Source organism: Pediculus humanus, genomic scaffold (genome assembly GCF_000006295.1).
Source record: "Pediculus humanus corporis 1103172108318 genomic scaffold, whole genome shotgun sequence".
Lineage (NCBI taxonomy): Eukaryota > Metazoa > Arthropoda > Insecta > Psocodea > Pediculidae > Pediculus > Pediculus humanus.
Genome location: NW_002987887.1, coordinates 279,692 through 344,691, shown reverse-complemented (window position 1 = coordinate 344,691; position 65,000 = coordinate 279,692). Strand labels below are relative to the sequence as shown.

At 30.1% G+C, this 65,000-nt stretch overlaps 6 protein-coding genes across 6 annotated transcripts; 1 reads left to right on the top strand and 5 right to left on the bottom strand.

Annotated features, from left to right (window-relative positions):
* Positions 1–6,476: 6,476 nt before the first annotated feature.
* On the bottom strand, positions 6,477–10,605 carry Phum_PHUM601730 (uncharacterized protein; the record flags this gene model as incomplete). Its single annotated transcript, XM_002432776.1, has 11 exons — positions 6,477–6,683; positions 6,779–6,920; positions 7,001–7,219; positions 7,300–8,402; positions 8,495–8,600; positions 8,679–9,017; positions 9,087–9,267; positions 9,354–9,703; positions 9,785–9,957; positions 10,034–10,238; positions 10,520–10,605. The coding sequence occupies 11 exons, from the start codon at positions 10,603–10,605 to the stop codon at positions 6,477–6,479; spliced, it is 3,111 nt and encodes a 1,036-aa protein (XP_002432821.1).
* A 7,736-nt stretch (positions 10,606–18,341) lies between these two features.
* On the bottom strand, positions 18,342–19,313 carry Phum_PHUM601720 (uncharacterized protein; the record flags this gene model as incomplete). Its single annotated transcript, XM_002432775.1, has 2 exons — positions 18,342–18,373; positions 18,842–19,313. 2 exons carry the CDS (start codon positions 19,311–19,313, stop codon positions 18,342–18,344), a joined length of 504 nt encoding a protein of 167 aa, XP_002432820.1.
* Positions 19,314–22,001: 2,688 nt separating this feature from the next.
* Phum_PHUM601710 (uncharacterized protein) lies at positions 22,002–29,574 on the bottom strand (the record flags this gene model as incomplete). The annotated part of the gene is made up of 18 exons (XM_002432774.1): positions 22,002–22,309; positions 22,391–22,608; positions 22,682–22,930; positions 23,017–23,201; positions 23,279–23,577; positions 23,646–23,906; positions 23,977–24,148; positions 24,222–24,402; positions 24,469–24,670; positions 24,752–26,872; positions 26,968–27,232; positions 27,319–27,572; positions 27,678–27,813; positions 27,933–28,172; positions 28,251–28,478; positions 28,549–28,808; positions 28,895–29,038; positions 29,379–29,574. The coding sequence occupies 18 exons, from the start codon at positions 29,572–29,574 to the stop codon at positions 22,002–22,004; spliced, it is 5,919 nt and encodes a 1,972-aa protein (XP_002432819.1).
* A 10,081-nt stretch (positions 29,575–39,655) lies between these two features.
* Positions 39,656–42,290, bottom strand: Phum_PHUM601700 (Phosphatidate cytidylyltransferase, photoreceptor-specific, putative; the record flags this gene model as incomplete). Its single annotated transcript, XM_002432773.1, has 9 exons — positions 39,656–39,886; positions 39,959–40,090; positions 40,175–40,327; positions 40,421–40,577; positions 40,824–41,026; positions 41,111–41,284; positions 41,366–41,462; positions 41,556–41,677; positions 42,219–42,290. 9 exons carry the CDS (start codon positions 42,288–42,290, stop codon positions 39,656–39,658), a joined length of 1,341 nt encoding a protein of 446 aa, XP_002432818.1.
* Positions 42,291–43,037: 747 nt separating this feature from the next.
* Positions 43,038–45,138, bottom strand: Phum_PHUM601690 (nuclear protein, putative; the record flags this gene model as incomplete). The annotated part of the gene is made up of 8 exons (XM_002432772.1): positions 43,038–43,546; positions 43,619–43,736; positions 43,809–43,878; positions 43,955–44,129; positions 44,210–44,379; positions 44,468–44,650; positions 44,729–44,862; positions 45,088–45,138. 8 exons carry the CDS (start codon positions 45,136–45,138, stop codon positions 43,038–43,040), a joined length of 1,410 nt encoding a protein of 469 aa, XP_002432817.1.
* A 2,922-nt stretch (positions 45,139–48,060) lies between these two features.
* Positions 48,061–52,364, top strand: Phum_PHUM601680 (uncharacterized protein; the record flags this gene model as incomplete). Its single annotated transcript, XM_002432771.1, has 8 exons — positions 48,061–48,104; positions 48,263–48,375; positions 49,104–49,248; positions 49,324–49,452; positions 49,543–49,683; positions 49,907–50,039; positions 50,118–50,222; positions 50,292–52,364. The coding sequence occupies 8 exons, from the start codon at positions 48,061–48,063 to the stop codon at positions 52,362–52,364; spliced, it is 2,883 nt and encodes a 960-aa protein (XP_002432816.1).
* Between the last annotated feature and the right edge of the window lie 12,636 nt (positions 52,365–65,000).

Sequence of the window (65,000 nt, the reverse complement as noted above, 5' to 3'; positions counted from 1 at the left end):
TAATAATAATAAGTATGAATGAAGTTGATAATGATGATGATGATTGAATAATTTTATTAAAAATGGCCGCCGTCGAGAGGGTGAATTTTGACAAGGGATATTTGTCGTCTTTTTTTTTTCTTTCTCTGGTTTTCATTTCGAGAAAATATTCCTTATAGGTTTTTTTATTCAGGTACGTTTTCGATTATGTAAATCGATTTGTTAATAAAGCTCAATTTATTTTATTTTATTTTATGCAATTTAATAACGTTTTGCAATCTGATAATGGATGATGTATGTATGTATGTGTGTACGGTATGAAAAACGAAGATGAGAGTTGTTTGGATGTGCACGAATGTTTTATTAAAAGGTCTTCTGCTTTTTTATTTATCGTAAAGGAAAATAATAATGAACGAACGGTGTATTAAATTAAATATTTTATTTTCAATCGTTTCGTTATAAATGATTAAACAACACGATTGATTTTTATTATTATTATTATTATTATTATTATTATTATTATTATTAAATTCCATGACAAATATGGTACAATTCGATAAAGTCTGAAACAATCACCGCAAACGATATAAAATTAAAAATATTATTATTATTATTATTATCACACATATCCACTTAAAAAAGTTTAGTGTGAAATTTATTATTATTATTATTATTATTATTACTATTATTATTATTAATGTCCGACGGTAATTTGCAGTTAACGACCATCTAAAAATAGAAAATGATAAATGAAATTATTGATTTCTTGTCTGTATCGTGTTTGTTGTTGTTGTTGTTGTTGTGGTTGTTGTTGTTATTGTTGTTATTGTTGTGATTGTTGTTGTTGTTGTTGAATGTTATTCGAGAGTGAGTCCATTATTTGATAACCTTAAAATAATAATGATAATCGAAAGGTTTCTTAAAGCTATCGCCCTTTGTCCGGAGATTTTCATTTACTATTTGGGTACCAACTACCCATTCCAACAGCATCGGATTTCAATGCGACAAATTCAAAACCACTCGCAGTTGTTTATTTTTTAACCCATTTCCTGTTACGTCATCGTTTTTTGCTGACGTAGTTCGTTTGGGATATCGCAAAAGGTTTAATCAATCGTTATTATTCTATAATAACGATCTATTATTAATAATCGTTCATTTATTCTTACCGAATTAAATAATGATAAATATTATTATTATTATTATGGTCACTCTTTAACACGACAAGATTTTTATTTGTCGGGATTTTTAAGTTCATTTATTCCAGGTTTCTACCCGACGATTCCTTAGGGATAAATGCTCGAATTTCGTTGGTGCTATTTATAATATTTTCCGAAGAATGTGGGTCGTCCCACATAGTGCGATTTCCTGTACGGTTTATTCCTTTAAGTTTTCTTTTATTGAATGCGGTATGGGTTTCTGTTTTATTATTATTATTATCGGTACCTGGCTGGCGTATACGGCAAATTTAAAAGTGGGGGAAGAGGGGAGGGCGGAAGGGGAGGAGTAATTTATCGAACAGGATTGAAATAATCGCGAAACTTACCGGCAAAAATTTGTACGTTAGAAAAGAAATTATTATTATCATCATCATCATCATTATTATTATTTTAAATCGATGAGGTAAATTTAAAAGAGTAATTTATCGGTGTAATTAATTATAGATAAATAAATATAATCTCGTTATCCCGAGACAAATTAAAAAAAAAAAAAAAAGTTTCGAACGGCAGGTACCGTAATTTTTAAATCAACCTGTGAGTAGTAGTAATAATAATAAAAACCGGGGGGTTTTTATTTTTTATATATATTTTATTATCCGATTAACCTTCTAAAACTCGAGTCTAATGGCACGTTCGATAATTGATAGGAGAGAGGGGAAAAAAAAAGAAAAATTCGAACGTCGTGGCGAGAAGAAACTTTTAAAAAAAATTTTTTTTGTTAAGGATGCGTTTCGTGTTAATTTTTTTTTTTTTTTTGAATTGCGCAAAAAATTAAAGAAAAACCTGAAATTTTTTTTTTTTATAACTCCCGGTTTTTTTTTTATATAATTCCAAACCTGACAAAAAAAATTAGGCAACATCCATATACATGTGGTTCAAGGCCGATTACAAATGGATGTCATCAGACGGTTTATTTGCGGTTTAAAAAATTTTTTTTTAAACGATTATTTTTCGTTCACCCGGAATCGATTTATTAGTAGTTATAATACTGATGATGATGATGATGATGATAAAAGGCCTCGAACCGTTTTTGTTTTAAGCAATAAAAGGTACATTCGTAACCGAAAAAGGAGGATGTTAAACGCGATGTGACGTCGGCCATGATTTTACGTACCTGCTTCATTTGTTTATCACCTGGTTTTTAAAATCGTTATTGATTAATAGCCTAATAGAAGGATGTGCAAAGAATACAAATTTTCTTTTTTTTTATGTTAACTATTTTTTTTTTGGAATATTGAACTGTTATCAGTGTATGATATTATCGTGATGACAAATTTAAAAAAAAAAAGAAAGAGAAAAAGAGATTCACACGAAGATAGACAGACAGACAGGCGATCAGAGTAAGACAAATACAAAAAGAGAAAAAAAGAGAGAGAGAGAGAGAAAGAGGGAGAGAATAAAGAGAGAAATACACAGAGAGAAAAAAAAAGGAAAGAGAGATTCATACGAAAGTAGACAAATTGAGAGAGGGAAATAAAGAGAGAGAAAGTAAAAATAAAAGGAGAAAAAGAGAAATAAAGAGAGGAAGGAGAGAAACAAATAAAAGGACAAAGAGAGAGGGAAAAAGAAAAAAAATAAAAGGATAAAGAGAGGTTAAAAATAAATAGAGAAAGAGATAGAGAGAGAAAGATTCACACGAAGACAGGCAGAGAAAGAAAGAATTATAGAGAGAAGGACACAAATTGAGAAAAACAGAGAGGAAGAGAAAGAAAGAGAATTAATTACACTAAGAGAGAAAGAGAAAGACGGAGAAAGAGATTCACCCAAAGGCAGACAGATAAACTGATATTGAGAGAGAGAAGAAGGAGAGAGAGAAAGAGGACAGACAGTGATAGAAAGAATTAAAGAGAGAAAGACAAATATTGAGAAAAATAGACAATAACATAAAGAAAGAGGAAGAAAGAAAGACAATGAATTACACAAAGAGAGAGAGAGAGAGAAAGACGGAGAAAGAGACTCACCCAAAGGCAGACAGATAAAGTGATATTGAGAGAGAGAGAGAGAAGGAGACAAAAAAAATAAAGAGAGAAACACACAGAGAGAGAGAAATAAAGAGAGAAAGACATAGAGAGAGAAAAAAAAGAGAGAAAGACAGAGTGAGAGAGAGATTCACACGAAGACAGGCAGAGAAAGAAAGAATTAAAGAGAAAATGATACAAATTGAGAAAAACAGACTGGAAGAGAAAGAAAGAAAGACCACTAATCACACAAAAACAGAGAGAGAGAGAGAGAGAAAAAGATTCACCCAAAAACAGACAGATAGATAAACTTATAGAGAGAGAGAGAAGAGTAAACCACACAAAGATAGAAAAAGAAAGAGAAATTTTAAACTTTCTCGTACATATGACTCGAATGTTGGGGTTTTTTTATACGACAGTTCGCCTAAAAGTGAAAAAGAAAAATATTTTCCGAGTACTTAAAAATACCGATCGGGTATTGGGTAGTACCAAATAATAATAATAATAATAATAATAATAATATATATGGTAAAAAATTATTTATCGATTGCGATTGAATTCGATTACAATAATCCTGTGGGTGTTTGTCTGCGTAATATCGAGAAACAAGTCAAATCGATTGATAATAAAATAAATTTCCAATCAATAAAAATCAAAATTGAAATATAATTAATGATGATGATGATGATGATAATGACGATGACGATAAGTAAACATAATCGTTGACAAATAAAATTTTATTAATCTTCTTCATTTTTATTACAAATTTCAAAATATTATTAATAATTTATTTTTTTATGAATCGTCCGCCATTTTGAACTGTTTTCTTTTTTCCTTTTTTTTTTTTTTTTTTATTTAGTGGAGGTTATTATGAAATTTAAAAAAAATTTCACTTGAATATTTCGGTTTTTTTTTTTCATTAAAAAAAAAAAAAAAGGTGTTCAAAAGGTACGACCTAAGGTGTTATATCATCAGTAAGTTATTTGACCTTTCAACTTTTTTTTTTTTTTAAACAGTATATAACTTGATTAGATTTAATCTTTTTGGAATTTTTTTTTTTTTTTTTACGATTTTTCGAATTTTTTTAAAAAAAAAACAAAATTTGATTCGATTGAACCTTAATTTCGTTCGGAGTGACACGATAACCTAATTTGTTTTTCTAAAACCACGAAAACGAAAAAAAAAAAATGGCTGGCGAGAGCGTCGAAAAATTTTTTTTTTTTTCGATTAATTATTTTGTAAAAGTTAAATTATTAATTTTTTTTTCTTTCTCTCTCTCTCTCTCTCTCTGTTTGTCAGTCTGTTTCTCTGTCTCTCTTTTTTCTGTCTGTTTCCTCTCTCTCTGTTTGTCGGTCTGTTTCTCTCTCTCTCTCTTTTCTGTTTGTTTTTTCTCTCTCTCTCTTTTTCGGTCTCTCAGTCTGTTGTACTCTCTCTTTCTCTCTCTGTTTGTCATTCTGTTTCTCTGTCTCTCTCTTTTCTGTTTGTTTTTTCTCTTTCTCTCTGTTAGTCAGTCTGTTTCTTTCTCTCTCTTTTTTGTGTTTTCTCTCTTTCCCTCCCTCTTCTTCGGTCTCTCAGTCTGTTGTTCTCTCTCTCTTTTTCAGTCTCTGAGTCTATTGTTTTCTCTCTCTTTCTGTCTGTCAGTCAGTGTAAATTACGTAATTATTAATTAATTTTATAAATTCCGATATTAAAAAAAAAAAAAATTTTTTAACGACATTTTCAATAAAAATTTAAAATATAATAAAACTTAAAAAAAAAAAAACCTTGAATTGTATAAAAAAAAAAAAAAAAAAGTTGACGGGCATCCTTTAAAAATTTTTTTTTTATTTTTATTTCTCAGGTACAAAAAAAAAAAATTAATTAATAAATAAATAAATAAAAATAAAAAAAATTAGGGCGTTTAAAATGTTTTTAAAATCAGGTTCGCGATAAACCTGTTTGAGTTTATTTTTACGCTCATCTCAACATATCATCATCATCATCGTCGTCTTTAATTTTTTTTCGAGTTTTCGAACCTGAACTCGATAAATGAAACAAAATATCGTTAATGTTTAACTAAATTTCGCATAGGAAATTATTATTATTATTATTATCAGTATCCGTTTGGGTTTTAATTGGGTTAATTATATTTCAGGTATGGTAATGTATAATTAACTAAATTATTACACCTTTAAATTGGGAAACTTTGTCGATTGTTTTCTCTCTCTCTCTCTATCTTATAACGTAAAAAGAAAGTTTGGCGGTTTTTTTTTAAATAATTAAAACGAAGGAAAACAATACGAAACAAAAAAAACGGTTTTACATCGATCGATATCCGATTGTGAAAATCTGTCAGTAAAAGTTGTTTTGACTCTTACGAGTCAAGGACAAATCGAAGGGTTAAACAAAAAAAAAAGGATCTTCGTTCAGGTATAACAATACCTACCAAAAAAAAAACAGGTAGCTAGCCAGCCAGCCAGGCATACCTATAAATAAATGATCGTTTTTAAAACCGTTTTTTTCTCTTATTATTATTATTATTATTATTATTACGCAATTTAAAAATTTCGCAGAATTCTCCTCCATTTTATTATCATTCATTATGCAACACTCATTACAATCAACTGGAAAATATTTTTTTCCAGATTTCCATAGAGTAAATAAATTCATGCGTAAAAAAAAAAAAATCATTTTTTTCATTTTTAGTGATTTATTATTATAAAAAAATAAAATTAAAAAAAAAAAAAAATGAAAAAAATAATAAAAAAATAAATAATAATAATGATAATAAAACAAAAACACTTTTGACCGTTTGCACTCGCTCTCCCCCCCCCCTTAACTCCCTCGCGCGAAAAAAAAAATCGAAACGAAATTAATGACGTCAAATAGTTTATTAATCGTATCCCCTTCCCCCACCCCCCATCCCCCCACAAACAGCATTTTAACAAAAAAAAAAAAAAAAATTACAATTTGTACTTGCAGAAACGAAAAACCGTATTGGTCCCTGTCGACCCAAAAAAACTCACAATTGCACGTTAATAAATAATAATGATAATAATAATAATAATAATAATAAAACGAGGCAAGCGTCAGAAAAATTCTTACAGTACGTCAGAAAAATTTTTTTTTTTTATTTATTAAAACGTCTGCGGTTTAAACACAAAAAAAAATTAAAACCATAGACGTTAAAAATTAAACTCGCGTGTACGTGTACGTGTGCGCGCACGTGCGCGAACACGTTCCTGCCTTCTTCGTTAAATTAAAAAAATAAAAATCTTTGGATGAACGACTGGAACCCTAAATAAATAAGTAAAATAAATAAATTAATTAATTAATTAATAATTCAAGTGAACGAAAGACCGTATTTTTGTGAAATTTGTGGCGAATGAATCGTGGCAACAGAGAGCAAAAGCGGAATGTCGTTGATTCCAACGTCTAATTTTTCCGTTAGAAAATCTATCGTGCACAATTCTCTCGTGTTGAGGAGTTCGGCAACCGTTTTACTTTTCAAATAAATTTCCCTCAATTTTTTCTCCACGTGATGAAAGCACTGGAAAACAAATAAATTAAATTTTTTTTTTTTTTTTTTTCCAGGAGTCTCTTTCCCGAAAGAGAGATAGAGATAGAGAAAGAAAGAAAACTCACAAACGTTTCGGATATTTTCATTTTGTGAAGGCAAACAAAGGATTCCAACATGTCGGACACGAGTTGCGACATTCCGACTCTGATTCCCGATTCTTTGTTTTTGTCCAGTGTCGAAGTTTTGCTGGAATGTACGGTAACTTCCCTGCGACACATATCGATAAGGTAATCAATTCAAATTTAAATTTTTCTGCTTTTTTTTTTTTCCTATTTTTTTATTCTTACCACGAATCGACGTCGCCGATTATGCACAATGCTTCGCTTACGTCTTTTTCGAAAGTCGAATTGTACGCGCAGTGAAATAAATCTTTCTGTAGTTTTTCCTTCCATTCGTTTTTGGGTTCCGTGATCCCTTGAATTATCTGTTCGGAATTGTACCTTTGGTTGACTCCCCCGAAAACCGCGCTCACTTCCAACTGCTTCTTCCCCGTCGGTTTCGCAATCCTGTTTTTCATCCGACAAAAAAAATTTTCTTTAACGTAGGGAACCTTTTACCAAAAGACAAATTTCAATTTCTTACTTACTCTGGACAAGGTATTTCGGTAACGACCCACGGGAAATAAAATTCATTTTTATCGTGACCTTGACCTTTGGATTTCGTCGACCCGTTATTGAATGGCGATGATTTTTTTTCGTCACCGGAAACGTGTTCGTTCAACGTCCGATCTTTTAAAAAAAACCTATCATTATCATTATCACTATTGTTTTCAACCGTTCGATTCGTTACGTCATCACCATCATCATCATCATCATCGTTAAATTTTCCCGTTTCACAATTTTCCCTTTCAAATTCTATTATATCGGGTTTATTTAAAACTATTTTCTTATTCGAACAAGTTAATTTTTCATTGTCTCCCAAAAGGAAAACGATTTCGTTTTTTTTCCGGTCTCTCGTTTTCGACACCCCCGTTTCCGGTTTGAGATTTTCAAACGATATGTTTTCAGCTTTGTTCGAGTCAATCGTGCTGTAACCCTCGTCCGAACTCAAACAATCCGTTCCGTTGATATTTACTCTAGGAAAAGGTTCGTCGACCGCGAACCTTGTCACGTTTCCGACAGCCGTTGATTTCCCTCCGACCGTACAACAATCGTTTCCGGAAATCAAATCCAAATCGGATTCGTTTAAATTTTCACATTTTAACAAATCCCTTATGTCCGGATATAGCAAGTTTTTATTTTTTCCCTTCTCACGATGATCCCTATCGACGATCTGAGTGAAACTTTTATTTCTTTTTAAAATCCCGTCGCCGGAAAAACAAGGGATTTCGTAATTTTTTCCCATTTCCCGTTCCCTATCCACGGATTTCGGGGAAGATTCACCTTTGTAAATCACACGGGACGGTGACAAATTTTCCGTGACGGTTTTCGCACGATCGAAATCCCATTCGAAATTCGACTGTTTCGATTCGATAACTTCTTTCGCGACGTTTTCCACCGTGATGACGTCATAAACGTTTTCCGTAACACTGTAACACCGTATAAAATAAGTTAAAACTCTCAGTATGGAAGTGATGTAGTTTTTTTTAATTTCACTACCGGTCACAATTGTTTTGGCACATTTAAGGGGGGATCCCAACAATCCGTAAAGGTCGTTCAATTGAGCCCAAATCGGATTATAATTTTTTATCTGGTTGTAAAACGAAACAAACAAAAATTATTCGAGGCGACAAACTAGAAAAAGAAAGGACATTTTTTCTTCTCTGAACCTTACTTACTTACCACAGACTTAACTTTATCGTGACGATTAGTAATATCAGTCTCAGCGATTGCAGTGACCCAACTCAAATGATGGGTTAAAACGGCAGTAAGCAACGTGCTCATAAAGCTAAAAAAAAAATTACCGAACAATAGTGAACAAACGAACAAACAAACAAACAAACAATGACAAACGATAAAAACTAACAAATTTGTATCTTTCGTATCGAACTTGAGCAAAACGTCGGAAAATTCATTTAAAAATTTTCTTTTCAACGATTCGTTATCCCTATTATCATTATCTGGGTTAGAATCGACGACGTCACAATCGTTAACGTCGCTCTGTCTCAACGCTATCCAAGTAGGAACTTTTTGTTTTGAACTTGTTATGACGTCATACAAACTATCTTGAGCATTTGTAAATCCCGTGTATATGAGATCGACAAAATTTTGATTTTTCACGTAGGCCAATTCGACAGAGGATTGAAGTTTACTCATAATGCTATCGATTATAATCGTGTGATTGAATAAAAATTGTTCCATTTCGCTAAAAAGGATAATTAAAAATTAACGTCACGGTAATGACGTCATCAGTGATAGTTGATTGCATACTCACTCGTTTTTACAATTGCTTATGTCTATTAAAAGTGCCATTCCCAACTTGGCTCTTTTCTTACATTGAACGTTGTTGCTGACGACGTCCATTAAATTATCATTAGTTTTCGAATCGAGTGAAGCAGAACATGATTGAGCCCATCTTCTTCTTAAACTACTCAATGACCCACTCATATCAGACACTAAATAATAATAATAATAATAATTGATTCTATATGTAATACGAAAAAAAAAAAAAGGTTGGCAAGAGTGTTTTGTCGAAACTTACAATTCTCAGATTCCGAAGAATTGATTGAATTTTCATTTAAATTTTTCAAATATGATGAATTTAATAACTGTGATGAACGTTTCATAATCGAATTACCATCTACCACTACCACTACTTTATCACTATTCTCTAAATTTTGAACACATTTGTTTTTACATCCCGAATCGACATCACTAACATCACAACACTGAATCGAATTATGTGTAGGTGAATTGTATTTAGGACATGGACAAGTCGAACAACTCATTAAAATCTGACCAGAATTATTGTAAAGATTTGAATCTGACAAACAACTTTCGTTTGTTGTCGTTGTCGTCGTCGAGGTTTGACTGCGAGACGAATTATCATCCCTAATGTAAATCAAATAAATATTAATATTTCAAAACATGAATCGTAGCAAATAATATGAGCAAATGAGTGCAAATATTTACTTTGAAATACCCATGTGACATCGTACAGGTGCATGGAATATTGTAGTAAACATTATTTGCTTCGGTTCGAGAATTTTATGTATCTTACAAGAATTTTCTCCCTTGTAAGTCATGGCGACTGATCCGAATATCATTTCTCCGAAACAAGCGACATCCCCAGATAGTTTTTTATACTGAAAAAATACCAAACTCGATTAACTGATTTTGTTTTGAATGCTAATCTTTAATTATTTTTACAAATTTAAAAACCTTGTAGCCATGTGTGGGAGTCGTTTCGATAAAATCAATATTTTTCCTATTGCACTGCTTCTGACAATTTTGATAACACATTGTTTCCCTGAGCGGTATTTTATCGACAGCAAATGAATCGAAAAGTAATTTTCTTCCTCTCTTATCGCATTCTCTAAACAACACAAATCTTATTTCTTCTTTTTTAATTGATAAATTTAAAGCCCTGAATTAAAAACAAAACAATTTCAATCATTAATACGGAATCCATTATATTAATTGGAAGGAAAAATTATTTCATTCGCGTTAATCATCCGGGAAGGAGAGGGGGAAGGGAAAAGAATGATAATAATAATTCATTCAAAATGCATAAACGTAAACAATTGATATCACGATGTAAATAAAAGGTTAGGAGCACGTATGCAAATCAATGAATGGTTTTAAAAAAAATTATGAATGAATAAAACGTTAGAATTCACATCTTGATAACTTTCAGACAAGACTCACCCGTAAAATTCACAATCTTCATTCAAATCATTATCAATTTTATTATTTTTACTTATATGGCTAAAAATTTTATCGAAAAATGACATATTGCGTTGTTGTTTTTTGTAATAATAATTATTTGTTTCATTTCTAAAACCGTCGTAAAAACTATGACCAAAAAAAAAAAAAATCAAAACAAACAAAATTAACGCGGGGGGTAAACCACCATCGTTTATAGTTTCTATTATTATTATTATTATTAATATTATTAACGTGATGTTCGTTTCACCCCGTTATTTAAAAAAAAAAAAAATTTATGTTTTAAATATAAATGGAAACATTTAAAAAAACACATATATATATATTATCACGTGTTATTTTCGTCATATGATATTGTGTCATTTGGCAAAGCGCCATCTTGTTTTCATGCCATAGACGTAAAAAACAAAAATTGAAAGTAATTCGTTCGTTTTACATTTTTCATTTATCGTTTTTTTAATTAAATATTTTTCGATTTCATTCGTTAATATTTAAAATATTTACGATAAATTTTAAACCGGAAATTTGTTTTTTTGTTTTCTTCCGCCACGATAAAACGAAAAAAACAAAATTTTTAAATATTTTAACCGTTAAAATTTTTATTTATGTTCCATGGTTTGATTACTCGCTTGACGATTTTCTTTTCGGTTATGGTTTAATTCATAACAAAATCAAAAATCTTTGAATTATCGTTTTTTAGTTTTAAGATTAGAAATTTATGATAATCCTCCCTCCCTCCCTCCCCTCCTCTTCCCTCTTCTTCCCTTTAAACAAAATGACGGTTATTTCTTTTTTTTTTTTGAAACTTTTCAAATGAAATTCTTTAATTCGTTTCGCAACGGTTGAAGCCAAAAAAAAAATTATTTAATTAATCATTTTAATCAATTAAAATATTTTTATATAATTTCTTTAAAAAAAATATAAAAACTTTTGCCAGAATCTAAAAAGAAAATTCTTTGATTAGGAATCCGTAACGAAAAGGAAAAGAATAACAAAACAAAACGAATGACAACCGTTTGTGAATGTGATTTGATTATTAGCAGAAGACGTTAATAAAATTTTTCACGGGGTTTTAATTAATTAAAATTTGATTTCGATGTATTTAAAGACGTTGTGGTTTTGGGGATTAAACAAATCGGAAAATTCGGATAATCCGGATTAATTGGATTTTCTTTTTAGTTAAATCTTTTCGGATTATAATAATCGATCGATCGATCCCGCCAGAAGTTTTAATCCCGTAAAAAATAAATAAATTGCAAAATTAAAATAAATTTTTTTTTTTTTTGTTTCAGGATGAATAAATAATGATAATAATAATAAACGACATTGAAAGAGAAAGAGGAAAAAGAAAATTTTGCATTGCCAAAAAGTAAATTATTATTAAATTATGTGATGAATGCGCCAAAAGAATTTTAACAACATTTACCAAAAATACTTGTTACGTCTCCCACACTATGAAAATCATGTGAGTTTATTAATTTATTTATTTTAATTTTATACAAAAACGTGGTCGGTGATGGTGACGGTGGTGACGGTGACGGTGATGACGTTGATGGTGATGGTGACGGTGGTGACGGTGACGGTGATGACGTTGATGGTGATGGTGACGGTGACGATGACGATGACAAACGAATCGATTTAATTTTAAAAAAAATTTTTTTTTCAATTTTTGAGACGGAGAAAATTTTGAATTATTATTATTATTATTATTATTATTATTATTATTATTATTATTTTTGCCATCGTATGTAAAGAATACGGTAATTGAAATAGGAAAAAAAATCCCTGGAGAAAAAAAATTACAATAAAGATGAGAGAGAGAGAGAGAGAGAGAATTATTTCTGGCACGCTCTTGATGGACCGTTCAATCGTAAATTGTTTAAGTGGGTTTTTTTTTTTTGAATTAAAAAAAAGCAACTTACGTACTCGATATTTTGCCCCCTCCCCTTTCATTTTTCTTTTTCTATATTCATAATAATAACATTTGTTACAATATTCCCTCCCCTCTCTCCCCTCTCTTTCCCCCTCTCTCTTCGGGAAGTTTTCTTTTTTCTTCTTATTATTCTTATCTTAATAATTAAACGAGTAGCTTTAAAATATTTCCCATTAATTCGTTCGGGTTTTTTAAATTTAATTCTTCTGCCACGTCGTTCGTCGTCTTTCTCTCTCTCTCTCTCTTCGGGAAATCATTTTTCTTCTTATTATTCTTATCTTAATAATTAAACGAGTAGCTTTAAAATATTTCCCATTAATTCGTTTGGGTTTTGAAAATTTAATTCTTCTGCCACGTCGTTCGTCGTCTTTCTCTTTCTCTCTCTCTCTCTTTCTCTTTCTCTCTCTCTTTCTTTCTTTCTCTAAATATTATCGTTTTTTTTTTTTTTTTTTAAATTTTTTCGTCCAGGTGCGAAAGTAATTGCAGATGCCGGAGAAAAAAAAAATATTTATCGATTTATTTATTTATTTTATTTTTTTTTTACTTCTTGTGTTGTACATCATCATCATCATCCCTCATCCCTCATCCCTCATCTCTTGTTTCTTTCTTTTAATTTTTTTTTTTTTTTTAAATGTAGTTTAATAGCCTCGAGTTATTAAGGCTAATTCTATTCATGTGTTCACCCTCTAAATGAAACAAAACGGTCATTTGAATCGTAAAATAAATTGACATGACGTGAATAGTTGTTAACTTACGTACAAAGAGAAAAAAAAAAAACTTGTTAGCAATTTTTTTTTCTTGCTTAAATAAAGGGAACGAAATAATAATAATAATAATAATAATAATAATAGAAAGTAAAAAAACATCGTACGAATATACATAAAACTCGGTCGTCGTCCATTGTTTTCAACGTAAATAATTTTTCCTGTAGGTAAAAAAAAAAAAAAAAATTTTTGTCCCGAATTTATTCATTTATACGATTCGAAAAAATCATCATCATCATCATCATCATAATCATCAGTCACGTGATTTGCATTTAAAAAATTCATTCCCCGACGGGTAAAAAAATGGCTGACCGCGCTAGAGAAAAAAAGAACGAATTAAATAATATCCTCTTTAATAATAACAATTAATAGGATGATAAGATATATCGATGACTTAATCACGTGTCGGGTGATAACGCAACACGACGCACGTGCCATGACGCGTTTCTATGGTGCGAAACGTGTCCGTGTATCTATATATCTATATATATGTATTCCATCGGACACGTGTCGTCAATTTAAATAAGGCGGTGTGTTGTGATTAGCTTCTGACACGTGGCTTCGGTCTTTTAAAAATGTCGGTGTCAAACCTATTAGAAATGTATAAATGTCATCATTTTATTTAAGTTTACCATTTTCATTTGCGAATTTAATTCGAGCGACGTGGTAATAATAATAATAATACTTAAAAAGGTTTTTCAACGGATGAACCTTTTTATTTTTTAAAGATACAATAGATGATGATATTATTATTATTATTAAATATTAATTGTTGTTATTAGGATTTTTTTTTTTTTAATCCCGTGAGAAAAATTTTTTTTTTTTTAAAAAGTTAATATGGCGGGTTTTAAAAAATAATAATAATAATAATAGTAAAGCGAAACGCTTTCAATATTCGTACCTGGCATGAAAGTTTATTTTAAAAAAAATTTGTTTGTTTGTTTGTTTGTTTGTTTGCTGTTAGAAACGATGATGATGATGACAACAAAAAAATTAAGCCTTTCTTTATTATTATTATTATTATTATTTATTATCGTCATCGTCGTAATCACGGTTTACGCGTTCGAATGTTTTCAAAATGAAAATCGTTAATAATGTGTATTTAATTATTTAGTTCGTAAATAAGATAGAAGAACCCGTGATAAATTGGAAAAAGCATACAAAAATTTTCCGCCCTTCCGACCATTAAAATCTTGATAATAAATATTACCAGCCAGCTGCCCTGAAAAATCTGCGGGAGTAAAAGAGAGAAAGAGTGAGAGAGAGGGAGAGAGAGGGAAAAAAAACGATTTTTAGGGATGAGAGGGTTGATAAATGCACCCTTCATTCAAATCTGAACCTTTTAGAAACTGCCCTCCTACCAAAAACGTTTTTAGACACCGTAATAAAAATTATTCTCAATTTTACGACTGTAAAAGGACTTGCTCAATGACAAAACCGTGTAAGAAACAATTTTTTTTCCCCCCAATGAACGAATCGATACAATTTTGTTCTTTTTGACTTTTTTTTTTTTTTTGCGGAAATTTGAAAAAATGACCGTTATTTTTTAACCGTTAAAAAAATTATCGAACAAAAAACAAAGAAAAGTACGTTTAAAATTTCGCGAGAAAAGATGGCGCGCGCGAGTATTTCCTAAACGCGTCGTCGTCGCGAACATTTAAACTTTTTAAATTTCCCGCGTAAAAAAAAAAAAAAAAATTACGTAATTATTTGAATTTCGCGGTTAAAAAAAAATTAAATAAAAATTAATAAGGACATAAAATATTTTGGAAATTAATAAAAATAAAAATCGAAAGACGAGGGGGTTGCGTTTATAATACGCGAATCGCGTTATGGTCTAGTAAACAAGTTAGCTTGGGGTTATTTTAACTTGCAGATCAAACATGAATCATGTCCGACTAAAATAAATAAAAAGGAGAAAAAAAACCGCCGCCACCACCACTACTACTGCCACGTTTTCTCTTCTATTTTTCTTTTCTTTTTTTTTTTATTTAATATTTGAAAAACAAACACTCGAAAACTCTTTCTCTCTCTCTCTCTCTATCATTCGTTCTGGGGATAACATAAAACAAACACATGTATATTAATTAGGTAAAAATTGAATCGTATTGACTTTTATTTATTTATTTGTTAAGTTGGCGACGTTTTTCCCGCGTTCGTTTAAAAGCGCGCGCAATTTTTTAAAAAATTTTATCAAATAGGTTTTTTTTATTTGTACGCGACAAATTTCTAAATATTTGTCGCGGGATGATATCCGGTTTGTTTGTTGGCTGCCACGGTTCTGTCAGCGTGGGTTTGTTTCGTGTACGAACCTGCTGTCGTGACCGGGTTTGAAATGTGATCTTACCATTCCTTGGCTAGCCTATATATATTCCAATAGATTGTGCCTCTATTGGTATTCACGTTTTGCCATTATCGAACAACCGGAAATTAAGTTGTTTCCGGTTACGATTGGCAAATTCGGCACATATCATCTTGTCTTACCTTCTCGTAATTATGGGTTCGCGATGCCTGGTCTCGTGCAGTCTTTAATTTTCCACGCCTTAACCGGTTGTTCGGTACTTTTCACGTTATGTCTGAAGTATTTTTCCATTTCGGGTACTGTCCGCCATGTTACTTTTTCTAAGATTCGACTTTCCCATCATAAGTTGCAAGCCGACGTTTTTCAGGTTCGTTTTGGTACCTTCTAGGTACTCTCGTTTTCATCATCTTTTCCACCATTACCACTAACGTGAGGTGCTTTGGATGAGATTCCATATTTCCCATACCGACAAAGACATTTTGGTACGCTTACTTATTATATTATTATTTTTTTTGTTTCGAAAGTTGGTAGCGCCGGAATGAAAAATAAAGTATTGAAATCGAGAGCTCATCCATAAGGATAAAACTAATAAATAAATAATATTTTAATATTTTTAATAATACCTCTCTTAAACGTATTATTTTACAAAAGATTTTTTTTTTTTTGAAAATTTAAAGAATGAAACAAACGAACCGGAAATTTTGTTGTTGTTGTTGTTGTTGTACAAACGATACTCTTGAATAGAATTTTTAAAAAATTATTATTAACAATAATAATAATATTATTTTAATACAAAAAAAAAGAGCAAAATGTAACATGATGTAAAAATTATTATTATTATTTTTTTTTCGTTAATTGCGAATTTTCATAAATGCCGAAAATAGTGGTAATGGTGGGCAGGTGAAAAAATAATAATAATAATAATAATAATAATAATAATAATAATAATAATAATGATAATAATAATAATAATAATAATTCGAGAATTTATTTCTAAGGAGGAATCGTCGGATAGAAACCTGGAATAAATGAACCGTGTCGTGTTTAAAAGTGACCGTAATAATAATAATAATAATAATAATAATAATAATAATAATAATCGTTCGTTACGTCGGAAAATTTTTTGTAATAATAATAATAATAATTATTTATCGCAAAGAATGACGATGACGGTTAAAGTATTATTATTATTAATTTTTTTTTTTTTTAAATTTATTTCGTGTATTCGGCGTGTAATTTAATCGACGCGATATCGATTCGATTCGATACGATACGAAAGGTGTTTGTTATTATTATTATTATTTGTTTTAAACCCTTTCAGATTTTTTTTTTTAAGTTAAAATACGACAAACGTTCCATAAAATTATTGCAAAAAAAAAAAAAAAATCATTTCACTCGAAAATGAAATGATCCGAAATAACAATCGAAATCGAAATTTATCGAAATATGAACCAGATGTCGCGGATTCGATATATCGCGCACTAATTTCGTTTCCGTCGTAAAAAAAAAAAAAAAAAAAAATTTATCCACGGATCATTTCGATTTTTTCGAGAGAGAAAAAAAATGGCAAACAAACCGTGTCGATATCATATTTATTTTTTTTTTTTTAAATTTATCATCATCATTATTATTATTATTATTATTAGTTTTTGTATTTGCAAAAAAATTTTTTTTTTTTTTTTTTATAGTTAAACCCTTTGACAATGATGTTAGAGTTAATATTTTACATTTATTGAAGCTTAGAAAATGATTGTGACGAAACAAACCTTTTTTTATTTATTTATTTATTCATTCCTTTGTCAAAGGAAAAAAAAAAAACTTTTATTATTATTATTATTTTTTTTTTAATCCATTGTAATCGCATCTGATATACTTACGTGTTTAAAACATGAACCCTTTAATATAAAAAAAAAATCAACCCCACCCCTCCCCCGCGCGCGCGCCCTCCTCCATCGACAATAACATTTTAAAAAATTCAACACGGTTTATGAAAATCATTAACTCTTTTGTTTATTTTTTTCCTTTTAAACAATTTTTTATGGGTATTCGGCTTTACAATTTCAAAACAATCGTTAGAAGTAAATGAAAAATTGCGTGACGTGGCAGTAGATAATATTTAAACGTACGAAAAATTTTCCTTCTTTTTGTCATTGATTTTAACTAACGGGAAACGCGAAAAGAAATAATCCTAAAAGGAAATCCTATCCTAAAAGGATAGATAATCCTTAAGGATAAAAAAAAAAACGTTTCGTCGTCGACTAATAATAATAATAATAATAATAATAATATTCATACCCTAATAAAATTAATAAGGAAAAATTTCTGGATAAAAAATCCAATGAATTTAAATGTACGAGATTTAAATTCAATGTTCGAAGGTGTCAAAGGCGTTTAATCAACCAGTAGGGGGTTTTCTCTCACTCTCACTCTTTCTATTCTTTTCTTTTCTTTTTTTTTTTTTTTTACATTTTATGTTATATTTAGGGTGATATGGCAAACGTATTTAGTAAAAAAATTGTCATCCATTCATACGAAAAAAAAAAAAATTAAATCCTTAATCCCGTTTCATGGTTGTTTGTGTTCGGGTTCTATTGTGTTAGCCATTACACGGATTTTTCATAGGATGATTGATTTCGTATTAAATAATGTTTCGATTATATAACAAACAAACGAAAAGAAATTATTGTTTTATTGTTTTTACTTCAAACTTTTAAATTATTATTATTATTATTTGATTCGTTTCCGTTTCCGCTTTTCCAAACGCTCTCATAATATTCGACGAACGTTACAATCAATTAACGGATATTATGAGGCCGTTTTAAATTTTCCGTCGTCTGCTTATCGGATATACGGGATTTTTTTCGAAAGGAATAAATAATAATAATAATAATAATAATATAAATAAATATTTTTATTTAATTAATAACGCGATATAAAATTATTAAATATAATTTATATTAATTAAATTAAATTTTTTTTTAGGTATTGTCCATAAATCTGCTAAAAGTAATCGTGATTGTTACAAGAGTTGGCAACACTGTTTTCGAAAAAACAATTTTCCGATTCGTTCGGCCAGGTAGGAAATGAATTGTTGTCACTATTATTAAATTCACTAAAATTTAAATTTTTCCTACATGACATTATGTTGTTTTTTTTACAGGTGTTGCCGTTGTTGTTGTTGTTGTTTAAATAAAATTCCGTTGGCGGCGTTGTAGTCGTCGTAGAATTTTGACTAGATGAAAATGTTTGAAAAGGACTATTATTATTATTATTATTTATTTGAAAATCTGATCTCGAACTCGTACTCGAACTTGGACTTCCGTAATAGTAAGTTAAAAAATCATTATAATAATAAGATGAATCGTCGTCTGTGGTCGTTTTTACCACGGACGACGATGATGATGATCCGGTTTGATTGTTGTATTTCCTTTGGTGAGCGACGGCACAACTTCCGGTGTTTGATGTTATCATGTTACCCTTATCGGAAATACTTACGACGACGTTACCCACATTAACCGTTATTCCGCCATTATCACTCGTTATATCACTTATGAAATCGTTCGGTGGCGGTGATGATGATGACGATATCGTTAATTTTTCGTTATTTATCACTTGTAACGTTTGACTTAGGGCCCATATGTAATTGTGTGCAAATCTTAATGTTTCTATTTTTGTTAGTTTGGTATCGGTCGGATATGTTGGCAATACGCATCTCAATCTATCCAATGCTTCGTTTAACAAATGCATTCTATTCCTTTCCCTATCGTTTGCTTTCATTCTCCTGTGTTTTTTTATTCTTAATATCTGCGGGAAAAAAAAAAAAAAATTATTCGAAATTAGCAATTTTCCATAATGGAAAACTTGATAATAATAATAATAATAATAATAATAATAATAAGGTACCTGCGAGGGACTTCGATTTCTCGTCGATCTTCTTTTCGGTGTTTTTTGCTGTCGTATATCATCATCATCATCATCATCATCATCGCATTTCTCGCTTTTTCTTTTCCTATACGTTTTTCTATATTCTTTTTTTTTATCATATTTTTCACTCGCGGTTTTTTTTTTAACGTTTTTATCATATTTACTACATATAACGACAACATCATCATCATTATCATTATTATCCAAAAAATTATTCGAATCGTCTTCGGATGACGTAATAGCCGTTTCGCGGGTGGTAAATCTTTCGCGTTTTCTTTTAATCTTATCGAAAATTCCTTCGTTTTCGTTAACGTTTTCAAATAAATTCTCCATCGAATTTTACGTTTTCACCAAATAATAATAATAATAATAATAACGGTTTATTTTTTATATCTGATACATATTAGTCGTATTTAATAATAATAATAATAAAATAATACGCGACGTTAACCAAAGATCACTCATCTACAGCTAAAGAGCAACTGATAGTAAAAACGGTTATAAAAAAAAAAAATCAGAGGCTGATTTATGTGTGTGTGTACCACCCTCTCACCCTATTATTATTATTATTATTATAAAAATGAGTCGTGCAAACCAAGCGGAGTTGAAGTTACGAAAGAAAAAAAAAATTCAACCACCGGAAGGGTCCATTTTTATTGGGTTTAATGTTATATACTGGTGACACGTCAAATACGATTTTTACCTTTTTGTTTTTTTTTTTTTTTTTATTCAAAGACAGGTGTTCATTATCATTATCAATCGTCGTAATTAAAACGAAATTTTTTTTTTCCATTTCCGGTATCGTATAAATTTTCAAAATTCGCGCCAAAAATTTTATTATTATGAGGCGTTACTGAAAATTTTATAAAATGTGCGACAAAACTATAAAATCGGTTCAAAGCTCATTTTGCCGACTTATATTAATCATTTCCCATTTAAAAGGAAAAAAAGGAAAAATGGAAGAGGGAGGGAGGGAGGGAGGGGAGGAGTAGTAGGAGGGAGCATAACGAATTCGGATAAACGGTTTTATTGTTTTCCTTAGTGTATTTTAGTTCTGATGGAAGGTTACGCTTATTTCAACCCCCTAAAACTACTCTCTCTCTCCCTTTCTCTCTTCACCCCCTTTCCTCTCCTTTTATTTTTGCTCAGATTTGACTCACTCTCTCCTCTCTTTCTCTCTCTTTGTACGATCTCTCTCAATTCGAAACTAATCTATGTGATTCGTTTATTATTTTTTTTATTTAATTTTTTTTTTATTTTTATTCAAAAGTGTCGACATTATCAATCGTTAAACGTTTTTGATTCGGTGCTCTTGCATTTGTATCGATGTATCGATTAATCGATCGATCGATAGATCGAATTTTTTACGTAATAACGTATACAACACGTTCGTTAGCAAAATTTTGTTGTTGTTTTTCCAAACGTTTCGTAAACAGATGCGAATAATTTTTTTTGTTTAGTCGATTTGGTCTGTTAGTTCTTTATTAAATTAAAACGATAGTAAAAAAAAGTTTGGTCGTGGTAGTAGTGTGTGTAGTGATTGTAGTAGATCTACTTGACACTATCCACACGCAATAGACCAGCACCAGCACAACAACACCTGTTGTGGTTGTCGTGTGTTTGTTATATAACATTGAAATTACCATGACCACGCGAATAATATTTAAACAAGCCTGAAAATATAAATTTAAATTGGGGAGAACGATATAAATAATAATGATAATAATAATAAATGGGGAGGGGGAGTTGATAAAAAAAATATGTTTATTACGTGAATAATCCAAAATCGGTAGCTAAATTTTTTTTTTGTTATCGAAAGTAAAATTTTCAACAAAAACATCATCGTCATCATCGTCATTATTATTATTATTATTATTATTATTATTATCATCATCATTATCATTATTATTATTATTAACCTGACCGTGTTAAAAACATTTTGCTTATTGTTACGAACCTTCCTCTCTTTAAAAAAAATTATTTGTTTGCATAAGATTAATGAATCCCGCACGAGGGTCTATATAATAATTGTTATCATTATCATTATCATCATCATCATCATCATCACCATTATTATTATTATTATCATTATCATCATTATTATTATTATTATTTTTAATCAGTTTAACCCTTGATAATAATTTGTTAACATAAAATGAATTTTTTTTTTTTTTTTTTTGACAAAATCAAACAAGTTAGTTTTGACATATGCTCGTCAATATTTAGTAAACATTTAAATATTTGATTTTTGGCGCGACACGTTTGTTTTATTTTATTTAAATGTAAAAATGTTGTTCATTTCCATAGAGTAATAATAACAAAAAAATTCGCGGAGTACGTTCAGAAAGGGAAAAATTAATTATTCGCGCGGTGAGGTTTAAAAATTGATTGACAATTAGGGTGGGCGCGTTCAGAAACGGCAAAAAAAAATTTTATTAGTTACAATATTTATATATTTCAGTCGTTTTTAACATTTCTCTATAAATATTTACAAAAATTATTATTATTATTATTATTATTGTTATTATTTTGAGCGCGCGTTCACGAATCGTCATCGAACGCCATATTGTCTCTACCGTCTCCGATGTATTCGTACATCATTTGAGATCCGAATTCGTCGCTTATAAATATTCTATCTTGATCGTCGTAATGATGACCATCGGTCGCGTGTATGTCGTTTGTCGATGCCAACATTTGTGACGACCCCATAATTACAGGACCGGAACTAGAATTCGAAAATGTCGTCGGCGGCGGCGGAGTCGGCGGTGAAAAATTCGATTTCGGATTGTTTATTATGAGTTGAGAACCCATTTTCGTTGCAGGTTGATTTATCATTATTTGTGACGAACCTGAAAACGTTCATAAGAATTTATCGATTTCGTTATCATCATCATCATCATCATCGCCGTCGTCGTCGTCGTCGTTGGTACCTTTTGTTATGACGTATTGCGATCCTAAAACGGATCTATCCGATTTATTTATGTACATTTGCGAGCCGCCATGTTGTGATTTAGGCGCGATCAATTGCGAACCCATAACCGAACCCGCAGCGGGAGTCATCAATTGACTTCCGGTTTTTATTGTCATGTAATCAGCCGTTGACGGTGGTCTCGATTTTGTCATTCTTTTTTTCTTTTCCATTTTGTACCTGAAATGTTATGTTAAGCGTATCAATCATCAAAAGTTTTCCTTTTTTCCTTTTTTCTTCTTCCTATTTTTACCTTCTGTACATGCAACTGATTGTACAAGTTGCGACAAGTGCCAAAATCCCAATCAAAACGGATAAAACGAGTACCCATATTTCAATCCACGAAATTTCCGTTCTGTAACTCGTCGACGCGCATCTCGTCACTTCCTGTATGTTGAATTTTGAAAAAACTTTTTTGAAATTTTTATGTTTCGGATCGTTCAATATGGATTCCATATTTTCAACGCTGTAGGGTTCTTTTCCGATCATTTGAAAACAAGAACTGTTGCATAAAGAGAGAGAGAGAGAGTGTATCTTTTGTCCTTTTTCAACTTCATTTTCCCACCTTATCCTAATTTATCTTCTTACCTTGTCGAACTAAAGTCCAAACTTCCATCGGGTTTCGAATGAAATTGTACGTCGTAAATATTAACGAGAGGAACTCCAGCAGCCGATGCCAATGCGAGTTCTATTTCCGGTATTTTTTTTTTCACTTCCGTCGGCGGATCGTTCAAAACTAATTTCATTAGCGCTTTGTCTCTCAGCATGAAAACCTTTGAGAAAAAGGAAAAAAAATGGTAAATTTTGATCCTTTTTTCCATTCCGTCATTTCCAAAATCGTTTTCCCTACCCTTATCGTGTTGTTGGCTCTTCTCGAATGTTCTTCCGTATTGTTAGCCAATATGGCGATTTCGAAAAAACCGTTTGAGTATTTTTGCAGGGACGTACCCGTTTTCAATTCTCCCGTTTTTTTATCTATGGAAAATATTTTTTCCGACGCGTTTATGACGGCTGTGAAATGATCGTCTTTGGCAAGGCTCGTGAAAAGTATTTGGCTTATGTAATATTCTATAGGGGCTGCATTTTCGTCTTCGTCCGTCGCTTGTAGCGTCACCAAAGACGTGTCCGGAGGCACGTTCAGTCTGACGCCTATAAAATCGAAAAATTAAGTGTGACGTCATACATACGTTTTATTCGGAAGTGACGTAAGAATTTACCGATCGACATGTTTGTCTTCGTGAATTTCGGATCGTTGTCGTCGATGTCTTCGATGAGAATGAGAATTTGCCTTTCGGAAGGATCTTGTCTGTTGTAGGGACGTAGGTAATTTAATTTTTTCGAATCTTGAGAAAATTTAAAACATTTTACAGTTAGAAGATGATTTTTTGTTTTTTCTCTATCCAATCTTCCGGCGGTTCGAATTAGTCCGAAATTATCATCCGTTCTCGTTATGGTAAATAAATTATCGTCGTTTCCGTCTGGAAAAATTTTTTTCGCGGTTAAAAAAAAAACCTTCCGTGGTTTGATCGAATAAAAGAATTTATTTACTGGAAATGACGTAATCGATCATGGCGTTTTCTCCAATGTCGTCATCTATGGCTTGTATTAATCCGACTTCCGTTTCCGGTGGACTTTCTTCCGTTACTTTCATGACGATCGGTGATTCATCTATGGATCTTTTAAAATATGGCTTGTGATCGTCCACGTCTAATATTTCGATCTGGAAAAATTTTTTTTCGATTAGTTTTTATTTATTTTTTCGGTTTTTCCATTTTCCTTTTTAAAATATTTACGTGAAGTTTTCTAATGGCTTGCTGTGGTACATCTCCTCTGTCTTGTGCCACGATAATCAAATCGTACGAACTTTGTTTTTCTCTATCCAATGGTAATTTGGTCGATATCAAACCCGTTTCCGAATGTATTTTAAATGGATTTTCTTTTCCCGAATTTCCATCGTCATCCAAGAATTTATACCTGGAATTTCGAGATTTTTAAAAAAACCTAACTTCCGGTTTTTTTGGCGCGCGTGCGAGATCATACCTTATTTCCCCTTCCGGAGTATTCGAATTATCTGGATCCGTTGCGATTGCTTGAAACACTGGAGTGTTGACCGATGCATTTTCCGATAATTCAATGACTTGATTGAGTGCAGGTTTTATAAAAATAGGTACACCATCATTTTTAATAACGTCTCCCACGTAAATGCTCAGGGTGACTTCCGACGATAGTGATTTTTGGTAACCTTTTCCATCGGAATCTATAGAAATCAAATAATAATAATATTTTTTTCCAACGCGATTATTCGAAGGTTTTTAAGACTCACCTAAAACGTGATCCCCTTTATCGGAAGCTCTGACGACTATGTTATAAGGTTCCGCTCTTCCTTTTCCGGTTAATATTTTATCCGTTACGATTTCTCCGGTGTCGGAATTGATTTTGAAAAAACCCACGGCTTCGGTTTCGTCAACGATTTGATACGATACTTGTCCGGAAAGGCCCAAATCCAAATCCGTCGCTTGTACCGTTATTATGTTTGTACCCACGTCGACGTTTTCAGGTACGACGGTCGAATAGATTTTCTCATTGAAAACGGGAGGATTGTCGTTCACGTCTAAAACTTCGATCACGGCTTGAACTGTCGTTTTGTGGATTTTCGTGCCAAAAGATAAATTTTTATCGCTTGCCGTTACGTTAAATTTATAAAAGCTACGTTTTTCTCTGTCTAGCGACACGTTTTGCGCGACTCTTATTTCTCCGGACGTTTCATTCACAATGAAATAATTTGAATTTTCACCGCTTATCGTGTACGCTATGGTATCGTTGTCTAAATCCACGGCTTTTACGGTTAATACTATTTCCGGATATTGTACGTTTTCCAAAACTCTTTTCGTGTACGTATCCTCGTCGAAAATGGGGGGATTATCGTTTATGTTGAGGATTTCGATGATTAAAACGGAATCCGTGTAACGGATTTTCGGTAGATTTTTTAATTCCACGACGGTTTCTTTTGTATTTTTAATATCCTGATAGGGATCCTCGTTGACGATGGCACGAACGCTCACGTTATAGATTTTCCGTTCGATTTTTTCATAATCTAATTTTTTAAGGATAATAACGTTTCCGTTTTCGCTCACGTTAAATATGTCGTAGTGATCGTTTTTAGTGGATTCGTATTTTATTTTCGTTTTGTTTTTTATGGGATCCCTCGCTTTTAATTTATACACTATCGTGTTCACATCGACTTCTTCGTTAATTTTAATTTTAATTATGGGATTTTTAACGGTCCAATTCGTTGTTAAAAAAACGGGATTCGTATTGTCGCTCGCTTGTACGTACAACATTATTTCCGTCGTGGTTTTTTGTTCGTTTTCTTCCGCGTTCACATCTTCTCCTTCCACTTTTAATATGACGTAATTGATTATATCGTGTTGGAGCGTCGCGTTGAGTATTATTTCCCCGGTTTCGTTGTTTACGACGAATATGTCGTCGTCGGTTTGTGTGAGCAAACCGGCTTTGTTGTAAATTTTAATGGGTTTTATAATTTTATAAACGATTTTACTGTTCACGTCGGAATCGTTCGCTCGAACGGTTATAACGGTCGAATTTATTTCCGCGTTTTCGTTAACGTATTCCGAAAAAGTGGGCTCTTGAAAATGCGGCGGTTTGTTATTGACATCTTCGACGGTTATCAAAACGGAAGTCGTACCCGTTTCCGGTACCGGTGTACCCGAATCGATCGTTATCACGTGAAGTTCGTAATTGTTCGGATTGTTTTCCAAATCGAAATTCGAATACGGTGACGTTTTTAATATTCCCGTAGTTTCGTCCAAAACGAAATTGTCTTTTCCACCGTCTGCTATACGGTAAATTAATTTCGAATTGATTCCATCTGGATCCACGCCTTCTAATTTTTTTACAACCACGTTCGGTTGTATGTTTTCTCTAATGTTTACCTTATAGATGGATATTCCGTTTTTGTTTTTTGCATTTCCTTTGAAATACGGTCGTTGATTACCGACGACTCCGACTCGTATATTCACTCTCGCATCGTCGTACATTTTAGGTATCCCATAGTCCCATCCTCTTATAACCATTTCGTATTGTCCTTTGGGTGTGTCGCTCGAGGATACGGGTTCTTCGATGATGAGTTCTCCGGTATTTTCGTCGATCGAAAAAACATCCCTTATGTAATTTTTCGATATTATTTCGTAGAATATTTTTTCACCCCCGTGTTTGGGTCCGTCGGCATCAGTGGCACGAACGAAAAATTCCGGTTGGAAGGATTGAGCACCCTCCCGAAGGATTCTATTGTATTCTTTGAGTTCGAACGTTGGTTTGTTATCGTTCAAATCGTCTACGTCGATGTAAACGTTTACCGAAGATGTTTTGTTTCCTCCATCGATCGCAATCAAATTCAACGTGTACGATTTTTGAGTTTCGTAATCTGTAATAATGATAATAATAATGAAATAGGTTGGAGTTTCCCGAGTTTTCCGATCATTCAGATCGAATTTGTTTGTTTTTTTTTCGATTCCGTACCTAAATTATAGGTCGATGTGTAAATTCCACCCTTGTGAAGATTCGTTTTAAATTTATTCGCTTCGAAACCTTTGAGGTAATATTTTATTTGTCCGAAAATTCCGCTGTCGCGATCTGTTGCGCTCACGTTGTATATCAAAGTATTTGGCGCCGTATTTTCAGGTACCAAAACGTGATAAGACAAACTTGAAAATTCAGGGGCGTTGTCGTTGGCATCTTCCAAATGTACGAAAACTCTACTTCTTGCAACTTCTCTCTTAACTTTCTGTTTTCGACAAAAAAAAAAAAAAGGAACAAATCATTACAAAATACCTGAATTTAATAATAATAATAATAATAATAATTTCATACGTTTTCTTTTGACGTATGTGCGACAACGTCGAATATCAACGTTCTTAAATTTTCATCTTCGACATCGTAATCCAAATTTTTTGTATCGTTCACTCGTACGACAACCGCGGTTCTTCCGGTACCTGATTCAGGTCGTACCACGAAAGTGTTATAAACGTTTTCGATTTCTTCTAGGGAAAGATAATATTTTGCATTTTCACCGATGTCTTCGTCGTTAATTATCATGTTTAATCCGGGTAGTGGAGAATCGACGGCTGTAACGATCGAAAAAAATTCATTTTTACCGCCATTTTCTTTCCACCTCCCCTCCCTCCTCCCCCTTACGCATAATTAATCGTCCGGTAAATGATAATTCTCACCTATATTTTCCGATACGTTCAAATGGTAAACATCCTGATTGAATGTGGGTAACTGGTCGTCTTCATCCATGATAACAATCGTAACGGTTGTGTCCGTATAATCGGCTGGTAGTTCGTTATTTATTAATTCGGTAGCCTGAACCGGAAACAAAGAAAAAACAGTTAAGCGTGTCAGTTAAGATTTTTAAACGATTATTCTATTGCCACGATTGAATCACGATCGATAAATATGTACATAATTAATTAATTTCTCACTCTTAAAGTAAAAGTATATATTCCACCATTTTGAAGTATTTCCGGATTTTCACGATCTAACGGTATTTCCGTCGTTACGACATCGTAATAACTTTCAAATGAATTTTCATCGGCGTCGTCATAATCGTAAAGAGGTTCGAGTTGGAAATATCCCAAATGATCATCTCGTATTTCGATACGAACGGTTCGGGGATCTCCGATATCGCCATCTCTTGCTCCGACTCTTAAAATGACGGTACCCTAAAAAAAAAAAAAAGTTAGTTTTTCATTTCCGGTAAATAAAAAAGGAGGATTTCCTTCCGGCGGAAGTAAGCACACCTCTTTCGTGTTTTCCAAAACCGTTGATGAATATGGTGAATTTATAAAAACCGGAGCTTGATCTTGTATATCTAGAACGTTTATGTTTATGTTTGCCGTCGACGTGAGTCTACGATTGGGATCTTTGGCACGATCTGTCGCCTTGACGGACAAACTGTACGAAGTTCTCGATTCGTAATCCAAAGGTTTTAAAAGGGTGATGACGCCTTTGAAAAGACCCTCGGCTAACTATAAAAAAAAAGGAGAGGTTTTCGAAAACGAAGAAAAAACCGTTACGAAAAAAAAATAAAATAAAAACCTTTTCGGTGGTGACGTCAAATGTTTTACACGTTTCGTCATCCGGTGGCGTGCAAGACAATATGACGTCTCCATTTATTCCGCCATCTTTATCTTGAACCGTTATGTTATCGAAAATAACTTTTCCAACCGGCGTATTTTCAAATAAACTAATACTGTATGGCCTATTGTAAAATGTCGGATAATTATCATTAATATCCAATATTGGAATTTGTCTCAAATGAGATACCGTGTTTGGTTCGGAACCATCGAAACTTTCGTCTGAAAGAAACGGAAAAAAAAAAAAAAAGTGTCACAAGAATTTTATCGTGGTATTAAATCGGTAAAAACCTAATTTTTTATTATACCGGTTATGCTTATAACGACCGATACGATGTCTTCCGTTTCTCTGTCGAAACTTTTCAAAGTCGATACGATTCCGGTATTTTTATCGACCGTGAAATATTCACCGCTTATGCTATAAAATACTCTGGAACCTTCTGGATCGGTACCTGTCGATTAAATTCAATTTTTATTTTTTTAGGGTTCGAAATAAGAAGAAGAAGAAGAAGAAGAAGAGGGAAAACCGGATGTGTTTAAAGAAAAGTTTGAAAACCGTTACGAAAGGAAGGAAGGAAGGAAGGAAAGATCAACGGAAAGAGAAAGGTAAAAGAAAAATAAATTTATTTTTTTTGTATAACGATTGACAAGCGACGTTAAATGAACGAGAAAACGTGGCAGAAGACAATAGGGGAAAGAGGAGAGGCGAGGGGAGGGGTAATGGCGAGTTCTTTCTATTTGTTTCTTTCATATGTTGGTAATTGTGAAAATGAATTAGAAAATATTTTTTACCTAAGAGTCTGTAGACTGGAGTTCCAGGCGGTGTGTCTTCTGGTATGGCAAATCTTGACATATCGCCATTGGGTAAAAATTGTGGAGCACGATTAACTCCGTTATTATTATTATTATTATTACTATTATTTAATTGAGCATTTGAAATGACGCATAATAGCACGAGTGTTATGAAAATTTTTATTTGGTTTCGCATGGCTTTTTCTCTTTTTTTTTTCTCCAGTCGGTCATTATCTGCAAAAAAAAAAAAGAAAAAAAATTTTAATCGATGACGTCATCGTCATCCGATCGATCGATCGATCGATCAATCGATCATTCGATCATTCGTTCGTTTTTTCATTCATTCGTTTAATACTCATCACCGCAAAATTATTATTATTTCGATGCTGGAGAAGAAAAAATTTTTTTAACGATTTTGCGGTGAGCAAATAATATTCGTTTTTTTTTTTTAAATCGTGGCAGCAACGACTCAATCGGCAACGAATACTATTAATCAAAAAAAAAAAACAAAAAGAAATCCCTGGAATTTTTTTTTTTTTCTAGTCCCACGCCTTTATTAATTTGGCACTCGATCGCGTCAAGTTTCGGAAAAAACGTTTAACGTTACTCATCCGGTTGTAATATAAATTTTTTAATGCCACGTTTAAATTTTTTTAACCGAATCGGAAATTAAAAAAAAAAAAAATTAAATAACGGAATCATCGAAAGACGAAACTTCTGGAAATTTTTTTTTTTTTTTTTTTTTTTACGCAATCGAATTCGTTTCGAATTTTTTTTTTTTGTGTTTCGTACGCGACGACAAATAATCGCTGGAGAGAAAATAACGATAAAATTAGTCATCCGTGAAAAAATAATAATGACGTCATTTTTTAAAAACTGGAATAAACTGGAATTCGTTTAAAAAAAATTTTTAATTTTTTTTTTCGTGCGGAATATGAAAAAAAAATTAAACGAAATTATCGGAAAATTATAAAAATTTTTCATAAATATTATTATTATTATTATTATTTTTATTAAAAACGAGTTTGACCTTTGAGATGTAAAGGTTTTAAAGAGGTCAAATGAACGAACGAACGAATTGAAGAGATTGCAAAACATTACCCAGTCATTATTCAATGTTCGTAATTATTATTATTATTATTTTGTATTCATTTCGATCGATTTTTCTCGAAACAAAAAAAAATTTAGGAAATTTAGAATTTTTTTAGGAAAGTTTCCGTTTGTTTGTTTGTTTGTTGTTTGTTTCGTTTAAACAAACAATGCGTGGTTGTTTCGTAATGATAACGTTTGTTATGATATCGGCACGACGTCGTTGTTATGATTTTTTTTTTCCGGTGAGAAAAAAAATTTCGGGTCGACCGTTAAATTCGAACGCAAAACAAAAACTTTAATTACGAGAAAGAAAGAAAGAGAGAGATAGGGAAAGAGAGAAAGAGAGAGAGAGAGAGAAAAAGAAAGAGAAAGAGAGAGAGAGAGAAAAAGAAAGAGGGAAAAAGAGAAAGAGAGAGAAAGAGAAACAAATAAATCCGATCGAATGTTTGTCTTTTTTTAACAAACGTAACTGACGTATACGTCATTGAAAATGATTGATTACAACCGACAACCGCGACAAAATTTATTTTCTCTATGACTTTATAAAACAAAAACAAACTTTTTAATTCTTGGAAATAAGGAGAAAGAGGGGAAGGGAGGGGAGAAAGGTCGAAACTCCACAAAGGAAAAAATTTTTTTTTTAAAGTTGGCAACAGTTTGCGAATCGAGAAACGTTATTTCAAAAACAAAACAAAACCGTTAGTTATCCCATTTTGATTTTTATTTATTTTATTGTTTATTCGCATCGCCATTTTTTTTCTTATTAACGGTTACGTAATAATAATAATAATAATAATAAGTAATAATAATAGTAATAATAATAATATAATATCGAACGTTATACAATGGTTTTGCAAAGGAAAAAATAATGGAAATGTTTCGACAGTAATTTTTTTTTTTTGTATAGTAAGGAAAAATAAATTACACGGAAATTTTTTTTTTTTTTTTGTTAGCCAATCGCGAATCGTTTTGTCGTGACACGTGATGTACTGAAAAAAAAAAAAAAATAATAATATTTTTTAATTAAAAAAAAAAATCGCATGAAAGTCATTCGATTTAATTTGCGAATCGAATGAGATTTTCAAAAAAAAAAAAAAAAAAAAAACAAAATGGCCGTCGGACGAACAAACGGACGTAATTTTATTTTTTTTAATTTCGTCGAAAAAATTTTTTTTTTTTTTTTTTAAAAGGCGTGATGTGAAGATGTAATAAAATGCCTGAGGGAATTTTTATTATTATTATTATTAAAAAAACCGTTAGTTTTAAATCGGAAGGATTAAGATTAAGAAAAATTTTAATGATTTCGTTGACTAATTTTTTTTTTTTTTTGGGTTATTTCGGTGAAAGTAAAGTGCTAATTCACGTTTGAACTAAAAAAAAAAAAAACTCATTTTCGATACATTTTTTTGTTTTAACGATCGTTTTTGAAAAAAAAAAAAAAAGAAAATGGCGGAAAAGTTAAAATAAAGAAACGTTTCGTTAAACAAAACATTCAAGGCGATTTAAAACGGGGGGGGGGGGGAAAAAAAGAGGAAACGATACGATGCGGGTTGTTTGTTGTTTGTTGTTGTTGTTGTTTTTGTTGCTATTCATGCGTATAAAAAAAATCGTGGAATCAGAAAAGTTCAAATGTCAAAAACCTTTAGGGGCCAAATCAAAATGAAGGCTTTTTTTTTTAAATATAATTTTAAAAATAATTTTGTACACGCCGCCATATTTAGACTTATAATAAAAATGTTAAAAACGCGAAATGTTAATAATAATAATAATAATTCTCTCTTTTTTCGTTAATGGAGGAAACAATAAAAAAAAAATGGCGGAAAAATTGTTAAAAAATTAATTTTTTTTTTACTAAAAGATTTCGATTCCATTACAAAATTAATTCGGGGAATTTTTTTTTTTTTTTGTATTTCGATTCGAAAATCATTCATTCAATCAATCAATCAATCAATCACTTCTCGTAATTTATTCGGGGTTTAAAAAAAAAGAATTTAATTTTATAACGAGGCCGATTTGATGAATACTCGGAAGAATGTACGTTTGATTGTACAATATAACGAATAACTTTTTTTATTAGAGTTTAGTGGGTCGGTCGGTTGTTGGTCTCGTTTGTTGTTGTTGTTGTTGTACAAACAAGTTCGGTTAAAATTTTACTCCGAGCGCAAATAAAAAAAAATTTTAAAATTGAAAAAGAAAAAAAAAAAACCGTTAAAAACGTATGAGTTTAATCGAATTACATAACGCGGTGATAGAAAAGAATCGGGGGAGGGGAGGGGGAAAGAGAGGAGGAGAATGAGGAGGAGGGGAGGGGTGAAACAAAACATTCCGGAATTGTTTCTTATTTTTAAATTATTTATTTTTACTTTTTAACGTTCGCGGTTAATTAACCGTTTTTTTATGTATGTACTAACGACTTTTTTTTTTTTTTTTAAATTTTACCGTTGAAAGTAAAAAAAAAAAAACTTTCCGTTCGGGTTACGTTTAAACGAGTAAAGTCATTCAAACGGAATTTTTGATATTTTTTTTTAACTGGGTTTTTATCATTATTATTATTATTATATTTACTACTCGAAACCGAGTAGATCCGACGTGTGGGTGCCCTAAATTAATACAACAAAAAATTCTCGTTCTCACGTGACCTTTTCGCGACCTCCGCAAATCTCTTTTCAATAACTTTTATTTTATTTCTTTCTTTCTTTTTTCTCTTTTTCCTCCGGTACCGTAATCGCGTTTTTATTATGTTAATTGTTGACGGAATTTCGAAATGAATTTCTTTTTTTTTTTGCTTCCTGTTTTCTTTTTGGTTTTAAATCGGACCGAAAGGAAATTAATATTAAATGAATCGCGGAGGCTTTTTTCATTTCCTCCCCCACGCCCCCTACCTATCGTTTCGTTTCCGCGCGTCCATCACCGAAGTGTAGTTTGTACCTTTCTATTAAATTAATTAATTTTTGTGTGAGAGAAAGAGACCGGGAAATCAAAGAGAAAGAGGGAGAGAGAGAGAGAAAGAAGATGAAATGAAGGAGAAAGAGAGAAAGAGAACGAAATTATAAAGTATGAAAGGAAAATAGAGAACGTGACCGAAATCAAAGACAAAAGAGAGTGAGAGAGAGAGGGAGAGATCGAAATTTAAAAAAGAAAGATAAAAAGAGAGAGAGAGAGAGATTAAAATTAAAGACGAAGGTAAAGATAGAGAGAGAAAGAGAAAGAAACCAAAATTAAAAAGAAAGAGAGAGAGAGAGATTAAAATCAAGACGACGATAAAGAGAGAAAGACGAAAATAAAGATAAAGAGGCAGAGGGACAGAAAGAACGAAAAAAAAAGAGAGAGAGGAACACAAAAAAAGACAGAGAGAGAGAGAGAGAGAGAAACAGAAAGAAACAAAGGGAGAGAGAGAGGAACAAAAAGAGAGAGAGAGAGAGAGAAACAGAAAGAAACAAAGGGAGAGAGAGAGAGAGAGGAACAAAAAGAAAGAGAGAGAGAGAGAGGAAGAGAAAGAGAGAAAGGGGAACAGAAAGAAAGAGAGAGAGAAAGAGAGGAACGGAAGGAGAAAAAAAAAGGAACGGAAAGAGAGAGAGAGAGAGGAACAGAGTGAAAGAAAGAGAGAGAGAGAGAGGACAAAGTATTGTGACAAAGTGCAAGTTGTTTTTATTTTTTTTTGCAACATCCGCCTCCAGGATTCATCATCATCATCACCTGGAAGAATTTTTTTTTTTCTCATTTGTTTAATTTTTTGCAACGTTGCCAAATTGTAAATAACTTTTCCACTTTGTTTACCTTTTTTTTGTTTTTTTTTTTTTTTGTTATTATCATCCTACTGAAAATTATTTTTAATTATGTTATTAAAAAGTCGTTCAACTTTTCATTTTTTTTTTTTTATATATATAAATTTTATTATTATTATTATTATTATTATTATTATTATTATTATTATTATTATTATTATTATTATTTAAATTAACTATTTATGAAGAAAATTTTTTTATTCTATGTTAAATTACGTGTGAAAATTTTCGTTTTGTTTTAGGCACAGTAAAAAAAATTGATAATGACGTAAGAGATTTTAAATTTTTCTTTCATTCTTTCTATTATTATTATTATTATTTCTTTACGATGATGATGATGATGACGTTCATTTTTAATTATAATAATAATAATAAATGGAAATTTCGAAAGTCTTTTTTTTTCGTGTTATATTTTGCGGCTTTTGTTCGATTCGTTTGTTCATTTTTACGGAATAATAATAATAATAATAATAATTTATTATTATTATTATTATTATTATTATGTTTTTATACCTTTCTACGATTGTTACGAAACGTTTTTGAAAGTTTTTTGTTTTGTTGTTTTCAAACCGTTGCGATAACATTTAAAATGTCGTTTGTAATTTATAACATTGAAAAAAAATTATTTGTCATCGTTATGGAGTGATTTAATATGAAAAACAAACAAACAAACAAACAAACAAACGAACAAACGCGATCTCACGCTGAATGGATAATTTTTTTCTTTTATGAGTATTCGTTGTGATTGTTCTAGAAAATGATTGATTGATCGATTGATTGATTTATCGTGTGGAGGTGCATGATTTTGCTTTATGACTGGAGAAAAAATAAAAGCTGGAATTGCTGGAATATGTTGCGAATATGTTTATTTAAGTAAAAATATTTATTCAATAACCGAACCTGAAAATGTGAAAGGACCGTAGTAAAAGTTTCACGGTCAAATTCCAGAATCCGTGTATTATTGCAACGCCCCATTTGTGCACACAACGTTCCAAAATGTTAAGAAAGGAGGGGGAAAGGGGGAAGAGAGAGGAAGGAGGGGGGGTTTGTTCAAAATAGGGATTAATATTTTTTCGGTTTTTTTTTTCTTCTTCTTACCTGTTTAAAAAGTTGATGATGATAACCCACTAAGGGTTGATTTCCCGTAATCCTATCGATAGATAATCTCAAATTAATCCAAATTCGGATTAAAAATTTTTAAATTTTTAAATCACTAATCATATTTATTATTATTATTATTAACAAAAAAAATAATCGATGTATCGATCGATCGATCGATCGAATACAAAAAAAAAACAACACGCGTTAAATTATTATTATTATTATTTTTTCACGTAAAAATTTTCACAAAAACTTTTCGTTTCTCCATGATACATAACTGGAAGAAAAGAATTCGATGAGAAATAATAATAAGGAAAAAAAGAAAAAATAGTTCAATTTATTAATCGTAAGATGAACGGGGAGGTGATAAGGAAATAAAGGGGTAGAAAGAGTTTTTTATGATTTTTTTTTCTTAAAATTACATTACGAGTTTAACGAATGTTGATGACGTTGGTAATATGTTTATCGTTATCGTCGAAATCTTTTTAAAATTTTTTGTTTTAATAAGAAAATTCCATCTGTCGGACAGGTGGGAAACTAATAAAAAAAAAGTAAACGGTACTTTTACGTTTGGGCATGACATTTTAATTCGAGGGACTTTAAGGTTAATTTAAAAGAGAAGGTGAATGTGTTGCGGATTGTTTAGAAGGAACCGCCGTCGGGTACTCCTCGTATTTCCCCCTCCCCCAAAAAAAAAAAAAATTTTATGCCGATTTAACGCGGTGTCTTTTGCCACGTTTTCTCCCCCCCTCCCCCCCCAAAAAACCGTAAATAAAAAAAAAGGAAATAAATCATCGTCGGGTTAAGTAGTAATCGGATCTTTTCGAATTTAATTTAATCGTTTTCAAAAAAAAAAAAAAAAAAATCTCGTACCACGTCCGAAAAATTTTTTGACGTGTCACTAAAACGCATATATAACTACGGTTGACCTCACCCCCACCCCCCGTCCTTACCGTTTCAAATGCTGGAAATTTATTTAAAAAAAAAAAAAAAAAATTTTCGGGAATGACTTGTTCGATTGACATCGTAACAATTATCATTATCATTATTATTATTTATATTATTATTATTATCGAGGCTTTAATGAAAAGAATAATAAGTTGCCAAAGGTTTGCAAAAAAAGGAAGGAAAGGAAAAATCGTGATGGAATTTAATAATGAAAAAAAAATTTTTTTTTTTTTATCGTTTTCGTTTCGTGCCAAATTTTCATTATTATTATTATTATTATTATTATTTTTTAATCAATCAATCAATCATTCCGATAGTGTGTTATTCGTTTTATGAATGAAAATGAAAAAAAAAAAAAATATCGGAGTACTCTTTTGAATAATAATAATAATAATAGTAATGTTCGCCCAAGTATTCACTTAATAGGTTTAAATATTTATTTATTTTTATTTTATCGGTTTCGATAAGTGGAGCAAAATTTTAACGTGTACGATCGATGAACGTGGCATTAACTAAAAAGAAAATAACAAAAACCGGATGTTAACACCTTTTATGTAATTTTCCGACGCGGTTATTAAGTTTTAAATAATTTTCTAACGACTTTTTTCATTATTATTATTATTTATTATTTATTATTACGTTAATAGTTTATTTTTTTTCTTATCGTTATCAGTTATCACTCATCTATTTAAATATTAATTAATTAATTTTATATAATTTAGTCATTATTATCGTCATCGAAAAAAAAAAAAAAAAAAAAAAAATCTTTCAAATGAAAATTTAAATTACGCCTTAATTTTCAAATGCATGACAAAAAGTATAACTTTAAAAAATCAGGGGCGGAAAAGAGGACTAAAGCTAGATAAATAATGGGAAAATATTTTTTTTTTTTTTCTTATCGGAAAATTCTTATCAGATTTCAAACGTATCTTTGGAAAATTTATTTCTAGTGGGTTTCTAGAAGTTTCCATTCGCGCACTTCTTACAAAAAAAAAAAAAAAAAAAAACTTCGTAACAAATACATATATTTGTTTTTTAACGATAAAATCAGACGCGACTAAATTTCAATAACAAAAAATATTTCGAGGACCCCCGATAACATTAAATTCGATAAATGATGATGATTATTTAAGTTTATTTTTTTTTTTTCGTTTTTATATCGCGAATTAAATTCGTTTCCGTTTCCGTTTACGAAAAACAAATATGGTAAAAGGAGGGTAATAAAATAAAATTAATTTAAATTTTTTTTTACATCGATTATTATTATTATTATTATTATTATCGAACAACATTTACACTAATAATAAACATATATATATATATATATACTTTATATAATTAAATTTTAAAAGGATTTTAATCGGTCATCTTCATCGTCATCTTCTTCTTCTTCTTCTACTTCTTTTCAACCATTTAAATGCGTCAGGCAAACGTTTATTATTATTATTATTATTATTATTATACATTAACAACGTACAAAGGTTAATTACATAAAAAAAAAAAGTTCACGCGGGGGGAAGAGAGGGTGAGGAAACGGCCTCTTTTTTTTTTTTTTTTTTTTTTTTTATAAACTACGATACTATAATAATAATTATTATTATTAAAATTATTATAGTTTGCAATCGGACGAAAAAAACAAAATGGCGGCGGCGGCGACGGCGCCGCCATTTTGTTTTTTTTGTTTACATTTTCGGGGAAGGGGTTAGGAGACAGGTGGTTAGGTGACGGGAAAAATTTGTCGAATCTTTTTTTCTATTTAATTATTAATTTGTCCGCGTGGCGCGCTCGCGTCGTTTTGCCTGTTTTCAAACGTAAGAAAAATTATAAAAAAAAAAAAAAAAAAACGCGGGTTATATATATATATAAATACCTTATCGATAACTGGTAACAATTAATTAATAAATTATCTACAATAATAATAATAATAATTTACAATAATAATAATAACATATTTAGTAAAAAACAAAATCAAAAAAAAAAAAAAAAATTCGACACTTATCACGTAATAAATAAATAATAATAATAATGATAATACGTAATTAATTTTTTTTTATAATAATAATTATTATTATTATTATTAATTATTTTTTTTTTTTCTCTCTCTTTCTTCGTTTAACTACAAACATCGACATTACAATCTACTACGACTCGACTCTTGTTTGTTTGTTTATCTAATATTATTATTATTATTATTAATAATACATAAAATTTCAAAATAAATAAATAATGATAATAATAATAATAATAATAGTGAAAAACAAAATCCGTCTAAGTTTTTTTAAAATTTTACATATGTTAACACAATAATAACATCACCGGAAATTATTATTATTATTATTATTATTACTATTATTAATATTAATAATATTATAAATAATCTATTCGAATTATTAACGATATAATAAATAAATTAATAAATAATGTTAATTACGATAATTAATTAATTTTTGATTATTACGTAACGCAAAAAAAAAAATCAAAACAATTTAATTCAAAGGTTGTTTAACTTGGGTAAATATCAATTACTAGGGGGAAGGGGGGGCGGAGGGAAGAGAAGGGGTACCAACCTAATCCGAAAAACTATTTAAACTAAATAACAACAACCTATTAATTTTATCATTATTATTATTATTAATTTAAACGTTTTTTTTTTTTTTTTTTTAATTATTTCATTATTATTATTATTTTTTTGTTTTGTTTACGTACCCTCAATGTTCCTTACAAACAAACAAACAAACAAACGAACAAACAAACAAAAATTTGTTTTATTTTAAATATAAATAAAATAAATTTGTTACAATTCAACGGAACGTTTTATTTTATTTTATTTGTAATGAAGATTTAACACGTTAAAAATAAAAACATAAGAGAGAGAGAGAGAGAGAGAGAGAGAGAAAGAAAGAGAAGGAAGATATAGACAAAAAAAAGGCAGAGAAAGATAGAGAGAAAAAAAGGCACTAAATATAAATAAATAATTTTTTTTTTAAATTTTTAACGCGGAAAATTCAATATAAAATAATTTCTCTCGCGTCGATTAATCGATTAATCGATCGATATATCGATTCTCTATTTGATTAAACGTGACTTTTTTAATAATAAATACTTTGCCAGGGTTTTCGAAAAGAAAAGCTTCGAAAATAATACTTTAAACTGGGGGGGATTATGATGATGATGATAATAATAATAATAATAATGATAATGATCGACGGCGATTCTATTCGGAAAGAGAAGAAAAAAAAAAAATAATAATAAATTAAAAATGGCGAAACTGCGATTCATTTTGTTCCCATTTTTGTTGTTGTTCTTTTTAGCGTTGTCGTCGTTCAAATACGACAAACAAATTTTGCTCTTTTAAACCGTCAATCCAAGTATTCCTCGACTTTCCAATTGTTGTTTTAATGTGTTGAATATAATCAATTGTTCTTCCGGTTTCAAATTGTATATTTGCTGTAGGATTTTCTGAGGCGAAGCAGAATTTATTATGAACGACGATATGTAAACGTTCACGAACGTCGCCATTAGATACTGACAATCGAACCTGTCCATTATGCCACCGTGACCGGGAATAACGTCGCCGAAATCCTAACGAAAGAAATAATGATAATGATAATGATAACAATTCGAACGCGAAAACGGTTAAATCGAATCCCTCACTTTTATTTTAAACGCTCTTTTAAATCCGCTTGCGAAAAATCCACCGAAAGGTCCGATGACGGAACTGAATAGTGACATGCTCAAAGAATGTAAAAGAAACGGATAAATCGTTACCGTGTTTTTCAAATGAAACTGCAACAATATTAATAATAATAATTTAACCGGTTAAACGTAGGTACGAACGAGAGACATTCATTATTATTATTATTATTTTACCAGCGATAGTATTCCGTGTAACGTTTCAGGTAGAGCATATTCCGTCGGCCTGAACAGGGGACCAGGTTCGCAATCCATGCTCATGCGACCAAGGGTTTCGCTGTATTCTATTGGACAAACGAAATAACGATACTGGCACAGAAAATACGATGCCTGAAAAATATATTTCAACCGTATGGGGTAAGTAAATTAGCTTTTCATTCGTTTCGACGATCCAGAAGAAGAAGAAGGAAAGGAAAAACTCACGCAAAGACCGAAAATGATTGTGGCAACACCTCCCCCAATAAATCCTTCCCATGTTTTCTTCGGTGAAAGTTGAATAAGAGGAGTCTTACCCAAAAAGAAACCGAATATGTAAGCCCATACGTCATTGCACACGATCATCGAGACAGGTATGATAAACCTGGTGAGAAAAAATTCATTATTTATTGCTATTATTACTACTACTACTACAACAACTACTACTATTACTACAACTATTACTACAACTACCACTACAACAACTACTACTATTACTACAACTACTACTACTATTACTACAACTACTACTACTACTATTACTACTATTACTACAACTATTACTACAACTACTACAACTGCTACAACTACAACTACTACTACTACTACTACTACTACAACCATCACGTACCATATCAATCCTTGAAATATATTTTGCATTATCAGGTAACTTTGTGTGACTACAATTAACAGAGCGACATGAGTCCAAGCGAATAAGGAAAATTGTTTCATGTAATATTTTTTGACTAGAGATAAAACAAACCAAACAAAACCGACAATGTAAAGACTAAATGAAATAAAACGATGATAGGTAATCAAGAACCTTAAACTATCCTGTAATTACAAAGAAAAAACATTAATTAAATGTTTATCATTTTAGTAATTGTAACAATCGATCATTGGTATACTACTACTCACAGTACGACTTGCCACACCGAATAAATCGACTAAACTTTCACCGTAGAAAAAATAATTTGATGTGACCAAAAAATACCAAGACAATGATCTGAACCATGGGAGTCCATGAATTCTATACACTAAATAACCAATGTCGATAATTTCTTGAAAGCATTTAACTTGAACAATTAATGTCTGCAATTGTTAGTAAGTAACAAACAAACAAAATTAATTATTTCATTTATAAGCAAAAATTAAAAATTTCTTTCTACTTACAGCCAACATTAAAGCTACAGGTCCACCATAAATAACAATACCAAATATTGCAATTAAAATCCATGTGAATATACCACGAATTATCCAATTTCTCCATCTGACAAATGGAAACATGAAAAATGTTCGAATTAGTCGATTAAACCGAAACAAACATTAATACATGTGTAAGATAATCGATGAATGTACTCACCTTTCTGGTACTTCAGAAAGTAATGATTTCAATAGCATGGGTACTTTATCAGTACCCTGAGGAATACCCACTGCAGGTGCAACATTTTCAGGACTTTTGTCATCTTCCGAATCGAAATCTTTCTACAAAATCATAAGAAATGTTATTATTATACAATTATCGCCATCGTCGTTGGATGTGATAAAACGTCGTTACATAATAATAATAATTATACAGGAAAAAAACAAAAATCGTAAGTAAATTATTAAATTATTTAGATGATAATAATAATTAAAAAAAAATAATAATAATAATAATAATAATAAAAGTTCATTCAAAAAAATTTTTAATTTCAACAATTTGTCAATAATATCAATATTTTATCTGACTGAATGATAATTTTAAATTAATACTAACTAGTCTCATTTAATTATTATTATTATTATTATTATTATTATTATTATTATTATTATTATATATTTAAGTAATGAGAAAATGATTAGAGAAAAATGACAGATGCGATCAATTTCTAATGTCAACAAAACAATAATAAAGGGCAGGAAATACATAAAATTGTAATAAGGAGGAGAATGTAAATGAAATTTGTTTTTTTTTTATATAAATGGCGTCACGCTTGAATAATTTCATAACGTTTAATTTATATAAAAAAAAATTAAAACTTACACCATCGCTGTCAATTTCCGAACCTTTTTCATCTGTCAAAGTTTCTGGTTTTCTCAAACGTAAATCAGACATTTTGAAAATGAAATTTCGTTCTTCTTCTTCTTCTTCCCCGAATTAAAAGCAAATTTTTTTAATTCGCCTTTTTTTTATTTCTCACGAATTTCTTTCAAAAATTTTCCCTTATTCGAAATAAATAATTTAATTAAAAAATTAACATTTGAACATTTTCACCCTCGGTTAATAATTAAATAATAAATAATAATAAATATGAACGAATTCATCTTTTTTTTTTTCTTTTTAACCGCACATAATCATTTTGAATTAAAAGTTTTTCCACTGCCTTCTTTAAAAAACTTTTAAAAATACGATCGATCGATTTAATTTAACCAGTCATGTTTGTTTTAGGCGCGAGAAATCATTTCAACATGGACGTCGTCGCATCGTTAATTTTTTTCTAAACTTTTTTTTTTTTTTTTTTTTTTACAAAAACGATTTGATTTACGTTTGGAAAATGTGTAAAATTAATTGGATTAAGGTAAGAGAAAAATAATTTTCATTTTTCGATTTCGTCTCGCATGGAAAACGTGAAGAAATAGAAAAAAAAAACGTTACAACGTGTGTAATAATTGAACGTGTATTAAAAGTTAAAAAATTTATAAAACAAACAATTTTCAACGACAAACTCGTTTGTCGTAATTAATCATTCTATTCTTTTAAACAACAACAACAAACAAACGTTTAATCAATATAAAGTTTAAAAACAAAAAAACGATAAAAGTAATGATAATAATAATAATTATAGAAAAGGGACATGAAAAATTAAACCGCGTCGATTTTTTTACTCGTTTTTCTTTTTAATATAACGTCCAATGCTTTTTTCAGGTTTTCATTAACGCCATAATGTTGAGTGTGTATAACGTGAACTCTACAAATCGGACAGTTGTAAACGTTAACGCTCAAAGATCTGAAAAAACAATCGATGCAAAAACTATGTTTGCAACTCAAAGTAATTGGATCATTTAAAACGTCGCAACAAATGGGGCAAGTAAATATTCTTTTAACGGTTTCCACAAAGGCTTCATAACCGTTTTCAATACTTTGTTTGGCTTCTTCCCACAAATGAACATTTCCCTCATCGTTTTTTATCAATTCTTCAAAATTCGAATTGATGATGACGTCATCATCATCATCATCCCCCTCATCATTTTGATTTTTCTTTTTAACGGCTTCGACAAACACGCGTAATATTTCATAATTTGAAAAATGTTTTTCTACATCGTTCCAAATTTTACCATTTTTTGGTATTTCTTTAATTACCTTTTCGTCATCTGAAAAAGAAAAAACTTTTCTTAAAAACGATTTTTTTTTCCCATTCTTTTTCAAATGGAATAAATTTTTACCGAATTGTTTACGACGTTCTATATTTTCCGATTTGTTATTTATTTTTCCTTTTGATTTATTTTTCAATGGCGAAGTTTGTACATCCAAACGTGGTTTTTTACCCTTTTCCTCTTTTTTCTACACATATAAAATCATTAATGATAAACGATTCGAAACCGGAAATGGTTTAAAATTTACTTATTAACTCACTTGTTTTTTAATTTTATTTTTTAACTCCAATTTAGCTCTGCGTGTTTCGTTATTACACTTTGGACAATACCTTTTAAAAAAAAAAAAAAAAAACAAAAATGTCATAAAATATTTATATCGATAAATAAAATTCAGTTAACACATACCAATCTTCATCATCTGGTAATGTTTTCAGGGGTGGATCGACACAATAACTGTGATACCAACAATCACATTCGTCACATTGAACAGTCAATTCGAAATCTTTTTTATTTCCGCATTTACAACAGCAACATGTTTTACAATTGACTTTCGGTTTGTTTCTACATTTCTTACAATATTCTAAAACAGGAGAGAAAGAGACGGAAGGAAATCAAACAGGTATTTAAAAAATTTCAATTCGATGAAATAACATTATTTACCAGGTTTGACACCCGTTTCATAACCTTCCCCTTCTTTTTCTTTTAATGTTGCATGCGGCCTAATTTCTAAAACATCTGAAACATTATCTGAATCGATTTTAACAGGTATTTTCTTGGAACTACCATCGTAACCGACCAATAATATTCCTTCTAAGTAAACCGTGTCATTCCTATAAAAAACCATTTTGTCATGTTGATTTTGTGTGCCTGTGTGTCACCATACCTGTTTTAATCAAGGTTCATTCGAATAATAAATACCTTTTTTGATAGTTTTCAATGAAATAATCATACCAATATCCCCACTGTTTAGGTTTTTCTATATTATAATTGATGACAACTTTCATGCCGACTTTTAATTTATCCCAATCAATCGATGAATATGACACTTGTCGTATTTGCCATAATTTTCTGTCGACAATTTCCACTTCTCCACCCTCATCCCTTATCAAAATAGAAGAAAACTTATTATTTAATGTTTATTTACTTTAAGAGAAAAAAGATTTTTTTTTGATCATTCACCCATCAAAAAGTAGTTTGTAAGTACAGGTACAATCATCTTGACAATCACATTTCGAACTGGGTGATATATCAATTATATCAGCACTGAACCAAGCACCTGAATCATCCTTAATCGTTTCTACTTTATCACCTATCTAATTAAATAAAATAATAATAATAATAATAATAAAGCATTAGAGAAATTTTCCACGATGTATTTAGCCATTAAAAAAAAAAAAAGAAAAAAAAAAAACGACGCTACCTTGAATACAAACTAAGTGTCATTTAATAATAATAATAATGTGAGAGATGATTCGAATCCGGGAAGAACAGGAATAATAGTTTATTACCACAAAACTATGACATTATATCCAACCTACCTTGTAAAAAGGTTCGACCTTGATCTTTGATAATTCTCTATTTGCTTTCATGTTTGTTTTATATATCCGAAAATTTCATCCTACGTTTTTTGTCCCCGTAAGCACTTTTTTAAACAATGCTTTCTGAAGGTTTGAAATGATGTAGGGTACCAACTTTGATTTATTATTTACATTATTTCCTTAATAATTTTTTAAATAAGTTAAATTAACTAAATGTTTGATTTATCATCGTTTTAACCGTTTTCATCATCATTATTATTATTATATCCGATGTAATTATTATTATTGATAAATTACACGGAATTATGTAACGTTATAGGCGAACCGAAATCAACGTTATTAATTTATTTTATTATTATTATTATTATTATTATTATTATTAATAATAATAATCTTTGATTATTTATTTAAATTAAAACATTTAAAAAACTAATAATAATAATTATGATGATAGCATTTCAAAAAATCCAATTGAAGTTTATGTGAGCTTTGAAAACAAAAAGATTCCGAAGGTTTAAAAAAAATTAACGGGTGGCAACCCTGTAAATACGTTATTAGGTTTAATTGAACCTTTATCAGTAACGACTTTTTTGAAACAATGTAACGGTCGACGACGCGAGTTGTAATTTTTTTTTTTTTTTTTTTTTATGTTTTTTTCGTTTGGATTTTGTAAAAACTTTTTCAAAGAGGGAAAATTTATTATTATTTTTCAAAACAAACGTATTATTATTATTATTTTCGGGGTTGTACCATTGAAAAAAAAAAAAAAAATGTTTGAAAAACCGAAACCTTGTAAAATAACCGGAAACGCGTATTTCTTTGTAAAATAATGATAATCATCAACGTAAAAGATAATAATAATAATAATAATTAATTGCATAAAAATGGAAGTTGAAAAAAAATTAAGAGAAATTAATAATAATAATAATAAATAGAAAACAATCGATTTCGGTTACGGGTTATTATCATTATTATTATTATTATTATTATTATTATTATTATTATTATTATTATTATTATCGCGATTACTTTTATCGGATTATACGCATATGGATGATGTATCGAGTTTTTGTTTTAAAAAAAAAAAATTTCAATTTTTTTTTTTTTTTTTTTTTTTTTAGACGGTTATCAATGTCAATCAATAAAAATTTTGAAATATTTTTTTTTTAAATAGGCGGGGGAGGGGGCGGGGGAAAATGTCGAACGAATACAAAATAAATTCGTTTAATTACTCTATGATGACTCATAAGGGATTAATTCCATTAATAAATTTTAATTCTATTATAGGAAAAATAAAATTTTTTTTTTTTTTTAAGGCGGATATGACAATTTTGCCCTTCGAGTAAATAATTTAAATTTAAAAAAAAAAAAAAAAAGTTGTTTTTATTTAAAAAAAATTTATCATTTCATTTTAAACGTTTAAATATCAAAAAAAAATTTAAATTTAAATTTACAAAATTTCGCAACGATGAATTTTTTTTTAATGGCTGCTATCAATGACTTAAATTTTTTTAATTTGATTTAACAAACAGGTTTTTATTTAAACGTGTGAAAAAAAAAAAATTTTCCCGCCATTTTAAAATATTAAATTTATACCTGCGTGTGTGTGTTTACATTTAATATTTATCTTACCTTATTTCACAATAATGTTGAACTTCCAAAAAAAAAAAAACATTTGAATCGATTTATATTTATTTCGTTCTCATTATTATTATTATTATTATTATTATTATTATTATTATTATTTAACGACTTTTATTAATTTAATTTTTTAATATTATAAATTTTAATTTGCTGACATTGTAAAAAAATTTTTTTAATTTTCCCACGGGTCGATGAATCGAAAATGAAGGATTCAAAAAAAAAAAAATTGTTAAAACCACGACGAAATTAAATCGGGAGTAAAAAATTTATAATTTAATTTTTTTTTTTTTTAATTTCAGGTTGAAACGAGAGAGAGAGAGATAGAGAGAGAGATGGAAAACAACAACAAAAAAAAATTATCCGTTGTGAAATTTTTTTACCGTGGAAGGAGAAAAAAATAATGGAAAACAAAATCGCGGAAATCGAAGAGGAAAAATATCGTCAATTTTTATTATTACTATTATTATTATTATTATTATTATTATTATTTTCTTTTTTTTTCGAAGAAGAAGAAGAATGTAATCAGGTACCGTGACACAATGATGATGATGATGATAATAATGAATAATATTTTTTATTATTTTGAAGGCGTTCGATTATTTAATTGTTTTTTTCTTCGCATTAAGAATGAATCAGCTTGTGATACGTCCGTCAATTTTTAAACACATTCATCATCATCATCATCATCATTACCATCAGCATCAAAATCTCCATCATCATCATCAGCATCAAAATCTCCAACGTTATAATCATCATCATCATCATCGTCTTTATCATCATCATCATCATCACTATCATCATCATCGTCATCACCACCACCATCATCATCAGCATCCCCATCATCAGTATCATCATCACTATCATCATCATTACCATCAGCATCCCCATCATCAGCATCATCATCACTATCATCATCATTACCATCAGCATCACCATCATCAGCATCCTCTTCATCAGCATCAGCATCTCCATGATCATCATCCTCACCATCATCATCATCTGTATCCTCTTCATCAGGATCATCATCATCAGTATCCCCATCATCATCCCCATCATTAGCATCAGCATCATCATCATCATCATCGTATACATTCATGATTAATCTTAATTCTTCTAACACGTCATTCATCAACAAAATAATAATAATAATTTTTATTGTAGTTGACAAATGACTGCTCGATTCAAAATCAAAGACCGAATGATAAGGATTATATTGGAACCACGTTGATGACGTAACAAGTCAATAAGGAGGAAATTCACCTGTTTTACATATAATTTTCCTACCTTTTCATATATGGCTACATGTGGACGGGGTGTTAGACGTGAAAAATGACGTTAATTTTTTTAATATTTGATAACACGGGTAGGCAGAGGTAGATGATTAGGAAGATGACCTTGAAACTCGGTCAAGCACGTGAGAATTTTTTTTTTTTTTTCACGTTAATTTTAATTGTTTATAATAATATTTAAATAAAAAAAAACCCACAAAATCGTCGTTTTGTAGTCTAAATTAAAAATTTTTTTTTTCCAGGTTCGTTTCGATTCCGACTCGTACAGCGATAAAAATGTCTAAAGTGGAAATTTCTAGAAATTGTGTGTGTTGGAGCCGTTGCAAAACATTTTCCATTCATCTCAAAACTTTTCGTTTTGTTTTAAGGATCCAATCGCTCACATCCTATCACATCCGGTGAGTACGTTGTTCCATATAGAAGAATTCCGATGACCGTCAGACCGGAAATAATCATCTTACGCAACAATATGATTCCGACCAATTAAAAAAAAAAAAAAAATTTTTTTTTCAAAGATTTATTTATTTATTTATTATTATTATTTTTACATACAATGGACAAGTGGACATGACCCCAGAAAATTATTATTATTATTATTATTGTTTTTTTTCGTTCGTTGGTATCTTTCTTTTGTTTTTTTTTTTTTTATTAATCAGGTTCACGATCCGTGAATTTTTCTGACGGTTTTCCTTTTGAATTTTGCGATAAATTTTTTTTTAGTTATTGAGACATCTTTGTTCTTTATTTATTTATTTTGTGTTTTTTGTTTAAACATTATTGTTATGAAAGGAATGTGAACAAGAGTTAAGAGTAGTACTTAAGACATATTTATTAACGTATTAAATTCATTTCTTTTATTTTTGTTTCGGGCTACAGTTAAAAAAAAAAAAATTTAAGTCGGTTATTTTTGTGTCCGTTATTTAAATTTAAATTTAAAAAAAAAGGAGGGAAAATCAAAATATGCAGTTTTAGTGTTTAAATTTTAAATTTTAAATTTTATTTGATTTTAAATTTTGTTAAAAATGATTGAAAAATTATTATTAATTTTTTTATCTTGTGCCACGTTTTATCATTATTGTTCAGGACAAAATATAAATAGTCCCGCTTTGGATTGGATACAAACGGACGGAAGTGGAGCTTACAGATACGGATATAGTACGGGTGATAAGGGAAGACATTATCATGTACAATCGGCAACACCGGATAATACGGTGTCTGGAAAATTCGGGTGAGAAAAATTTAAATAAAAAAAAGGATTTTTGCGATGATGAAAGTTTTTAAAAAAAATGATAATATCATACAGGTATAAAGATCCAGGAACTGGAAAAGATCTTCAAACGACTTATACGGCTGGAAGAAGAGGTTTTAGAGCAAGGGGACCACATATAGCGAGAAGAATGGATTTATCACAAACTAGGCCACCCTTTTCCAGGTTTGCACATTTTTTTTAATTTTGTCAAGTTTGTCAAACTGGTGTAAAGGGGGGTAGGAAAGGAGAATCATTTTCATTTTTTGTTTTCAGGCCTGTCGACGATGGAAAATATCATCCGGAATATGATAACATATTCGATCCGAACGAAGATAGAGGCTATGATTTCACATACAGGACATCGAATCACATAAAAGAAGAACATGCGAATAGAGTAGGTGATGTTCAAGGCAGGTTAGTATTTTCGATACTCAATCTCTTGCTACCCTTTTCAAAGGAGAGAAAATGTCGTTCAATTTATTGCTTGCACCGCATTAACTAATTAGTGATTTAAATAAAGAAAACATTTTATCACGCAGAAAGTGAAAGAAGGATGATAAATAATTTTCTCGTCTTCTGACACGTTACTTTTGTGTCGGAAATCTATGTATTTATTTAATTTTACATCCCTTATTAGGTATTCTTACCTCGATGATATCGGTATAAGACATAACGTTCATTACACGGCTGGATCAAGAACTGGATTCGTCGTGTCAAATCCTGTTCCTGACACGTTTGCACAAGCAAGAGGTGGACCTTTATATTACGTCGTAAGTTTTTATCAATAAATATGTATTGATTTATCGATTGTGCCAGAAAAAATGATGATTTTTTTTTGTTTTGAACAGGGAAAATCAGGTGGTTCGAAAGTAAGAGGTTTTTCAGCTTTTCAAAAAGATTTAAATGGTGCCTACAGGTTTTTAGCATCCGGTCCTGATCATAAAAGAAGTGAGGTATGATTAAAACTCAGAAGTGATTCGATTAATTTTTTTTTTTTTATTAATTTTTGTTTTCCGTTACAGATAAGTGATTCGTTTGGTAATCGCAAAGGGATTTACACTTATCTGGATGATAAGGGAATACAACACACGGTCGAGTACATAGCAGGACCCAAAATCGGGTATAAGGTTATTAATAATAAAAAGGGAGTCAATTATAATCCCATATTCCCTTTTTTTCCCGATACTCCGACCGTTTTACCCCTGTTTCCCTTGCCTTCGAATCCGGGTTCGAGTGGATTTTCCACGACCGCGACTCCAATCACAACTCCGGATACTTTTCCTTCGGTTACGTCCGGTGGATCGACCGGATTTTCGACGCCGTCTTCTTCCGGTTTAACCAACGATGGATTTGGTGGTTCTAGACCTTCCGTCGGAATTTCACCATCGGGATCTTTAGGAGGAGGAAATGCTGGTCCGAGCGATTTCGGAAGCGGAAGTAATGAAGATTTTGGTAACTCGAACAGCGGAGAAACAGGCTTTGGTTTTGGTAATGCTGGAAATAAGGGAAGCGGTTTTGGAAATGGTAATTCCGGAAGTGGTGAAAGCGGTGAAGATTCAGGAGGATTCGGTGATGGTAACGAAGGGAGCAGTTTTGGTAGCGGTGGTGTAGGAAGTGGAGGTTTCGGTGGAAATAAGGGAAATAAAGGTTTTGGTGGGGGAAACGGAAGTGGGGGTTTTGGTGGAGGTAGTGGAAGTGGGGGATTTGGTGGGAATAAGGGAAATAAAGGTTTTGGTGGAGGAAGCGGAAGCGGGGGATTCGGTGGAAATAAGGGAAATAAAGGTTTTGGTGGGGGAAGCGGAAGCGGGGGATTCGGCGGTGATAGCGGAAGCGGGGAATTCGGCGGTGATAGCGGAAGTGGGGGTTTCGGCGATGGTGGCGGAAGCGGAGGTTTTGGCGGTAATAGCGGTAGCGGGGGTTTCGATGGAGGAAGTGGAGGTTTCGGTAGCGGTAGCGGGGGTTTTGGCAGTGGTAGCGGAAACGCTGGTTCTAATAAAGGAAATAAGGGGGGTAATCGTAATAATAAAAATAAAAACGATGGAAACTATGGAGGAAATATCAAAGGGGGTGGAAAAGGTAATTCCTTCGGTGTAAATAGCGGGTCTGGAGGAAATAATAATTTCGGAGGTGGAAGTACCAATTTTGGAATCGGAGGTGGTGGAAACTCTTTTTCATCAACGAAACCCAAACCAATTAATAAAAAACCACCCTCTAATTTATTTACACCTTCCGAAAATCCATTTTCAGCATTCGGAACATCCGACAAATTCGGTCAATCAGGTGGGAAATTTCCATCATCTACGTTTTCGCCTTCTCCAACTTCATCATCATCGTCATCATCTTTCGGGTCAAAAAACAAAAATAAAATCGATTCCGTTTCCCCGACCTGGAGTTACGATTTCGATTATTTTTTCTCCGATCCTTCAACTTCGAACAAAGATTGGTCTAAACCCATAAAAGGCGGATCACAAAAGCCATCCTCGACTCCAAAACCATCCGGCGGCGATTCATTTTCAGGTTTTTCTCCATCGCCTTTCCCGGAAGTAAACATCGAAGGTTCAAGTTCTTTCGGCGGAGGAGGTTTGAGCACGGCAGAATCAGGCACAGGATTGAAACCCTCACCCGTCGGCGGAACAATACATAAGAATGTCACAAGTATCGAAATCGGACAAATGCCATTATCCGGAAGTAGTTTGGACACTAGCAGTGGAGATGATAAAGAGGAAAGGGAAGGCGGCGGAAGCGGTGGCGGGAGCGGCAGCGGGGAAGAGGCATTTTTCACGACGGGTTCAAAACAAGATTCGTCAAAACAACACCATCATCATTACAAAGGTCACAAAGGTTTGAGCTTTCCATCAAGAGGAACCGTTAAATTCAAAGGAATCAAAACAAACGATTGGCACAAAATAACAGAAGAAGATGGTTACATATCCATACCACCCGGTGTTGCCGTTAGAGCTCACGTTCAAAGTTTGGACATTGTACCTTTTCATAAGAAATATTTATCACCCGGTGAAGCATTGCACCACCACCATCACCACCACGATCACCCTCACGATCACGATGGTGACAAAAGCGATGAAAAAGAAATTTAATTGTCACCAATCATCATTTTCATTTAAGTAAGATAATATTATTAAAATATATATAATTAATAAATAAAAAGGGTAAACGATGATAAACATTATGTTTCACGAGGTTATCAATCGTTATCAAACATTCATTTCCGGTTTCCTATTTGGATTTTTTTAACAACGCAAAAAAAAAAAACTAAAACCGTTTAAAACGTGTACAATAAATTAAAATTAAATTTTTTTTTCTTTTTTTTTTACTTTAATTAATTTTTCTTAGATTCCAGTAAAATTTACGACTGCCAACATTACAAAAAAAAAAAAAAAACAATAAACCGAACTTGAACCCTAAAAAATAAATAAATTAAAATTTGTAATATAAATTATATATTTTATTTAATATTTTATAAGAATTAATATTTTTACATAAGGTCACATGATTAATAATGATAATGATAATGATAATAATAATAATAATAAATGGCAATAAGTCGTAAAAAGAAACGAAAGAATATATATACGTATTGTTTCGTTATTTAAAAATCTCTCTCTCTCTCTCTCTCTCTCTCTCTCTCTCTCTCTCACACACACACACACACACACTTGACGGTTAAAAAACGATAAAATTTAAATTTATTATTCGCGAACGTTTTAATTTTTTAATTTTTTTTTAACGGATTTTTTTTAATCCCTGAAAAATATTTCATAATAATAATAATAATAAATAAGGGATAATAATAATAATAATAATAACGAGTGTATACTTCCCCGAAGGAATTTAAAAAAAAAAAAAAATTCGATATATCGAAATCGTTCGAGACTCGAACTCGAATTAAAATCGATATAAATTCGATAAAGTAAATAATTAAATTTTTTGAAAAAATTTACACACACACACACACGTTTTAAACGTTAACGTAAAAAAAAGAAAAAACCGGAAACGTGTTATGATAACCGGAAATAGTTAAATTTAAAAAAAAAAAAAAAAATTAAAGCAGACGAAATAGAATAAAATGTATTACATTCTCGTCAATAAAATAATCCAATCGTTTTTTTTATTTTAAAAATATAAAATTATTTATATCCTCGTAAAAAATAATGTTTTGATTTTATTGAGGACGTTAACAACAACTTGTTACAGTAAATAAATAAATAATAATAATAATAATAATAATAATAATAAAAAGCCAACGGCCATAGCGTGCTGGTCACACCGGTTCCCGTACGATCACCGAAGTTAAGCAGCATCGGGCGTGGTGCAAACTTGGATGGGTGACCGTCTGAGAACGCCACGTGCTGTTGGCTTAAAAGAGTTAAAAGAGCAAAAAAAAAAAAAATGAGAACAAGACAAAGTAAGAACCAAAAAACAAATCTTGTTCTACTGTCGACCTGAGGCAGCTCGACGAGAACGTGAATTTCACTGCTTCTGACCCTGGCCACTCCAAAGATGTTAGTCACCGGAGCCCAGTTCAGGAGACAAATCGTTCCCATCGAAAAAGACGGACTCAGGAAGACCTTCAAGAATTGATGTGGTGCTATCTTATAATAAGTGGCACCACCGAAATTCGAGTATTTGTCCCTAAGGAATCGGGTAGAAACCTCGGATAAATACTTAAAAACTCCGACAAGTAGCCTTGTCGTGTTTAATGGTGGATAATAATAATAATAATAATTTAATACATATAAAGTGATAAGAGATAATAAAAACTACAACTACTACTACTACTACTACTTTCAAAAAACGTTTAAATATCAAAAGTTTTTTTTTTATAATAAAATTATTTATTTATTTTATGTGTTAGAGTTCATTAACACATTAAAAAAAAAAAAATCTCTCATGTCATTATTATTATTATTATTATTTATGCGTACCGAGGGGGGAAAAGGGTGGGGTGGAATGGGGGGGGGACGGTAAAAACCTTTTCTAAAACCTTCATGATAATGTAATAAAATTAGTCGTCAGTTAATTATGATTAGTCATTCTCATCATCCAGAATCGGGAATGAAATATTAAACGGGAAATTCGGGGGGAGGGGAGGGAGGGGGGAAGAATTTATAAGGATCGATAAATCAATTTTTTTAATTAACGATTATTATTATTATTATTATTATTATTATTATTATTATTCATTCATTTAAACGCAAAAAATTATTTATTGTCATTTTTTTTTTAAATTTAAATATGTTAATTTTAACCTATCTGATAACATTGATAATATTCGTTAGAATACGCGCCATTTTGTTTTTTCCTCCTTCCTCCCCTTCCTCCCCTCCTCCCTTCAATATTTTCCGAAAGGAGAATTTTCACGTTGGAAAACGTTTTTCGAACTAATTAAAAAAAAAAAGAAAAACGTTTTCTCATAAACAAAATGGACGCCATATTTATTTTTCATTGGAAACGTAGTTAAAAATTACGTCACGATTTATTTTATCATCATTATTATTATTAATATCATCGCAATTATTATTAATTATTATTATTATTATTAATTTTTTTTTTTTTAAAATTAATTTCGTTATTAAAAACCGTTTATAATAAAATATTTCGAAATTTTCAGAAAATAATAATAAAATGGACTTGAAACGATTCGAATGACGTCACTCAGACACGACGGCCATTTTGAATTTGTCTTCGTACGACGACGACGACGATTCGTCCGTCGTTTTCAAACGTTTTTCTTTATTGTACTACTACTCCGTGAGAATGAATCGCACGGATTTAAAAAACAAAAAAAAAAAAAGGTACGAACATTTTAATTTTCGATTTAAAAAAAAAAAAAGTAAGAAAATTATTATGTCGTCGTTCGTTTTTCGTATTTTTAATAATTTCCACGAATAAAAAAAAATTTATTTATTTTATAAATTGATACGAAAAAGGGATGATGTGACGACAATGACGTCATAATAATTTTAGCCAATTAAAAAATTCTTCTTTTTTTTTTGTTCACCCTCCCCCCATCGGTAGAATTAGGAACTTTTTAAAATTACAAATTAAAAACAAAAATGGCGTCGCGAATTTTTTTTTTTTTTTTTTTGTTTCACGGCGTGAAAATTAATCACAATTTTTTTTAGAAACAATTTTCATTATTATTATTATTATTATTATTATTATTATTTAAATCGTAACAAAATGGAAAAGAGATAAAAAATAATTTTTAAATTCGAAAAACTAAAAAAAAAAAAAATTCCCGTGACACCTTTAATAGCGAATCGTACCGTTTTGTTTTTCGAAAGTTCGTTATCGATAAATTTTCCGCGAAAAACTGCCTCTCGCTATTAAATATTATCCAAGTCTTAGTTATATATTATTATTACGTTAATAAAATAACAAAAATTATTATTATTAGTCGTCGTCGTCGTAAAGTTTTTCCACTTTTTTTTTTTTATTCGAATTAAAAAAAACGTAATCGGTCGGATACATCGGTAACATCCGTTTATAAAACGACAATTTATTATTATTATTATTATTATATAAAAGAGAGAGGGGGGAGAGGGGAGAGAGAGAGACATTTTAAACTCGTTTGACTTGAACAAAAAAAAAAAAAAAAAAAAAAAGTTTGCTAATAACGAGAATCGACTGGAATTTTTCTACTTACACGAACATAATTCACACACACACATACAAATATTATTATTATTATTATTATAACGACTCGTCAGCGATTTTTTTATTATTATTATTATTACGAATTACAAAATCGAAATTTTATTCAATATGGAGTAGTAGTGGTAGCAGAAATGATTTTTTTTTTTAAAATAGCTCGAATTATTATTATTATTATCTAGTAAAAATTCAATTTCCCTTTTGTCCGCCATTTTGTTTTTTTATAAAAATTTCTAGTATTGCTTGCTTGTATTTAATTTTTAAAAAAACGTGGAATTAGATATCGCCCTTTCGAAATTTTCATTAACGCGATGATGATGATAATGATGATGATAATGATGATGATAATGATGATAATGATGATGATGATGATGATGATGATGATGATGATGATGATAATGATGATAATGATAATGATGATGATGATGGGTGGTAATATGTTCGGTCGTAGTGTCAAGATCACAAGTTCGGTCTTTTTTTTTTTATTTTTTGTTACCTTGTGTCATTTATTTATTTATTTATTTATTTTATTTATAATTTATTACGGTGGTTGAACTTGCGAGAGAGAACCTGCCATTTTACCGACTTGAAAGTTTTTTCTTTCCATTTTTAATTATCGAATTAATTTTTAATCGACGCCATTATTTATAATAACCGTCGGATTTCTGTGTTTGTAATAATGGGGTCAAATTGTTGTTTTCCCCCCTTTTCCCTTACTCCGCTCCTGTTGACCTACATCCTATATATGTATATACAATAAAAAAAAAAATTATTTAATAATAATAATAATAATAGTAACAAACAAGCGGAATAATAAATTTAACGAAACTGATCAAAATGGCGTCGCATCGAAATTTTTCTTTCTCGATGCTGCCAACTTAAATTTTTTAAAACGAATAAATAATAAATTTAAGAAAAAAAAAAAAAAACATAAAAATTTTGTTTTTCCAGGTAGAAAAAAGTAATAATAATAATAATAATAATTTAAACCGAATTTTTTTTCGTTAAATTTTTTTTATAAATATTATTATTATTATTATCATTATTATTATTATTTGAAATGGTAAATTTGTAAGAACCGGATATTCGTGTTTAAAATGAACTTTTTGATAAATTTTCTTTTTTTTTTTTTTTTTTTTTTTTTTTTATTTAAAATTCGCGGAATAAAATAAATAAAAATGCAAAAGTTATTAATTAATGTCGTTTAAAAACACAAAAAACATAAAAATATAAAAACGAGTACTTGGAAAAATAATGACTGGAGAGAATATGACACACACAGAGAGAGAAAGAAAATGAGAAAGAGAAGAAGATATATATGGAGAGAGAGAAAGAATGTAAAAGAGAAAAATAGAAGAATAGAGAAAGAGAGAGAGAGAGACGGAAAGAATAGTAATAGAAGAAGAGAAAGTGAGAAAGAAAAAAGAGACGGAAAGGATAATAGAAGAAGAGAGAGAGAAAGAATAAAGAGACAGAAAGAGAGAACAAAGAGAGAGAGAGAGAGAGAGAGAAAGAAAGAAAAAAAGAAAAAAAAGAAGATATATAGAGAAAGAAAAAATAGAGGAATAGAGAGAAAGAGAAAAATAGAAGATGAGAGACAGGAAGGAAAAAAAAAGAACAAAGAGAGAGATAGGAAGACAAAAAAAGAACAAAGAGAGAGAAAGAGAAAGAGAAGAAGATAGAAAGAGGGAGAAGGAAAGAGAAGAAGAAGATAGAGAGAGAGAAAGGGAAAGAAAAAAAGAAGATAGAGAGAGAGAAAAGGAAAGAGAAGAAGAAGATAGAGAGAGAGAAAGGGAAAGAGAAGAAGAAGATAGAAAGAAAGAGAAGGAAAGAGCAGAAGAAGATAGAAAGAGAGAAAGGGAAAGAAAAAAAGAAGATAGAGAGAGAGAAAAGGAAAGAGAAGAAGAAGATAGAGAGAGAGAATCTAAAAGAGAAAAATAGATGAAGGAAGAGGGAAAGAGAGAAAAAAAGAAAGAACAAAGAGGCAAAAAGAGAGAGCAAAGAGAGGGAAAAAACAAAGAGCGAGAAAGAAAGAAAGAAAAAGAGAAGAGAGAGAGAGAGAGAGAGAGAGGAGAGAAATAACAGAAAGTCAAAAAGAGAGCACAAAGAGAGAGAGAGAAAGAAAGAAAGAGAAGAAGAGATAGAGAAAAAGAACAAAGAGAGAGAGAGAGAGAGAGAAAGATGAACCGGATCTCAAATAACTTTTCCAGAAAGGAATCAAATATTACGATTATCATTATTACATTTTATTTTTACCCTCTCTTTCTCCCCCTCCCCCTCCCCCTTTACCCATCCGTCGAGTGATTGTAAATAATTTTGGGCGGACAGGAGAGTAATTTTTTTTTTTAAAAAAATTACGAAAAATTACCTTTCACCCCGTAAAAAAAAAATCAACATTATAACTATCATGAGAATTTAATTACGTAACAATAACAACCAAACAATAAAACAAACACACGACAAACGCCCTAAATCCCCCCACACACACAAACGAATTTTAATATCATTATAAATGATAATAATAATAATAATTTTTTTGTTTTTACGAAAACGTGTGCGTGTGCGTGTGAAAAACGGTCGTCGTCGTTATCATTATCGACATTCAAAATCGTAAAAAATTAATTTTTTTACGAGTTCGAACGTGTTTTTAAAAATTCACCTACGCAATGCGTACGCAACACACACACGCACACAACGCAACATCATAACGGCAAGGTTACGCATTCGTAATTATTATGAAAAATCATCTTTAATCATTATAAGTTGATGACCATCAAACCATTTTATTTTATTTTATTTAATTTAGTTCAATAAAAAATGGCGTATATGGAATTTTTACTAACAAACAAACAAACAAACGTGTTAATTATTCAGTTAATAAAACCCCATTATCATTATCATCATCATCATCATCATTATTATTAATATTATTATTATTATCGTCATCTTTTGTAGAAAATACCAATTGATACTATTTCGATTTGACCGGATTTTTTTTTTTTTTTTTGTATCTTTCCAATCGATCGCGTTATCATTTATTATAATCGATTAATTTATCAAATGATAATAATAATGATCGGTTTGATCGACCCACACATCATCCCGGAAGTTGATGATGATGATGATGATAATGATAATGTTATCATTCGATGGTAAAAAATTAAGAAAAAAAAAAAAAATTAATTCGATTTCTTATGATTATCCCTCGTAATATTTAATATTATTACTTTTTTGCCTTGACTATCCTTTTTTTTTTTTTTTTTTTTTACTTAACATAACTTATGACATATCATCATCATTATCATTATCATTATTATCATTATTATTATTATTATTATTATTATTATTATTATTATTATTATTATTATTATTATTATTATTAATAAAAGTTAATTAAACGAAGATCGAAATAAATTAATAAATAAAAAAAAATGTTTTTAATGTTTCGGTTTTTCATAAGAAAGAAAGAAAAAATGTAGGATGATGATGATGATGATGATGATGATGACGATGACGATGATGATGATGATAATGATGATAAATTCTGGAATTGTTTTTTTTTACTCCATGACAGGTGTTTTTGAATGAATGAATGAAATGAATTTATTTTTCTCCGGTTTAAAAAAAAAAAAGCGACCACATTTTCCGCCATTTTTTTTTTATTTTTTATTAGATAGTTTTTGAAAAAATTATATATCAATAAATTACTGATCGATTACATTTTAATAATGATAATAATAATTTATTCGAAGTGAATCGAAGCGGGGGGAGGGGGAAGGGGGGAAAGACGGATACGAATTTTTAAAAAATTTCCAAAAAATGTTCAAATTGTATGAAAAAAAAAAAAAATATATCGTGTCGCCATGTTGAAGTTAAATTTCTTCCTTCCACGTTTTTTTTATGATAATTATTAAATTTGAAAAAAAGGGATGGAAGGGTAGGAAGGGGAGGGAAGTAGGGAGAGGGTGGTGGAAAAAAATCAATCGGATAACTTCGGAAATAATTTATTTGATGAAATTTCATTACGTTTCTTATTTTTTTTTTCTTTTTAAAATTCCTTTTATTAATATTAATATTATTATTGTTATTATTATTATTATTATTATTATTATTATTATTATTATTATTATTATTATTATTATTATTATTATTATTATTATTTGTTATTATTATTATCATTACTAAACTCCTTTTATCATTATTATCATTTTGAACGATATAAAAATCTCGCACGTAGATTTATTAAATAAAAATTTGAATCCCGAATTTCATTTTCATAAAACGTAAACGTTTCCCTTTCCCCCCTTTTTCCTCCACTCCCCAGCTTTTTCCTCGTCCCCCCAAAAAGGAATTAATTTAATTAGTAATTATGACCTTGACCTTCGTCATAACTTTGTGTTAACATGAAAATTTCGTAATCAGGTGTAACGAATACATATTTATAATTTTTTTTCTTATTTAAATCCAATCGATTTTTTTCGATCGATCGATCGATCGATGAATCGATTTCAAAAAATCGTCATTTATCATCATTATGATAAGAAATAACTTTCGTAATGATATCAAAAGAGGGCGTCGGTTATTTAATACCAACCAAAAAAAAAAAAAAAAATGGTGAAGTTATTGCAAAAATAAATGCGAAGAACGAGTTGTCGTTGTCGTTTTTGTCGTCGTCGGTCAAACAACAAAACAAGTAACTTTTAAATTAAAAGATTCCATCGGGGGAGGGGGAGGGAGGAGGAAGGAGGGGAAGGGATCCCCGTGAGAATGAGTAGGAGTAGGAGGGAAAATGGAAAAATACCCCCTTTTTCGCAATGCGTGAGAATTTTTTTTGTATTTTTAAAAAACGTATCTCATTCGCAACATTATCATCATTATCATTTTCGTACGCCATTTTTTTTTTTTGACAAAAAAGGAAGAGAGAGAGAGAGAGAGAGAGAGAGATGACGAAGGACAAATTAAAAAAAAAAAAAAATTCTCGTCATCCTTGACGGTTTTTCTTTCGAGTCTTCATCTTCGTTGTCGTGTCCTTAACTTTTATATTTAAACTTGTTATTTTTATTGATTATTTTTTACGGACGACAAGTTTAAATAATAATATATATATATAGAAACGCACACACATCCTATTTATATATATATATAAGTGTGCGATTTTTTAAAATGTCAAATCCATACATTAAAATAAAACGATATGATTTTTTTTTAATATATCTATAATTGCAAAACGTTTTATGTCACGTAATAATGATAACATTTTTCTTTTCCCATCGTAAACGCGCCGTGCAATAAAATCATCATCATCATCATCATCATCATCATCACCATTATCCCTATCATCATCATCATCACCCTCACTATCTTTACCATCACCATCAGCAACATTCCCATCATCATCATCATCCATACCATCATCGTCATCATCATCATCATCATCAGCATCATCACCATCTTCATCATCATCATTAGCATCAACATCACCAATATCCCCATCATCATCATCATCATCACCAACCTTTACTATGGTCATCATCATCACCATCATGACTATCATCATCATCATCATCATCATCATCATCATTACCATCAGCATCTTGATCATCATCATCAGCATCGTCACTACCATCATCATCATTATATTCATCATCATCATCATCATCATTATATTCATCATCATCATCATCATCATTATATTCATCATCATCATCATCATCATCATTATATTCATCATCATCATCATCATCATCATTATATTCATCACCATCATCATCATTATTATCCCCATCGTCATCATCATCATCGATAAAGTAAAAATCAATAAATTTTCCACAGAGATTTCTAGAATTAATTCAATAGGTAGCGGGGTGGGCGGGGTGAGAAGAGGGAAAAGACAAAAGGTTACATTTAAAATTTTTATCATTATTATTAATAATTTTTTCTTTTTTTTTTTTGTTTATTAAAATGGCGGATGTTATAATTTCGATTATTTACGATTTTTTTAAAAAATCATTTACACAAATTAATTATTATTAAAAACAAACGATAACTCCCAACCCCCCCCCCAATTCTCCCCAATCCTCTCCCCAAAAAATGAAAACCGTTAAAAAAAAATTACCGTTGATAACGTATAAATTATTGTTCGTTCTTCATCTTATTTTTTCGTTTTTAACTATTGACACGACGTTATTTATTTATTTTTTTTTTGAATTTTCCTCTTTCCCCCCTCCCTTCCCTCCATCCCACTCTCGCGTTTTAAAAATTTTCAAATAAGTAAATAATTAAAAAAAAATTTATTTATATATATATACGTATTTATACAAAATGGCGGATTAAAATGTGACGTCACGAGCTATTAATACAATAAGGAAACACAAAACCAGAAAATTTAATTTTTTTTTTTTTTTTCGAATTCGAATTCGAAATCGATAGAAAATTTATTATCATTATTATTAATTACTTTAACGGTAAATTTCGGAATAAATAAATAAATTTCTAGAAATATTAATAATAATAATAATAATAATAATAATTTTTTTGTTTGTTTCGACGTCTTCCTGGTTTTATTTTTAAATGAAAATTTTTTTACCTTAAACCTTTACGTGAGAGGTTAAGGAAAAAAAATTTCCGAAAAACAATTTTCCAAACGAGAAAGGAAAATTTTTTTTTGTTAAAAATAAAATTTAGTTAATTAATTAATTTATTAATTTATTTATTATTATTATTATTATTATTATTATTTTAAAAAATGAATAACCGTGAATAATAATTTAATAAAATTTATTTTGCGGTCGTCTCTTTATTATTATTATTATTATTATTATTAGTAATACTACCTCGAATCGAAAAAACCGGTAAATTATTACATCAACTCTGTTACGATAATTAAAATGACACTGAAATTTTGAAAAAATAATATAAAAACGTGGGATTAGAAAAGAAGACATTTTTTTTTTTAATAATGAAAAACCCCTTTCGTAATTGTTTTAAATAAAAAAAAAAACGTCGGTCGTTCTTTATCAAAGGCCAAGGTATTTTATTTTTTTTTTTTTAAACGTGTAAAAAAGAATCCCCCTTTCGTTTTTTTTTTTAAATAATCGATATATCGATATATCGAAAAATCGAGAAATCGAGATATCGAGAAATGTGTAAATAAATTAAAGTTTCCTATATATTTTTTTTTTAAATTAATTAATTAATTATTTGATGATTTATTTATTACATTTGATGAAATATTATTATTATTATTATTATTTGAAATATGCGTGCGTGCGTGCGTGCGTGAGTGCGTACGCGCGTAAATCATTACAAAAAAAAATTTTTTTTTTTTTTGTTCGAAGATGTCAACGTAACCGTCGAAAACGAAAAACAAAAACAAGTTTAAACATTAATAATAATAATAATATTTCTGTCGTGTTTGTTTGTTTGTTTGTTTGTTTGTTTGTTTGTTTGTTTGTCTCATATCCGAAAAAAAAAAATGAAATGAAATGATGTAAAAATTATATTTTACGCACCGGAATTTTCATATAAATTAAATAATAATAAAAAAAAAAAAAAAAAAAAATGAATTTCCATGTTGTAGGCGTGTCATTAGACAACATAAACCGAGAGTCCATCGTTGTCGTATCTGGTGGTTCGAAACAGGATCTCGTATAGGATTTTCATTTATTATCATTATCATTATTATTACTTTTTTTTATTATTATTATTCTCTATATAAATTTTAACGTATTTAAATTTATTCCTGTTTGTCAGGGAAAAACCACATGGAGAATAATGAAATATTTATTCAACAAAATAATAATGATAATAATATTAATAATAAATGCCAAACGTGAAAATAAAACGTTTTTTTAATTTTTTTTTTTTTTTTTTTTTTTTTTTTTTAATAAACAAAGGAATAATTTTTTTTTTGTATCCTGATTTAGAAAAAAAAATTCGATTTTGTATTAACGAAATAAAGAGAAAGAGAGAGAGAGAGAGAATAAGAAAAGGAAATAGAGAAAGAGAGAATCCCAGAAAAAGGAATAGAGAAAAAGAGAGAGAGAGAAAGAAACGCAGAAAAAAAATAAATAGAAAGAAAGAAAGAAAAAAAAAATAATGAGGAAAGAGAGAGAGAGAACGAGACAATGAAAAATAAAAAAGAAAAAGAGTGAAAGAGAAAAAAACAAAAAAATAAACAGAGAAAGAAATAGAAAGGAAAATGCAGAGAGAGAGAGAGAAAGAGAGAAAGACACACACAAAAAATGAAAACAAAGAAAGAGAGAATGAGAGAGAAAAAAGAAGAAAAGGAAATACAGGGGGAGAGAAAGAGAGAGAGAGATACATAAAATGAAAACAAAAGAAAGAGAGAAAAAGAAATAGAGAGAGAGAGAGAAAAAAAAAAAAGGTTTAAAAATATTATCTTTAGCCCTATTTTTGCTGTTGGAACTCACCCGCCGGAAAAACTTTTAGTGCATTATCGAATCCAAAATTTTCCTTTTGACCCGTTTTTCTTCTTTTTCTAATACTTTTATTATTATCATTATTATTATTATTTTTCGAGAAAAAAAATTAGAAACCAAAAAAATGATTATCGATTCGGGAAATGTTAGAAAAAAAAAAAAAAAAAAAAAAAAACATTTTGTTATCCTTTAATGCAGTGTCAGAAGAAAAAAAAGAAAAAATATAACGGAAAAGGGGGGAAAAAAAATCACGTACACGTGACAATATTAATAATAATAATAATATTAATAATAATAATAATAATAATAATAATAATAATAATAATAATAATAATAATAATGATAATAATAATAATTTGCGAATTGATTTATGTTCCAAAATAAATTACCCTGTTGTAGTTTATTATCATTATCATCATTATTATTTTTTTTTTTAATGAATGCAATAAATCAGTAAAGGAACACGACGACGAGGAAATAACGATAACAATAATAACAACAAAGATAATAATAATAATGATAATAAAGTATAAAAAAAAGAAGAAGAACTTGAAGAATCCAACTGGAAAATTGTGGAAAAAAAAAAAAAAAAAAACTCGACGGCAAATAATTAAA